This window comes from Lemur catta, chromosome 25 (assembly GCF_020740605.2).
Source record: "Lemur catta isolate mLemCat1 chromosome 25, mLemCat1.pri, whole genome shotgun sequence".
Lineage (NCBI taxonomy): Eukaryota > Metazoa > Chordata > Mammalia > Primates > Lemuridae > Lemur > Lemur catta.
Genome location: NC_059152.1, coordinates 6,641,091 through 6,713,179, shown reverse-complemented (window position 1 = coordinate 6,713,179; position 72,089 = coordinate 6,641,091). Strand labels below are relative to the sequence as shown.

The following is a 72,089-nucleotide window of genomic DNA, read 5'->3' as shown; positions in this document are numbered from 1 at the left end:
TTGTTTGAGGGAACGTTCTGAAGTAGATGCAGACCAGAAGGGCAGCTGCCTACGTCCTTAATCTGAGTTGGTAAAACATCACTGAAAAAAATTAGAACTATTGTGTCAATTACTCCAGGTTTCTACAAGCAGTTTCTTCCACAACTGGCAAAATATATACTAGTATTGCTCTTATCAAAGGATATGGTTTCTTAGAGAAAGATTTTAAAACATTTCTTGTCTTTACCAGCCTAATCCTAACTCTGTTATCTCTGTAATAAACATATGCCAAGTTTACATTATACCAAATAATGCATGAAGTAATCCTGTTTGTTAAGAATGAGAGATTTATTTCTTTTTTTCAGCTTGTTTCTAGTCATAGTAGTTCAGAGATCCAGATCCCTTCTTTCATTTTGTAATGTCTCTGTCCTTCTTAGTCCAAGTTGGGTATGTTTCCACCAATGCACTTCTCTAGAAATGTGGTGGGTTTCTTATGAATATTATTGGAGTTTGTTCCATTCAACAAAAGCCACACCCACAAATATCACAAAAATAAACCCTGTCTACCTTAGGATTCCTGTAAGATTCCTGTGGGACAACATTAAGATTCTTGGAAGCCCTAGTGTTTAATTTGAAGGATCCCCAGATATGCTTTTAAGATTCTAATAGAAGGCTGGGTGCAGTGGCTCATGCCTGTAATCCTAGCACTCTGGGAGGCTGAGGCAGGAGGATCGCTTAAGCACAGGAGTTTGAGACCAGTCTGAGCAAGTGTAAGACCTCATCTCTACTAAAACCAGAAAAAGTTATCTGGGCAACTAAAAATAGAAAAAAAAAAAACATTAGCCAGGCATGGTGGTGCACACCTGTAGTCCCAGCTGCTTGGGAGGCTAAAACAGGAGGATTTCTGGAGCCCAGGAGTTTGAGGTTGCTGTGAGCTAGGCTGATGCCATGGCACTCTAGTCTGGGCAACAGAGCAAGAGCAAGACTCTGTCTCAAAAAAAAAAAAAAAAGATTCTAATAGAGACTTTTGTCTACTCGAAAAGGTCTATGATGTATTTTTGAGAGATGTTAACAAAGAGTTTCACAGTCACACCCTTGGCTTTATCTCTAGACCATGTTTTCTTGAAAGTGTACTTGATTCGATCTCTGTCTAAAAGCCATTTCTTAATTTCAACATTGCTTGTCACTTGGAGGCTCTGCAAATAAGCAACAGTGTTGTATTTGGAACCCAGGAAGTTCTGGACCCTTGATATATCTTTTATTGTGGGAAAAAAACCCATGTAATATTAAAATTCACCCTCCCAACAATATGTCAGTGGGCATTTAAGTTGCTTCCACCTCTTGGCTGTTGGGAAAAATGCCACAGTGAACATGGGTGTGCAAGTATCTCTTTTGGACATATACCCAGAGGTGAGATCGCTGGATTATATAGTAGTTCTATTTTTAGTTTTGCTGATCCTTAACAGGTAACAATTCTTTCTTTTGCTTATCTCTATCTGTACCTTACGATAAGCAGCTTAAAGAAACTAGGTGACACTTTTGACATCTGTCTGGAAATCTCCTTAGCTGGACCCATCAGTTCATGAGACACATTACCTATTTTCCATGTTACCAGAGGTTACAACTCTGCTAAACTTTCCCACTGTATAACAAGAGTCTCCTTTCCTCCAACTTCCAAAAGCATTTTCCTCCCTTTTCTTTAAGCCTCACAAACAGCCTTGAGAGCCATCAGGCTTCAGCTGGCAATGTCCTCAAGGCCCTTCTAACTTCCTCCCCCTGCTGCTCCCAAGGCCACTGCCATGGGTTTTATTGTGGCAGCAGCCCAACTTCGGTTACCAAAATCTGTTCCAGTTCTGTATCCTGCATAATGAATCACCCCAATCTTAATGGGTCAAAACAACAATGATCAGGTTATTATTGTTTCTCATGGTTTGGGAGCATTGAATGAGCTCAGGTGGTTCTTGCTTAGGATTTCTCATGCAGTCAGACCGGGGCTAGAGTCATCCTGACACTCTCCTCACTTACACATCTGTGGTTGGTGTTGGCTGTCAGCTGGGATCTTACCTGGGCTATTGACTGCAACACTTACAGGTGGCCTGGGACTGTCATTCATGGCAATGAATTTCAAGGCAGTATCCCCCCAAAAAAAGAGAAAGCACACTAGATAAGAGCTGTATTGCCTCATATGACTTAATCTTGGAAGTCTTATTTTTGATGACATCACCACATTGAAGGGTGAAAGATCATCTCTTGAGTCGGGGAGAGGACAGTTTCTGGAAGGTAAGACACGGAATAGTGTTGCAGTCATTTCTGGAAAAGAAAAAAATCTGCCATAGGCCCCATTTGATGAAGTGGTAGCTTGGTCAGTTTTCAGGTTCCAGCCCATTAGTAGATGCTTCTCTTCAACTACAAGTAGGCCAGGCAGATCATATCTGGACCACAGATGGTCACAGTTATCTCCATGATGAACGGTAGATAGGATTCTCTAACACTCATAGGTGTGGACTGAAGGGGATGTTTTGATCACTGCTCCTAAATTAGGTAGTCCCAAGAGCTAGCTCTGAAGCTAAATTTTTGTCAGATAAATCAGGGCTCAACAAACTATTGCCTGAGGGCTAAATCCAGCCCACTGTGTGATATATAAGTAAAGTTTTATTGAAGCACAGCCATGCCCATTCATTTACCTATTGTCCATTACTGCTTTCACACTACAATGGCAGAGTTGAACAGTTACCATAGAGACCATGTGGCCCACAAAGCCAACACTATTTCTATCTGTTCCTTGTAGAAAAAGTTTGATGACCCCTGAAATAAATCACATAAATTTCATCATAGGAACAGGTAGACTCACTTTCCTTGTCTCAGATCTCAGGTTCAGAAGAGATTTCTCAGTCTTGTTCAGCCTCGTCTCATTGATTAAGGGGCACTGGAGGAGGGGCTGGTAGAGTGCTCTACCACTCAGGTGGGAGGGCAGTGGACATCTTGGCCAAGTTCACGGGTGAAAGAGACCACAGATCAGAGGTAGATAATTATACAGATATTAAAAGGATCTCAGTTTAGGTAAAGTCCTATCCACAGTCTCAAGTTCACTTTTGACACATCTATTTGACTAAGAGTAGATGAGAGAGTCAATGAAACAGTCTTTAATGGGTTAGGGTAGGCTGACAAGGGAGTGAGTCCATAGAATCATCTCAGAAAATCCCTCTGTACAGGGATTTGATGATCAAGTCATTCCAATCACTGCTCTTTTTTAGCATAGTTATTTTTTGGTTTTTTATCTTACACTGATTACTTTTTTCTTTAGCAAGGTCTCTTTTAGTCGCATAAGCAAGGAGTCAGTTGTCATGTTTTTCTCTTAATAATAATAGCAAATCTCTATTCATGGAAACTGTTTCTGAAATCCATCCTCCATTTCTTGAATTCTCTGCCTATATGTTGGTTTTCTCTACATCTGACCATTTTCTGTTCAGTCCTTACATTCTTACTGAATCAGTTTCTTTTGAAGAATGTTTATCTGCTCAGAGAGTTTTTTAGAAGCCTCTATTTTCAGCTACAGGGCTTTGTATTTATTTTTCGGTTGTACTTTGATTAATTGCAGTGATCAAAAGCCAAGTTTCAACTTTTGTTTATTCTCCTTGTTCATGCCTAGCTCATACCCCAACCCTTACTTTGGATTCTAGATGGTCTCTAACATTTTCAACTAATGCTAGTATAGATTCTGCAAATAGGATATAAATCATCTCTCTTTTCTGATCTTTTGGCTCCTCATTCCACTGATCAACCTGTTATCCATGAACTAATTTACACCTTTCATTCTCTTTTTCATTATATTGTATTTGCCCTCTGATTCAGAATAAAGATCTGACTGTTTCAGTTGCACAATATTATCACAATGAAAAAGTTTGGACTATTGCATCTGTTATGGTGATCTGTGGTCAGGGATCTTTGAAGTTACCATTACAATTGTTTTGAGACACCATGAACCATGCCTATAGAATATGGCAAAGTTAATATATAAATGTATGTGTTCTGACTACTCCACCAACTCGCTGAAGGCTCAGATGATCATTAGCATTTTTAACAATAAAGTCTTTTAAAATTAAGATATGTACTTCTTTCAGACATAATGCTATTGCACACTGAATAGAATACAGTATGGTGTAAATATAACTTTTTGTTCCTTTTTTTTCTTTTTTCTGTGTTCTAATTTGTGTGTAAATATAACTTTTATGTGCCCTAGAAAACCAAACAATCTGTATGACTCACTTTATTACAATATTTGCTTTATTGCTGTGGCGTGGAACTGAACCCAGAGTCTCTCTGAGGTATGCCTATATAATTATACACACACTATATGTAAGTGTTTATGTAAATATACACACGTTATATATACACACACACACACACATACGCATCACCTACTATAGTAATGTATAATAACCTCCACTGTAGATGAGATGCAGGCATCGCTGCTTTGTCTGATATATAGCTATAGAAGTAATGGCGGCACATTAAGCATTACATAGTGTGCTGAGGCTCTTTCACAAATAAATAGCCCGTGATTAATTGTGAGGGAAATCTCCATCCACAACCACAACCACAACCGCAGCTCCATTGTAGCACAAACTGTGGCTACCCTCAAGAGATGACTTGCACTTTAATTCCCTTCCCCTGCCTTTACTGTCATCCTAACATTTCAAAGTTCACAGGTCATTATTAGATAATCTTTTTATAAGGATTCCCTATCAGCAGACAAACATGTTTTTTCTCCTGTCTTTTAAAAAAATCCCTTGCTCGACTTCACTACCCCTTCAGTTACTGCTGTATTTCTGTCCTCATCAGAATAAAAATCCTATAATTATTGTCTTCAATTCTCTCCTCTCATTCTTTCTCTTTTTGTAGGTTTTATTTTTAATTAACAATAATTGTATATATTTATGGGGTACAATGTGATATTTTGATAAATTTATTCATTGCAGAATGATCCAATCAGGCTAATCAGCATTTCCATCACCTCAAATATGTATCATTTCTTGTGGTGAGAACATTTAAAATCCTCTCTTGTAGCTATTTTTAAATGTACAATGCATTATTATTAACTATAATCACCATGCTGTGCAGTAGAACACCAGAACTTACTCCTCCTATCTAACTGAAACTTGTACCCATTGACCGATGTCTCCCCTATTCCTGTCCATCACCCCCCATGGCCTCTGGTAACCCCTGTTCTATTCTCTACTTCTATGAGTTGGATATTTTTTAGATTCCACATATAAGTGTGAATATGAAATATTTGTTTCTCTGTGCTTGTTTTATTTCACTTAACATAATGTCCTTTAGGTTCACCCATGTTGTTGCAAATGACAGAATTTTGTGTTTTTTAAGACCAATTGTGAGTATGCACCACATTTTTACATACATTCATCCATTGATGGACACTTAGGTTGTTTCCGTATCTTTGCACAACATGGGAGTGCAGGCATCTCCTTAACATACTGGTTTCAATTCCTTTGGGTGTATACCCAGTAGTGGGATTGTTATATGGTAATTCTATTTTTAGTTTTTTGAGGAACCTCCATACTGTTTTCCAAAATGGGTGTACTAATTTATAATACAATACCACCGACAGTGTATAAAGATTCCCTTTCTCCACATCCTCACCAAAACTTGTTATCTTTCATCTTATTGGTAATAGCCAATCTCAGTGGAGTTAAGTGATATCTCATTGTGGATTTGATTTGCATTTCCCTGATGATTAGAGATGTTGAGCATTTTTTCATGTTTCTTGGCCATTAGTCTGTCTTCTTTTGAAAAATTTCTGTTCATGTCCTTTGCCCATTTTTTAATGGGATTGTTTGATTTTTTTCTTGTCGATTTTCCTAATTTCTATAAAAATTCTAGTGATCAGCCCTTTATCAGATGTGTAGCATGCAAATATTGTCTTCCATTCTGTAGGTTGTCTATTCACTCTAGTGATGGTTTACTTGGCTGTGCAGATGCTTTTTAATTTGATCAGATCCCATTTATTTATTTTTGTTGATGCTGTGATTGCTTTTGGGGTCTTCTTCATAAATTATTTGCCTAGGCTGACGTCTATAAGAATTTTTTCAAGGTTTTCTTCTAGAATTCTTATGGTTTCATGCCTTAGGATTAAGTCTGTTATACATCATGAGTTGATTTTTATGAGAGGTAAGAAGCGTGGATCCTCTTTCAGTCTTCTACATGTGGCTATACAATTTTCCTGGCATCATTTATTGGATTCCTTTCCCCAGTGTATATTTTTGTCTGCTTTGTCAAAGATCAGATGACAATATGAAGATGGTTTTATATCTGGGTTCTCAGTTCTGTTCCATTGGTTTACATCTCTGATCTTGTGCAAGTACCATGCTGTTTTGGTTACTATAGCCTTGTAGTACAGCTTGCAGTTTGGTAAACTGATGCCTCCCAATTTATTCTTTTTGCTTAAGATTGCTGTGGCTATACTATACTCTTGTTCCAAAAGAAGTGTAGTATTATTTTTTCTAGATCTGTGAAAAATCATGTTGGTATTTTATAGGGATTGCATCAAATCTGTAGATCACTTCAGGTAGTATAGACATTTTAAAAATATTGATTCTGCTGATCCATGAGCATGGTAGAATTTTCCATCCGTTTACATCCTCTGCAATTTCTTTTCTTAGTGTTTCATAGTTCTCCTTATATAGGCCTTTCACCTCCTTAGTTAAATATATTCCTGAATATTTAATTTTCTGTGATGTTATTGTGAAAGATATTGCATCTTTGATTCGATTCTTGGCTTGACTGTTACTGGTGTATTTAAAAGCTACTGATTTGTGTGCATTGATTTTTGTATCCTGAGACTTTGCTGAATTCATTTATCAATTACAGGAGTATCTTGGTTGAACCTTTGGGGTTTTCTAGATATAATATATCATCATCCAAAAGTGATAGTTTGATCTCTTCTGCCCCCATTTGGATACCCGTGATTCCCTTCTCTTGTCTGATTGCTCTGGCAAGGACTTCCAGCACTATGTTGAATAGAAGTGGAGATAATGGGTAACTTTGTCTGGTTCCAGTTCTAAGAGGGAATGCTTTCAGTTTTTCCCTGTTCAGTATGATGTTGGCTGTGGGTTTGTTTCATATATGGCTTTAATAATTTTGAGGAATGACCTATCTATGCCTATTTTGTTAAGAGTTTTTATAAAAGGGTGCTGAATTTTATCAAATACTTTTTCTGCATCTATTGAGAGGATCATATCATCTTTGTTCTTGCTTTTATTTATATGGTGAATTGTATTTATAGATTTGCGTATGTTGAACCATCCTTGCATCTCTGGGATGAACCCCACCTGGTCATGATGAATTATTTTTTTGATGTGCAGTTGAATTTGGTTTGCTAAGATTTTATTGAAAATTTTTGCATCTATATTCATAAGGGATATTGGTCTGTAGTTTTCTTTTTTGTTATGTCTTTTCCTGGCTTTGGTATCAAGGTGATATTGGCTTCACAGAATGAGTCTGGGGCAATTCCATACTTCTCAATGTTGTGGAATAATTTCTGTAGTATAGGTACCAGTTCTTCTTTGTAGGTTTGGTAAAATTCAGGTGTGATCCCATCTTGTCTGGGACTTTTTTTTATTGTAAGATTTTTTATTGCTGCTCCAATTTTGGTGCTTCTCTTTCTTCCTGATTGAGTATAGGGAGGTTGTGTGTTTCTAAGAATTTGTCCATTTTCTCCACATTTTCAAGCTTTGGGGCATAAAGATTTTTATAGTATTCAAAGATGATGTTCTGTATTTCCATGATACCAGTTGTGACCTCTCCATTTTCATTTATAATTGAGCTTATTAAAGTCCTTTCCTTTCTGCTTCTGGTTAATCTAGCCAGAGGCGTATTGATTTTATCTTTTCAAAGAACCAACTTTTTGTTTTATTAATCTTCTGTACAGTTATTTTATTCTCAATTTCATTTAGTTCTACTCTGATCTTGGTTATGTCTTTTCTTCTGCTGGATTTAGGATAGGTTTGCTCTTCCTTTTCCAGTTCCTTGAGATGATTCATTAGTTTTTTGATTTGTGATCTTTCTGTCTTTTGGATGTGGGCATTTAAGCTATGAGTTTTCCTCTCAGGACTACTTTGATGTATCCCACAGATTTTGATAACTTGTGTCCCCATTAACATTGAGTTCAAAGTATCTTTTGATTTCCATCTGAATTTCCTCGTTGACCCAACAATCATTCAGCGATAGATTAATTTCCATGACTTTGTGTAGAGATGAGTGTTTCTTTTGGAATTGATTTCTAATTTTGTTTCACTGTGTTCTGAGAAGATACATGGTATAATTTCTATTTTTTTTTAATTTGTTGAGATCTGTTTTGTGCCCTGGGATGTGATCAATTTTAGAAACAGTTCCATGAGCTAACAAAAAACCAACACATATTTAGTATTATTTGGGTACAATGTTCTGTAGATGTCTGTTAGGGCCATTTGTTCTAGAGTTCTGTTTAAGTCCATTGTTTCTTTGCTTATTTTCTGCTTGGAGGATCTGTCCAGTTCTGTCAGTGGGGAGTTGATGTCCCCAGCTATTGTGGCATTGCTGTTTATCATTTTGTTTAGATCAAGCAGGATTTGCTTTCTGTATCCAGGTACTCCTGTGTTGGGTGCATAAATATTTAGGATCGTTAGTCTTCTTGTTGAATTTTTCCCTCCATCACTACATAGTGACCATCTTTGTCTTTTTTTACTTCTGTTGCTTTAAAGTTTATGTTATCTGATGTAAGGATGGCTACAACAGCTTTCTTTTGGTTTCTACTTGCTTAGAAAATTGTTTTCCATCCCTTCACCTTGAGTCTGAATGACTCTTATGGGTAAGATGCATTTCCTGGAGACAGCAGATACTTGGCTTGTATTTTTTTGTCCATTCAGCCAGCCTATGCCTCTTCAGTGGGCAATTCAACCCATTCACATTTATTGAGAGAATTGATATTTGGGGTGGATTTCTATTCATCCTGTTGGGAAGACTCCTACTGTTTTGTTTCACCTCCCAATCCATTGTGGAATTGGGGTTCTGGACTTTAGCTTTTGGGTGATTTTACACTGATGGGTGTCTGTTGCACTAATCAGTGTATGTAATGCAGGTATGAGTACTTCCTTCAGGGCAGGTCTGGTCTTCGCAAATTCTGTCAGTGATCACTTGTCTGGGAAAGTCTTTATTTCTCCCTCATATGAGAAACTTAGTTTTGCAGGATAAGGAATTCTAGGCTGGCCATTATTATGTTTTAAAAGACTGAGGATATATCCCCAGTCCCTTCTGGCTTGTAAGGTTTCAGTTGAGAAATCTGCAGTTAGTCTGATGGGTTTTCCTTTGTAGGTTACCTGCTGTTTTCATATTACTGCTTGAAGGAGTGCCTCTTTCATGTTTACTTTGGCTAGCCTAATAACTATGTGATGTGGTGATTGTCTTTTCACGTTGAATCTCCCAGGAGTACTGTATGCTTCTTATACCTGGATATCTAGATTTCTGGCTAGGCCAGGGAAATTTTCCTCAATTATTCCTTTGAATAGATCTTCCAGCCCTTGTGTATTTTCTTCTTCACCCTCAGGGATGCCTATGATTCTTACGTTTTGCCTCTTTACATAATCCCACATTTCTTGTATGCTTTGTTCATGCCACTTGTTTCTGTGTTCCTTCTCTTTGACTGATTTATTTAGCTCAGAGGTATTATCTTCAAGCTCTGAGATTCTTTCTTCTGCATGATCCAGTCTATTCTTAAGGCTTTCCACTGCGTTTTGTAATTCCTCGAATGTATCTTTCATTTCCAGAATTTCTGTTTGGTTTTTCCATAATTCTTTGACTTCTTTAGAGAATTTTTTATTCATTTCCTGCATTGTTTGTGTGGCTTCTTTGTGTTGGGTTTTTATTTTCTCCTGAATTTCATTGAGCTTTCTTACAGTCGATATTCAAAATTCTTCATCTGTCATTTTAACCATTTCATTTAAGTTGGTATCTGTTGCTGAGGAGCTAATGATTTCTTATGGGGATGACTTTTTGCTCTGATTTCTCATGTTTCCTGAGTTCTTTCATTGATCTTTCTCATCTGGCCTCTTGGTTGAGAGCTGGGGGTGCTAGGGCTTATTTATGGGCCAGTCTCCAAGACCCCAAGTATCGTTCCCTGACAGTGCCAGGGAGAGGAGCGCTCTTCCTGAATTGCCTTAGGGGTGTTTTAGTCTGATGAACCTCCTGGGTTACCTTTGACCTGTTGTCTTCACCTCTTCCCAATGCAGTGTAGGGAGTTTGGTCCCCCAGCTTAAGTTCCAAGCTGGTGGGTTGCACTTGTGGGTTTAAAGCCACTGCTTCCTAATAGTTTGAGATGGAAGGTACTGTATTTAGCTATGGGGTTGTTCCCTCTGTTATTCATTGTAGTTTGTGTGGAGGAGCCAGTTACTGAGATAATCTATTGTACCTGTGGTAGGCTTTGGTCCCCCTGGTGGGGTATACAAATGCCCCAAGCTTTGGGAGGAGCCTTGTAGCTCCCTGGGGTTGCTTGGACCTTGCTCCTCCCTGAGGTGGGGGGACGAGCAAGATTGCTCATAGCTGGGGTGCGAGAGCCCAGGTGTGTGGGCTTCCATGGGGCTCAGAGGTTGCTTCTCCCGCCGCTAGGGGGAGCCGCTGACACGGCGTTCAGGGCTCTCTCCGAGCTCAGAGGGCTGCTCCTGAAGGGAGGGGCCTACTCGTGTGATTCCTGAGGCTTTTACTCAGGTTTTTCAGTTACTGCCCACAAACCCGGGCACTCTCCCCTCCCATCGGTCAACTTGGCCTTCCTCTCCACCCAGGATGGGCTTTCCAGCTTCCGCACAGTTTGTGTGTCCGGCCCACCGGCGTGCATGTAGGGAGATCTCCAGTTGTGCACCCTTTTCCCCCGCCAGACCCCAGGGTGAGGCAGGCCGTCCTCTCTGTCCCCAGAAGTCTCCACCAGGGGGACGCTGCCACTGGGGAATAGTGGCAGCTCATGGAACTCTTGGTTCCAGCTGAACTCCCTATTAAAGTGAGTGGCAGCTGCTCCAATTCAGCCTGCAGTACCTGAGGCGTTCAGTTGTCATGGGAACTAGTACTTCTATAAACTGAGTCACAGTGGCACAGCAAACTCCATTATGGCAGTTCTCCAGGGGGAGCGGGGATGGGGCTCACCCACAGAACCCTGCTCTCTGGTTCTCCTCCACACCCTCCCGATGGGCACGGGCTCCACTTGCTGACCGAGCCTGGAACCGGGATCTCTCCCCCACGCCTCCCTGCCCCGCCACCTGTGCTGTCAGCAGGTGAATGCGCCAAACGCCTGTGTGCAGGAAGATCGCAATCTGAGGTTGCCCTGCCCGATGAGGGTGGAAATATGCCCCCGGCGCTGACGGCAGGTCACTCAGCACAGAGAACTCTAGTGGCTGCTATGGTTTGGGGCAGGGGCTGCGGACTTCCTGCACTGCTCTCAAGTTGCGGGGGCACCCGTCCCCCCTCTTCTCCAAGCCACGGCGGCCGCAGCATGACTGCCTTCCTCTCCAAGCCATGGGGGTGGCAGCTGTGCTGCCCGAGGCAGGCTCAGCTGGGAGTGCGCTCTTGTTGCAGGGAGCCAAGGCACTCAGTGCAAGATGGGGTGGGTGCGGCCACATGGCTATGAGTGGCTTGAGCCAATGTTACATCCTGGGATGCCAGGAGTGGAGGAGGTACAGCGGAGGAGGCATGCAGATGCAGGGATGCTGACTCTCAGGTCTCTCGTGGCACTCCCCCTGTGTCCTGTTGCTGGGCTGATGCGCCTGCGTAGGGGAGGAGGAAAACCCCTTACCCTTTCCCTGGGCTCCAGAACTCCCTGGAATTAGTTCAGGCCAATTACTCCCTTCCATCTTCCTCTCTCTCAGCTGTTCAGTTCTTCCTGGTGGTGTTCCCAGACTCCACTGGTGTCTATCCCTGGGGCTCACTTCCGAGCAGTAATCACACTCCCCTCTTCTCAATCTAATCCTCAACTTTTCTGCTGGGACAGCCCTACAAGCTTTGTCTCTACGCGGCCATCTTGGCTTCTCCTCTTTCATTTCTGATTTTATTTGAGTTAGTTCTCTTTTTTTCTTAATCTAGCTAACGGCTTGTCAATTTATTCAAAAAACCAACTCTTAGTTTTGTTGATTTTTCTAACACTTTGGTAGTCTCTGTTTCATTTATTTCTACTCTGATCTTTGTTATTTCCTTCTTTCTGCTAATTCTGGGATTAGTTTATTCTTTTTTTTTTTCTGGTTCCTTAAAGTATAACATCAGGTTGTTTATTTGTCTTCTTTCTTCTTTTTTGATATATGCATTTATTTATCTAAATGTCCCTCTTAGAACTGCTTTTGCTGCACTCCATAAGTTTTTGTATGTTTATTCCCATTTTCATTTATCTCATGATGTTTTTAAATTCCCCTTTAATTTCTTTGTCAAATTGCAAAAGCAACCAAGAAGTAAAACAGCATAACACAAAACTCTATACTGAATTATATATTCTCAAACTAGCATGTAAAAATAATTTTTAAAAACCACTTAGAATCATAAATTCAAAACTAAGAAGAGCTATGGACCTTACCCCTAACCCCGAAACAGGGAGAAATGCAACATGAGTTGATAAACCTCAGTAGAGTCATTGAATAAAAAAGTACAAGCATCTAAAAAATGAAGCATAAACTACAAGGTACCCAAGGAAGAAGAAATTCAAATAAAAATCTAATAAGAAACATTGATAAAAGGCAGTAAAGAAACATTGATAAAAGGCAGTAAAGTAAACCAACCAAGAGACTGAAACTGAGATAAAGACATTTAAAAACATGTCAGGCCGGGCGCGGTGGCTCACGCCTGTAATCCTAGCTCTGGGAGGCCGAGGCGGGTGGATTGCTCGAGGTCAGGAGTTCGAGACCAGCCTGAGCAAGAGTGAGACCCCGTCTCTACTAAAAATAGAAAGAAATTATCTGGCCAACTAAAAAATATATACAAAAAAATTAGCCGGGCATGGTGGCTCATGCCTGTAGTCCCAGCTACTAGGGAGGCTGAGGCAGTAGGATCGCTTAAGCCCAGGAGTTTGAGGTTGCTGTGAGCTAGGCTGATGCCACGGCACTCACTCTAGCCCGGGCAACAAAGTGACACTCTGTCTCAAAAAAAAAAAAAAAAAAACATGTCAGACAGAGTGTGACAGGAATGGAGAACAAGTATTCACACAGAATACAACACACATATAACTGGAGTTTCTGAAGGAGAGAAATGAAACAATGGAACATAACTAGTGTTTAAATTCAAAAAAAAAAAAAAAGATACTTTCCAAAAATGAGAAAAAGTAATGAAAAATCCTCAGAGTCTTCAGGCATAAAGATCAAATTACTTATAATGTCAGGAAAATTAGGCAGGCACCAGCCTTCTCAGGAGCAACATACAAAGCTTTAAAAAGCTTAAAAAATATATATAACTTCCTACTAGAATAAATCCAACCCTCTTTAAGGAAAGACAGAAAATCTAGTACTCAACAACAAAACATTCACAAAATTCAACATCTAATTAAAAATTACCAAACATGCAGAGAAGCAGAAAAATATGATCCACAAGCAAACAACAAATGCTCTATTTGCAACAGACCCAGAAATGGTATGGAATTAGCAAACAAATCCTTTAAAATATTTTTTTATAAATATGCTCAAGGATGTAAAAAAAATGTGGACAAAATGAGGTTAGAAATGAAAGATATAAAAAGAAAAAGCCAATGGAATTTCCAGAGCTGCAAAAGATAATATCTGAAATGAAAAAATCCACTGGATGGGATTATGAACAGATCAGACACTGCAGAAGAAAAGATCATGAACCTAAAGATATAGCAATAGAAATGCTTTCCAAGAGAAGCAAAGAGGAGATAAAAAGACTGAACAATAACAAAAAAACTGTACTTCAGTGACCTGTGGAATAATATGAAGTTGTCTAATATATGTATATTAGAGGTATATGTATGTATCATGATTTCCTACTACTGTCAGCTGAAAGGGCCTAGAAGTGATGACCCTCTAGTTGCAATAAGCACACTTAACATCCAGATCTTGGTTTCCCAGATATATTTACCCACTAAAAGGCTCCGTGATGAAATGACTAATCCCAAATTTGTGACATGGAAGGTACAAGATGAGCCTAGAACATCTGTTGTGCCACAGAGTAATAAAGTTCTCAAACAAAAAAAAAAATATGGTTTACACACACACCCACATAGCATATATATGTATGGACTATATATGGAGCATGAAAAAAAGACACAGAAGTCAGTTTGAAGTGGCTATCACCATCCAAGTCTGGGACAAATTTGGCATCAAAATAAATAAGGATGGTAATGACTAATAATCCATTGAATTCAATAGGATCCATGATGATTAAATAAATAAATAAGAAAAGGCCCTTTCTTATAGTAAAATTCTAATTGGTAAGTTTGGAATGAGTGTTGGAGGTGGATAAATATCATTCTGGTTTGGGCAAGTATTGTCAAGGAATGATAACATCTATTTTGATAAGGTCTTAAAGTGTTTTCCCACAGATAACTTATTAGTTGCAGAGTCGAAAATAGTAACTATACAGAGGAAAAACAAAAACAAATATCTTGACCAGATCATCAAAATTAATATTATCAACCAAGGGTAGATAGACATCATGTGCCTCCAAATGTGATACCCTGGGAAGGACATGACATTACTTATGTAGTATTTTGGCCAGAGAATACATATCCTGAATTTGAATCTAATCATGAATAAATATTAGACAAACACAAACTGAAGAATATCCTATAAAATAACTGACATGTATTCTTCAAAAATTACAATGTCATGAAAGACAAAGAAAGGCTGAGGAATTGTTCCATATTAGAGAAGACAAAAGAGATAAGATATACTACCCAAAGCAATCTACAGATTCAATGGCATCCCTATCAAAATGCCAATGACATTCTTCAAAGAAATAGAAAAAACAACCCTAAAATTTATATGGAACCAAAAAAGAGACCAAATAGCCAAAACAATCCTGAGCAAAAAGAACAAACCTGGAGGAATCACACGACCTGACTTCACAATATACTACAAAGCTATAGTAACTAAAATGGCATCATCCTGACATAAAAACAGACAAAGACTAATAGAACAGAATAGGGAACCCAGAAATAAATCCATATATGTGCAGCCAACTGATTCTTGACAAAGGCTCAAAGAACATTCATTGGGGAAAGGACAGTTTCTTGAATAAATGGGGCTGAGAAAACTGGATATCCATATGCAAAAGAATGAAACTAGACCCTTATCTCTCACCCTATACAAAAATCAATTCAAACTTGATTAAAAACTTAAATGTAAGACCTGAAACTGTGAAACTACTAGAAGAAAACATAAGGAAAATGCTTCAGGACAGTGGTCTGGGCAAAGATTTTATGGCAAAGACCTCAAAAGCACAGGCAACAAAAGCAAAAATAGACAAATGGGATTATATCTAACTAAAAAGCTTCTGCACAGCAAAGGAAAAAATCAGTAGAGTGAAGAGACAACCTTCTGAATGGGTAAAAAGTACTTGTAAACTATTCATCTGACAAGGGATTAATATCTAGAACACACAAGGAATTCAACTCAATAGCAGAAAAACCAAACAAGTCTATTAAAAAATAGGCAAATCCTCTGAATAAACATCTCTCAAAAGAAGACATAAAAATTGCCAACAAGTGTGTGAAAAGACGTTCGACATCACTAATCATCAAGGAGATGCAAATCAAAACCATAATGCAAATCAAAATCATAATCATAATCATCCCAGTTAGAATGGCTATCATCAAAAAGAAAAAAAAATGTTAGCAAGGAAGTGGAGAAAGGGGACTCTTATACACTGTTGATGGAATGTAAATTGCTACAGCCATTTTGGAAAACAAAAAACTAAAAAGAAAACTACCATATAATCCAGCAAAGCAAATAACAAATTTCCTGACTAATTTTAGATTGAACATGACTAACACCATTTGAATGCTAAGAAGCCACATGTCATTTGGTACAATATAACTTTATATGGCTGTATACCATTCCCCTGTATGTCTCTTTATTTCCAACTGTTTGCTCACCACAGGTGTTTAACAATAAAATGAAAATGGTTCATTTGAGGAAGTTTATGTGACCATTTCAAAATTCTCTTCTTTCATAAGTTCCTCTTTCTGGTCCCTGTTACTAGATGCAATTTTTCCTTTTTGGATCCCCCATATTAATTTGCTTTTATCTTTCTCATGGAATTCACCATATTCTGCCATGGGATTATAAATCAGATCTCTCCATTTAAATCCACATGTGCCACTTATGATCATGGAAACTATGGAAATTCTTTGTACCTCTGTCTCCCAAAATGTAAACCAGAGGTAATACTTAGATTTGCTGTGAGGGTTAAATTAGGTGATACATGTAAAGAATTTAGAACAATGCCTGGCTATATTCTACATACTGCAAAATTAAGACAATTATCCCAAAAAGGAAAAGGAAATCAAGCCCCTGAAAATTAAAAACAAACTTTGAATTAAACTAACTATATCTCAAGTTGATGGCATAGCCACACAGAGAACAGAATTAGATGACTTTAAAACACACTATTTTGACCGTCCATCCCTAATGGGATATATTACATAGTCAAAAAGAATGCAATAAGATCTTAAATTGCATTTAGTAGTCTTATTGATAGTAGTAACATTGATATTGTTATTGTGAAACTATCATAGGTATTTTGTAGGACATAGCAAATAAGTAATTATGTAAATGTTATTGAGAAACAAGATTTTTAATACAGGTTGAGCATCCTTAACCCAAAAATCCAAAATCAGAAATGCTCCAAAATCCAAAACTTTTTGAGGTCACATGATGGCTCAAGTGGAAGATTCCACACCTGACCTCATGTGATGGGTTGCAGTGAAAACACAGTCAAAACTTTGTTTCATATATGAAATTATTAAAAAATATTGTATAAAATTATCTTCACATTTTGTGTATAAGGTATATATAAAACATAAGTGAATTTTGTGTTTAGACTTGCATCTCATCCCCAAGATATCGCATCATATATATGTAAATATTCCAAAATGTGGAAAAAAATCTGAAATCTGAAATACTTCTGGTCCCAAGCATTTCAGATAAGGGAGAAATACCTGTATACGAGAAAAGAAATACAAATATAAAATCAGAGAAATTAAGTTAAAGCCCTGTAATCTTGAATTTGAACTGGAAATATCAGCAGAGATTCAAGATATTTTTCTTTTGAAAAAATTACCTATTTCCTAGTTCTATTAGAAAGACCTAGAAGTAATGACAACCCAGGGGCAATGAGTACTCCTGATTATGGTTTCTAACTACCATTTTCTACTAAAAGGAACCAGGGCTGTTTGTAGTAATGAATAATTATGTGTCAGGGGCAAGAAATGAACAGGATGAGTCTGGGCCATCTTGGTACCAGAAAGCATGAAAACTATCAAAGATTTATGTGACTGTATCTATTAATAAAATACTTCATAGGAACCAACTTGAATATTTTCTCACTGGCCAAAAGTGGGACAATTTGAGCATCAGAAAGAATAATTAAAGCACTTCAAATATATAGAAAATCCATGCATTCACAATAACTTTTTTTTAAAAAAAAAAAACCTCATTAGAAGTTGCTAGGGTACCAACTTACTATTCTCAAAATTCATAAATAAAAAGAAGCAACCATTGACCCTATCTTCTATCTATAAATTTCATTTTAGGGTAAAAAAAGAGTTAATGAAACAAAAAGTTCTTTATGGTATAATTCCAACTAATGAATTCAGAAGGAATGATAGAATCAGAAATTCATTATTTTGCAACCTCTAATGAAATATTGGATGGAGTCACAATCATCAATGGATGCTAAAACAATTCGGTGAAGGTGGATAGAAAATCTTTATAATGTGGGAATCAAGCTGATACCGCCTGAACCCCAAAGCAATATTTCATCATTAAAAATGGAACTGCCAGGACACAGTGGCAAGCCTATAGTCCCAGCTACTGCAGAGGCTGAGGAAGGAGGATCGCTTGAGCCTAGGAGTTCAAGGACACAGTGTCCTATGATCACACCTGTAAATAGCCACTGCACTCCAGTCTGGGCAACATAGGGAGACCCCAACTCTAAAACAAAATAAACAAATAAAAATAAAAATGGAACCACCAGACATATGTGCCTCATGATGTGATGTAATAGGAAGAATATGGCAAGCACTATGAAGTATTCATACCTAAAATATAGAACCTGAATCTAACAAAAATTCTAGATTTAACCACCTATCTACAGAAACAAGAGGAATATCACAAGGAAGTAATCAGCTAAATCCAGAGTATGCAATATTCTGTAGTAGAAATAGCCTAGTTTCTCCGGTAAATCAGTAGTATGAAAAAAGGGTGGGGTACTGGTAAAATACAGTAAAAGGGACTTTAGAAACATGACAACTAAGCGCAACGTATGGACCTTATTTAAATCTGGAATTGAATAAAATAACTGTAAACAGAATGTTTGAGACAATCAAGAAAATTTTAATACTTGCTGGATGATGGATAGTTATTGAGATTTTTCTTAATTCTGTGTGATAGTGGCATAGGGGATATGATTTTTTTTTAAGTCATTTTCAGACATACACACATGGAAATTGGGATATGCTTTCCAAATACTTTAACTAATAAAAAAGGCAGAATTGTGGGAAGGGTGGGGAACAAGAATGTACAAATGTTGATTGTTGTTGAAGTTGATAATCATTGAACTTAGGGTTGAGATTGATTAATTATACTATTATCTCTATGTTTATGTATGTTTAAATTATTCCACAGGAAAGTGTTCAACATTAAGGTAATGTTAGGAAAAAAATTCATAGTATAACTACATTAACACATAACATAGTATCCCATGTTTGGGAGCAATAAAAAATTCACTATAACAAGTGATTGTTTGAAATTTTTATGTTATTTCTGAGATGATTAATTTTTAAATGGGTTGGTGAGTAACTTTAAAATTATAAACTAATGAATTTTGGTGACTGATAAATTTTGCCAAGTATATAGAAAGTCTATTTAATTATTTTATTTTCATAAGGAAACAACCTTAATAGAAAATACAGCTGGCTCCATGTACGTGGGGAAGCACACAGCTCACGTGTGCATCTGGCAGAACCCCCAGCACAGAGATGAGCAGGTGCTGTTTCCAACGACACCGACTTGTGTGTGTCCCAATACTATAGTTAGAAAATGGCTCAGATTCTTAGTTGCTTTTCCCAGAACTCAAAGATTGTCTTCCTGTTTATCTTGGTGGAATGCCTATGTTATACTTGTGATTTTTCTGTTCTCTGTAACATATTAAAACAAGATTGTCACAGATGGGGAAACAAGAGGTCATTAGTTAACAATCAGATGTTTGATTTCCTGAGCAGCAAAGATACCCTGTTGTGAATTTTTAACATTTTTAAAGGAGAAACAGGGCTAGTCCCTGGAAGGTAGACTCTATTCACTGGGCTTTCCACAAGGGTCAACACCATCATTTCTAAATAGATTTCCTCATTCAACTCTTGTCTTTGCATTTAATGTCAGCTTTGCCTCTATCTTTTAGTTCTTAGTTCACAGTGGCTACTTCTTTATACTAATAGTTTAAGTAAACACTGCCAGAAGAGCAAAGGGAAGCTATTTATTAGCTTTGGTCTAAGTTGGTATGATATGGAGATGATAGCATTCTTACTTTAATTCATTCTCCAGTTTCTAGAACAGTTGCTCTTGATTAGGTTGGGGCAGACAAAAATTTGAAATAATTCCTGGCTTCGAGAGACACAAGCCTTTGTTCACCCCAGAGTATTAGGCAACCCAACTAGTGCTACTAATCATATAATCTTAAGCATTGGGAGGGACATTCAGTGTCTCACTCTGTATTTGTTTCTCCTTTTGTAAAATTGGCACAATAATAGTGCTCACTTCATAGCATTGTATGAAGATTAAATTAGTTAATATTTGTAAAATGCTTAGAACAGAGATCAGCACATACATAAGCACCATATGTATTTATAAAATACATTCCTGCATGACATTGTGAATCTTCTCTATAACATTTGAATTAGTGGTAACTGCTATAGTGCTCACGGAGTTCCAGAATCTTGTTGGTGAACTTACCATTGGCTATTGCACTGCCAGCAAATGGTACGGTGAAACTTCACTGATTTGGAATTAGTTCACAAATTATTAAGCCTGAATAAGTGAAAATTCTGAAATCATGGATCTTTGGAAATATTTTGAAATCAGTATTTTAAATTTGACTGTTAATTTTTGAAAACTGTGTTATATTTGACTAAGTATGTTCAAGACGTACATGTTCAATTTGTGATTTTGTATACTTAATTGGAACAAAAAGCTAATACAGGTTTTGGTATGGACATCTATTCTTTTAAGTAGATTTCAATAGAGATATGAGTAGAGCATATAGATTTGTAAATAATTTGTTTGCACACCAGAGACCTAAGTAGTAATTTTAAAAGAAATTGTTGGAAGAATCAAGTGTTTGTGGAATGAATGTTCCTAGTAAAGTTCCTGTTCTTGTAAATAGTTAAGAATCATTTATAATTACTACAGCAAAAGTTGAAATACTATACATAATTTATATTTATCAAAAATGTTTTTAAAGTTTGCTTTCAAAAGCCACGATGAAAGCCAAGGCTTTCATAAGCCTTTATATTTTTAAGAATTCCTGAGTTAATTTGCTTGGAATTTTATTGGTGGAAAAGGCAGAGGTAGCAATTCCTTTTTCTGTGTTCCCATCCCATCCTCTTCATTCCTCTCCAAACTCTGGATTCTCATTATATGTTTACATAGCTGCCTCCTGCACTGGACTGTGTGTCTCTGAGTGTAGTATGACTAATTCATTTGTCTGCCAACCATAGTCTGGCGCGTAGTATGCTGTCAATACTTTTGTTGAACAGCCTAATTAGTAATGTCTACAACAATGACATTTTACCATAGTTAATAAAGCTCTGGGAAGGTAGGAGACACATTTGAGGTAGATATAGGTTTTAATTCTTTACAGAATGTGGACTTTTAGTTTGATTTGGAATTTGAAGCTGTGAGTGTAATACTTCTCAGTTTCCCAAAGGGCAAGGTAATTGGAGTTACGGTCCTCTTCCACCAGGTTGGATACCCAAAATGCCATTTATGCATGTGGTAGAATTTTATAACAGTTTTAAATTCTGTATAGTTGATGAAGAGCTTTTATGGTTTGGGATTCAAACTTTTAAAAAAAATTTTTTTTTAATTTTCCCTTTCACTGATGTACAATAATTTACATATTTATGGGGTAAGTGTGAGTGTCACATGGATCGAGTCAGGGTATTTGAGGTATGTATCACCAAACTGTTTTTTTTTTTAAATTATTCTACAAAGTGGTTTATAGTAATTACTTATATTCGTCTGCTTTTGACGCACATATTTCAGTTCTTGTAAGTCTTGTAAGGCTTAAGGATTGCTGAAGTTACTTGCAGTGTATTCATTCAGCTGATACACAGGTGTAGCACAGCATTTTCTACACTAGGTGTTCGATAAAGAGTGTGAAAATCTAAATCACAGGCCTTTTATTAAGACAAATGACAGGTGGAGAGAAATACCCTCGGCTTATTTCTGGTAAGGTTTTTATGTTCTGTAAAACAAAGAATTGTATTCATCGGTGGTGACAGATTTTAGTAATAAAAGATTTTTAAATGTAAAAATCGTAAATGTAGCAATGCTCATTTACCACCAAAATCCACTTCTCAGGAATAGTTCCATCTGTGTGAATCTAAGCGCCCGAATGTGGATTCATTACCTTATCCTGGTAGCCAAAGATTTCTTCATGGAGTTTCGAACTCAGCAGGATTTCACAGGGTTTAAAAATACGTGTTTGTTTTTTTTTTAATAGCCCTCAGATTTCAGTACCTTTAAATTAGGTTCAAACGGGGAGCAGGGGCTTGGATTCACCCCACAGCAATACTTATTTTTGTGTTTAACCATTTCAGGCCTTCTTGAAATAGAGGCTGTGTGGCGCAATGGGAAAAACAGCCTTGGAATCTGACAAAATCTGATTCCTGGATTCGGTCCCAGTCCTGCGTGACCTTGGGCAAGTTACTTGACTTCTCTGAATTTCCGTTTCCTCCTCTGCAAAACGGGGGTCGCCGCAGCCACCTCGCACCGGCGTCCGCAGCGCGCCGGGCACGCCCCGGGGGGACGAGCCGCAGCCATGATGACGGCCCCGCCGCTCCGCCGCCCCCGGCAGGTGTAGGCGCCGGCCCCGCCGCCTCCGCCCTCCTGCCGCTCGCGGGCCTGCCCCTCGGTGTCTCCGCGCAGGCCGCGCCGGGGGGTGGCGGCGCGCGGCCTCCCGGAGCCCCGGGCCCGCCCCGGGCGGAGCCGGCCTGAGCGGGCGCGGGGCGGGCGCGCGAGCGGCCCAGCTCGAGGCCGAGGCCCGGCGAGCGGAGGCGGCCCCGGCGCCCGAGCGTGTGCGCGGCCGCCGCCCCCTCGGCCCTCCCCTCCGCCCGCCCTCCGCCCTCCGCCCTCGCGCGCCGCCCGCCCGCCCGGGTCGCCGCGGGGCCGTGGTGTACGTGCAGAGCGCGCCGAGCGAGTGGCGCCCGCACGCCCTTCGCTTCCCCACAGCCTGGGCCCGGCCGCCCGGGACGCGGAGGCGGCGGCCGAGGCGGGAGGTCGCGGTTCGCCGCGCAGGCCGCGCTCCCCCGGGCCCGCGCGGCGATGAGGCGCTGAGGCGGCCGCCCGCGCTACGCGGGACCCGAGGCCGAGGAAGCGGCCGGGCCGAGGGCGCGGGGGGCCGGCCTGCCTGAGGCGAGGGGCGGCGGGCGCATGGCGCAGTGACGGCCCCCGCCGCCGCCGCCCCCGCTCCCCGGCTCCGGGCGCGGCTGTCCGGCCGCCACCCCTCCTGCTCGGCCGCCGCCGCCGCCGCCATGGCCAATGACAGCGGCGGGCCCGGCGGGCCCAGCCCGAGCGAGCGAGACCGGCAGTACTGCGAGCTGTGCGGGAAGATGGAGAACCTGCTGCGCTGCAGCCGCTGCCGCAGCTCCTTCTACTGCTGCAAGGAGCACCAGCGGCAGGACTGGAAGAAGCACAAGCTCGTGTGCCAGGGCGGCGAGGGCGCCCACGGAGCCGGCCCGCACCAGCACCCCGGCCCCGCGCCGCCGGCCGCCGCGCCGCCGCCCAGGGCCGGGGCCCGCGAGGCCAGGAAGGCAGCGGCGCCCCGGGACGCGGCCAAGGCAAAGGCCAAGCCCGCGGCCGAGCCCGCGGCGGCCGCGTCCCCGCCTCGCGCGGCCGGCGGCGGCCGGGGCCCGACGGTGGCGGCCGAGGCGGAGCCCGGGAAGGAGGAGCCGCCGGGCCGCGCGTCGCTGTTTCAGGAGAAGGCGAACCTGTACCCCCCGAGCAACACGCCCGGCGAGGGGCTGAGCCACGGCGGCGGCCTGCGGCCCAACGGGCAGACGAAGCCGCTGCCGGCGCTGAAGCTGGCGCTCGAGTACATCGTGCCGTGCATGAACAAGCACGGCATCTGCGTGGTGGACGACTTCCTGGGCAAGGAGACCGGGCAGCAGATCGGCGACGAGGTGCGCGCGCTGCACGACACGGGCAAGTTCACGGACGGGCAGCTGGTCAGCCAGAAGAGCGACTCGTCCAAGGACATCCGAGGCGATAAGATCACCTGGATCGAGGGCAAGGAGCCCGGCTGCGAAACCATTGGGCTGCTCATGAGCAGCATGGACGACCTGATCCGCCACTGTAACGGGAAGCTGGGCAACTACAAAATCAATGGCCGGACGAAAGTAAGTGTGCTGGGGTTGCGCTGACATCCCCTCCCCGGCGGGCGGCCTCTTCCCGCGACTCAGCTGCTTAGGGTGAGGAGCACGATTCCTCTGTGTAAGCGTGATTGCCTCTCGTGTAACACCCGTAAAGAAAACGGATAGTAATCCGTAGGTAGGTGTTTGCCTAGTTAGCCCCATCCTCAGGGTCCACTGTTTTCCACTGATCGCCTGTTTCATCCACTCCGACTAATTGCATGGTTTTCCAGCTAAACTTAGGCACTATACTCTCCCTTTAACTTTACTGTTTTCTTTCTTCCATTCCACTATCAGACACAATTCAAAGCTTATTGGAGTTGTGGCCACCCAGTGGGGGACGTTAGAGCACCACCCAAACCCAGTCCTGGTTGTGCATCTGCCTCGTGTTTGCATAAGCTCTTAAATTCCCTATGGTGGTTGAGCCACTCACCGCATTCTGATTTACAGAGTCAAATGCTGTGTGTTTAGTTAAGAATCTGCCAGCTGACCACGAAAAGGTAACCGTAAAATAAGACTTTAGTCCAAAGACTCACCATATTCAGGAAGAGCTTGGCTACTCCCCTCTCCCCCCTCTAATAGCTCTCATCCCTCTCCCTGTTCCTACTGTTTTGAAACCCACTACAAAACGGGGGGAAGAAGTATTTCCGTTTTCAGATCTCTCAGTGTAGGTAGATTACGTTTTTAGCATAGGTTTCCTTTATTTGCTTTGTGAATATGATCCTCGTGTTGAAAAAGAACTGTTTTGTAGCTTTCTGGGGCGGGGGCAAAAAAACCTCCACGAAATTGGAGCAGGACGGTTCCCTTTAAAGTCTCAATTTGGTGAGATCTTTTTGTTTTCTCTTTACCGTTGCAATTTTTCCCCTGACAGATTGTTCAGTTCCTACCTAGTCTGTCCCCTCTTTCCTCCCTCAGTATGGTAAACAATAGACTCTTTCCTCCTAAATGCTCTTGCAGTTGTTTTTCATTTTACTTCCCAGATCTTAATTTTTTCTTTGTATCTGGTGCCTCCGAGGCCACCCAGCTCCACCCTCCTCCACTATTAATCTCTGCCTGATTTTGCGAGTTTTGAGAGATTGTCTTGAGAGATGATCACATGCACGTGTTTGTACACACGCACTGACTCTTCCCAGTAGTTCTTTTGTGTGGGTGTGTCAGACCATCTATTTTCATAGTCATTATGTGTGATTCTCAGGCTGCTCAAAAGGCTGAGTATAGGCAATGAGGAAAGTTCTAACCATGAAAATTTTGTGGAGAGAAATAACAGTGTTGAGTCTAATTTACTATTGCCAGTTCATTGCTGGATGAAGGCACATGTTTTAATATCATGTAGTCTCAAAAATAAATGAATAGTTGCATAATAAGGGGATCTGCCAGAAATCTCAGCCTTGGTCTTTCATGAGATTTGCATTTATATTTCTTAAAAACCCGTTTGTCATGAATCAAATCATCTGAACGTAGTCGTGAACTCTAGAGCAGGAAGAAAATTAGTTTGAGGGAATATCTGAAGTATGACCAAAGCATAAACTTAAGTTGGAGTCTTGAAAAAGATGATGTCCAAAATCTTCCTTGATCTGCTTTCCTTAGTTAATTTAGCTTTCCAAATAAGCCGAAACCTCTTCTCTGTCTTCCTGTTTTCACCTGTCCTTCTCAGGGAAGGGACAGCAGATAGCCTGATTTTTAGAGAGGTTGCTTCTCATGAGGATGCTGTTAAAAAATAGCTACCTCCTTCCTCAAGAGTCCTAGTGGCTGAAGGTAACAACATTTAAGGTTTTAATTCACTTAACTGTACATATTGTGTAATAAGGGACTAGCTGAAGGAAGGATGGATTTTAAACTCTTTGGATTTGATCTTATGCTTACATTAACATTATAAACCAGGATCTGTGAATAATCCTAGGGAATTCCTTTCATTGTACTTTCTTGGCTGAAAGAGTTTTTGGTAATCGTGTTTGAATGTGTAATTTAAGTATTCCTAAAAAAAAAAGCAAGAGTGCTTGCTTAAGGAGAATGAGAAGGCAATCAAAATTCTGCCCACTGTATATTGAGCAGCCACAGTGTGCCAGGCCCCAGATTAGGCTCAATAAAGACATGATCACAATAATCTTAATCCTTGGAGTGAGTAGTGTTATTCCTAATTTACATTTGAGGAAATTTCAGCTCAGACTTGGCCAAGGCCTACCACTTATGGTAACTGAGCCAGTATTCAAGCTTAGGTTGTTGAGATACCAAGCGCATGCTTTTTCTCCTATACTACAGATGTAGGTAGGTAGGACATTAGATGAGAAGATGTAGATTACTTAGCACACTACTGGAACTAAAATTTTATATATATTTTGTTGATAGCGGGTGAATAGCATTAGATTTGTATATGAATAATCATACTCTATGGTTGGAAATTTTTTTTATTAGGTGACAGGATAATGACTGTACAATGTTTATTTATGATAGTAGTTTAAAAGCCACTTTGCATTTATCCACCTGAATCATGCTCATGTCAGTATAACTCTCAGAATATGGTTATTCTAGTGATTGCACAGGCGGTCTTCAATTAAGACTTTTGTTATCCTTCATAACATTATAGTGATTTTAAAAGTTGCCTCATCAAATGTGTAGTCTTCTCATTTTCACTTTCACAGTAGTAGGTAGGTTGTGGTGTATAGATTATATATTTTATATGTATGTATAAAATATCATATTATAGATTAGAAAAGTACAACGCAGAAAAGTTAGTTAACTTGTTGCAAATTCTGCAGCAGACCAGGAATTAAGTGCAGGTTTTTGACCAAAAAATCTGATATTCTTTTTCATTTACGTTATCTGTATTGCATGTTCTTTGTGTATGTCAGGGCCTGATAATCAGATGATGTATGATTGGCTGTGGCTCATTCAGTGTAGGCTTTGGTTTCTCTGGAGTTTCTTCTTTAGACATGCTTATCTGGCCACTGTTTATCCAACTACTTTAAAAAAGGAACCACAAGGGAAGGATGAAGTAATACAAGAGAAAAACAGAAACATAATTGTAGCCACTGATGTGACTGAGCTCTGGTTTCCACTTTCTCTGTTCTTCTTTTTGAGATTTTCCCCTTTTTTCCCTTAAACTGCCCTTTCATCCTTTATCCTTTCTCTCACCCTTGTTTCCATCAAGAGGACTCACTGTGGTGCCCCGTGGAAAGGAACCCTGGTCTGCTGCTTTGTGGAGAGTAGTGTTGTGCCCTGACTTGGGGTCAGAGGAAGAAGAGGAGAGCATGGGGGAGAGGCTCATGGAAAATGTTGGAATTTCATAGCCAGTCTGAAGGAAAAAATTTGCCCATTAAAATAAAAATAATTACAAGCATATACAAAACATTTTTGGAATTTAATCCAGAACTTGGTCTGTTCAGTTAAAACATACATAAAGGAGAGGAGTAATAAAATATAATAGGTTGAGACCAATATGAAGCAGATTGTATGACTAAGGTTTTTCACTGTTAACTGTAGTTAATTAGTTGGCTCTGGCTGATTATGGCTCTTAGAACAAATAGAATGAGGAAGATTTTGCTGCTTTATTATCACTACCATAACGATGTGGTGACAGTCCTCTTAGATGTCAAAAACAAAACTGACCCAGGAAGAGAGCCCTCCCCAGAAGCTGACCATGCTGGTTTCCTGATCTCAGACTTCTAGCCTCCAGAACTACGAGCAATAAACTGTTGTGTAAGCCTAAATCAATAAATAAACAATCAAACCAAACTTTCTTCTCTGTCTACTTCTGCCATTCTCTTTTTACTCTGGGCATCCGAGATGTACAAATTCAAGCAGCTTATTTAATGGATTAGTATTTATATTAGAATTCAAGATCAAAATCAGTTATTCTGTATGCAGAAAGCCTGAAAATATTGTAAATGCAATAATTCTGCCAGCTGAAAAGGAGATACATGTGAACTGAAAGGGTAGTTTTAGTAGGTTTTGGCAGAACCAGATTCAACTTTGTAGGAGAACATTTTGTACAGTGAGTTAGTTTAAGTGTAGTTTACACGTAAACTAACTCCTTTAATTCTAAAGAAATTTTATTTTAAATTAACATGTTTTTGCATGTTTACAACTTATCTACTACCTGATAAGTCACAAAAATATCCTGCAAAACCTCAGGAGGAAGAGGAGAAGGAGGAGGAGGACATCTTAAAGGTAATGGATTTTGTGCTGCTTTTAAATCTGGGTTAGATCATGGGTCTGCTATCATTTCTATGTCCTTGGGCCAGTCTCTTAATCTCTCTGAGCTTCAGTTTCTCCATTTGTAAAATGGTGTTAAATGATACCTGTCTTTTCTGCCTCTTATTGTGAGGAGTACTTATAATGCTGCATATAAAGCACTTTTTAGATGGTAAAGCAGTATGCAGAACTGTTAACTGTTACTCTTCTCATTTTAAGAATTCACTGTTTCAGAGCCTCTCTTTTAAGAGTTCTGTGCTTTCCCCACCTTTTATAAGTGGGAGAAAAAGATTTAGCATGCTCACCCATTTTTGACGTAACCACTTCCCCTCTGTAGATACACTTCTTTTTCTAAAAGGGAAGAAATAAGAGAGGTTATGTGACTTGTTCAAGGTCATAGAGCTGGCCAGTGACAAAACCGACAGACATTTGATTCAGTTCACCCTATATCTGCAACTTTATGCTGTATCACCTGTAAAAGTTGAGTATTCCTACTTAATTTTCATATATTTTACCCCAGTTTTGAAGATATGCTTGAATATTTGTGACTTCCTTTTCCCTTTTACTTCTGTCATTCTACACTATGGCTTATCTGCCATTCTAGTTTAAATTTTCCTCCTTTAGATATTCCCTCCCTAATTTCCTTAGATGTTCTTTATCTACCTCTGTCTTTCTTCTGATATTGTTTAAAGCCATTTTTCCCTGAGGCAGGCCTGCTGTCTCTTGTTTCCTTAGCAGGAACTGTCTTCCCACTTTGTGTTTATGGTTTGCTTGTTCATTCTATTTTCCTTTCCCTTTTTTTCCCCACCAGACTTGAAATCTGTGTTTGTATTCTCTCATGTTTTCTGAAGCCTGTACCTTTTTGGTATGCCTTTGGATTGATGTTATCAGCTTAGTTGTTTTTATTTAATTTTTCACTTTAGGTCTTTAAAGCTACACCAACTATTTCAGTCTCCCTTTCATTCTAGCGCATTCTTAGACAGTTTTCATAGATACATTGTAATACTGCTAAGCTTGCATTCCACCTCCTTTTCCACTGTGGGCCTGTTTTTACACTTAGAACTTCATTCGTGTCTGCGTGATGGCATTCAGATAATTTGTTAAGCCATAGCTTGTCTTTGACTCTTATTCCAGCTAAAACTCCTCTATTCTAAAAAACAAAACACTGTTAGACAGTTAACCTAAATCTGCCCTTACAATATTTTATTTTATGCTTATTTCCTAGTCCAAACTGTGAACTATTCTGCCACCTTTATTGTAAGTATAATTTTATACTTCATAATCACGTTTTTGCATAACCAATTCACAGTTTTAGCCTCTTTAATTGTTAAGACCACCATAACATTTTTATGACTTCGGAATTCTCATTTTTCTTATTCATTGTCCCAGATCCCATTACTTTACCAAAGCAAAATATATGTGTTCTTGCTTTCTTGTTGTATTCTCTGAGTCCTGTTTTGATAATATTTTTATTCATTTATTCAACAAATATTGAGTACCCTCCGTGTATAGGTACTGTTCTAGGAGCTAAGGATTCCTGAACATCAATAACAAAGAAAAAGCCCCCACTCTCAAGGAGCTTAAATTCTACTTAGAGGAGGGGAAGGGTAGGGAGGGACAGTCAGTAGCAAATGTATAAGTAATATGTGACATTTTCATGGTATATATTAAGACAAAAAATAAAAAAGGTAAGGACAGTGGGGTCCTCTCTTAGATAGGATTGATAAAATAAGATGATATTTAAGCAGAGACTTGAATAAAGTGAGGGAGTGCGTCATGTATATATGTAGAAGAAGAGCATTCCAAGTACAGGTATTTTTTTTTTTAGACAGAGTCTCACTCTGTTGCCCAGGCTAGAGTGCCATGGCATCAGCCTAACTCACAGCAACCTCAAACTCCTGGGCTCAAGGGATCCTCTTGCCTCAGCCTCCTGAGTAGCTGGAACTACAGGCATGCACCACCATGCCCGGCTAATTTTTTCTATATATTTTTAGTTGTCTAGCTAATTTCTTTCTATTTTTAGTAGAGAAGGGTCTCGCTATTACTCTGGCTGGTCTCGAACTCCTGACCTCAAGTGATCCTCCTGCCTCGGCCTCCCAGAGTGCTAGGATTACAGGCGTGAGCCACCGCGCACGGCCTAATTTTTTATTTTTACTATGGAATATATTGAGTGTTGATTTTTTTATTTACTTATTTTTTCTTTTTATTGAAAAATGCTTTTTAGTTAGCTTATTGGACATCCTACGTTTTCCTCCTTTAGATAGTCCCTAATTTCATTAGCTGTTCTATATCTACCTCTGTCTTTCCTCTGACATGATTTAAAGCCATTTTTCCCTGAAGCAGGCCTACCCTCTCTTGTTTCCTTAGTAGGAACTATCTTCCCACTTTGTGCTTGTGATTTACGTATTAATTCTCTTTTCCTTTCCTTTTTTTCCCCCTTTTAGGCTTGAAGTCTGTCTTTGTTCTTCTCCCATGTTTTCATAACACCATAGCACTACTAACCACCCCACCTTTAAAATTTTGACTACTCATTTACTGGCCTGGCTCTTAGCCTTTCAATTATTTTCCTCTTTACATGTTTCAGAGTTTTCTTTCTTTACTCAAATTCTAACTATAGTTTTTTTCCGTGAGTCTCAGTGCTTAGCTTTCTGCTCATCACTGTCAGAACACCCATGCATGTAGGGAGAGCTTGAAACATCTATATTTCTTAATTTTTCTTCTTAGCTTGTATTAGTTCTCTATTGCTATGTAACAGATTGCCCCAGAACTAAGTGGCTTAACACAACACACATCTATCATGTCATAGTTTCTATAGATCAGGAATCTGGGCACAGCCCAGATGTGCCTCTCTGTCACCATTCCTCATGGCTGCAGGCAGGACAACGGCCAGGGTCTGTGCTCTCCTCCAAAGGCTTGAATGGGGAAGAGTCTGCTTCCAGGATCACTCACTGGTAGTTGGCAGTGTTCAGTTTCTGGGTTGTTGGACTGAAGGCTTCAGTTCCTTGCCATGTGGGCCCCTCTACCATGGCATCTTGCTTCACCAAGTATGCAAGCCAGAAAGGCTTAGTGGGTCTGCTAGCATGACTGAAGTCCCAGTCTTCTGTAACCTAATCATTGAAGTGACATCCTTCATTTGTGCTGTATTCTTTTGATTAGAAGCAAGTCAATAATAGGTTCATTCCACATTCAAGGGAAGGAATTATACAAAGGTGTGAATACCAGTTTTGGGGTTTTTTTTTGTTTTTTTTTTTTAAGAGACAAGATCTTACTATGTTGCCCAGGTTTGATCTCAAACTCCTGGCCTCAAGGGATCCTCCTGCCTTGGCCTCCCAAAGTGCTGGGATTACAGGCATGAATACCAGTTCTTAAGTTTGTTCTTCCTTTGTAGTGTATGTTACTGTCCTTTATGGTCTGTGGTTTGTCTTCTCTTTTGCTGTAGTCTGTACTTTTTTCCTGAGTAATCTCATGCACTCATGGTAGCACAGGTTCTTAAGTTAGTTTGCCTATGTTCAAACTCTTGTTCTGCTACTTAATTGCTCTCTGATTTTGGGCACATTTTCTAACAACTAACATGTTAACTTCCTTATCAGTATGATAGGAGTTAATAATCGTACCTAATTCAGTAATAGGTTTGTTTGAGGATAGATGAGATAATACATAAGAAGTGTTCAGTAGATAATCCGTGCTCAGTTAATATTAGCTGTAACTGTAATGAATAACAGTAGTAGCAACAATCATGACTTCAGCTATTAGGATTTGTTAGAGACTTCTTCATTTGTCTGTTACCCTGGCATCTGTAGAGGACTGATGGACAATCTCCACCTGAATTTTTTGTTAGTATTGCAAACTCCGCATGATTATGACTGAAGTTTCCCATTGTGGGAAGGGGTGAGGGTTGATAGGGCTGTCTGGTGGGGAAGTGGAGCAACAGGTTTAAAATTGATGCTGTGTGTGAACTCCATTCAACAGCTATTTACAGAGTGCCTGATCTAAGTTACTGAAGAAGGTACCACAGTGCCTAGGTCAAAGTAATTCTGCCCTTCTGGACTCTTACTATTTGAGGGAAAGACAACATTGACTTGCAATCCCAGTGTGCTAAATGTTTATGAGATAGATGTACAAGATCCTATGGGAACTAGAGGAGACCTAACTTTGTAGGCCAGGAAAGGTTTTCTTGACAAAGTAGTTATTTAGGCTGAGATGTAAAAAGGTGAGTTGGAGTTAAGTCTATTGACAGTCTCCAGATCTGGAAAGAGCACAGTGTTTTAGGGGAACACACTTTCTTTATTGGTGTGAAAATTTTACTTATTTAAAAAATAATATTTCTTATCTGTCTCTCATTCCCTTTTATACTTTCATAGTAAGACCTTCCTTCATCTCTGTCCTGGATTATTTTATTTATTTATACATATATACATATGTATATTTATTTATTTTAATATGAAGAGGGGGAGTGAGGAGGAGAGTTCAATTTCCTTTTTTGTTTTTTGAGACAGAGTCTTACTCTGTTGCCCTGGGCAGAATGCAGTGGCATCATTGTAGCTCCCTAGAACCCCAAACTCCTGGGCTCAAGGAATCCTCCTGCCTCAGCCTCCTGAGTATCTGGGACTACAGGTGTGCACCACCATGCCCAGCTGATTTTTCTATTTTTAGTAGAGACAGGGTCTCACTCTTGCTCAGGCTGGTCTCAAACTCCTGACCTTAAGCAATCCTGCCTCTGCCTCCCAGAGTGCTAGGATTATAGGCATGAGCCACTAAGCTGAGCCTGTCCAGATTATTAATATTATAAAAGCCCGATGATTTTTTTCTTTTTGTATCTTTACTTTCCGGTCCATTCTATCCATGGCTACTTTTTTAAAAGAACATTTCACTTCCTGCCATGTACTTTCTGTTCCAGCCACAGGAGCCGACTGCAGGTCGCTGAACTTACCTTCATCTTCTACCTCTTGCATTTCCTCAGCTCTTTCCATGTGGAAAGCGGTAGGAAGGTTCTCTGACTTGCTTCTTGCTCCCTTGTGTCTAAGCAGAGTCAGCTTTGTCCCGTCCGTTGCTCTGGCACTTCCCGTCACTGGTAGCTCACTCTTCACAGGGGTGTTTCCCCCTGACCTCTACTGTCAGCCACTTACTCACACTGGTCTGCTCAGCACCTTGCATCGGGGGAGCCAGTAAGTGTTACATTTGAATTTCTACTGCACTGTCCTAATTGAGATTTTCATCATTTTCTTTTTGGATCGTTACACAGTATTATACACAAGATTCCTTTTTTTCCTAATTTGTTCTTTTCCATGTACTGCTCCTATCTATCCTACATAAAGTTACCAACACTTAGAAAAATTTTATTCAAAATTCTTCAGAGACTTGTTTAAAGGATCCAATTTGATGCTTAGGCATTTAATGCTCACCAGCTGCTGAGGCTCACGCCGTCCATCCATTTGTTTGCCAGTGCTCTCAGGTGCAGCCAGTGTTTCAGCCAGACTCTTCCCGCTGCTCCCCTTCTCTTCCCAGCACATCTGGGAATTCTTTGACTCCCCCACCCCTGCCCCAGCAATTCACGTCTTCTGTGTGCTTTAGGGTCTGGGCTGTCCTGTTCTCAAATATCTTCCTGAACGCTGAATCTCCGTTGATCTCGTTTCTCAAAAACCTTATATACCTTTTATTGCTTAAGTATCTTCTCCAGAAAGTTATAATGGCAGGGGAACTGTTTTACACTACTCTGTCTTATGCAAAGCACCTTTTGTTACTGTTATGTATGGAATTATTCACATATGAACACTGGGTGAATTGTCCTTACTCTGCCCTGTACCTCACCTCTGCTTCACCACCTTTCCGTCCAATTTCTAAAACTGCAGTGAGACATTTTAAAAGTTGTGAGAGTTTTTGTCCTATTGTGGTCAACTCTCCTTTCTGCGCCTGCTAGGCTGTTCCTAGTCCCTAATTTTCCAGATAAAAATAGCCTAGGCCAGCATGGCCTAAACTATTTTTAACGCCAAGTACTGGGAGAAAGGTCTGCCTTGAAGGTGAAATGAAGTTTTATGCCATCATCTAGGCCAAAAGTCAGTTGAGCAGGTTACAAATTGTGATAGAACCCTGCACATCCATGGATCTCATCCCCACCAGTGGCGTGGGAATCCCTGGGAAACGGGTCACTTCAAAACAAAACAACGTAATGGACGTGATGTTGAAAGTGACCTCTTTTTGCTTTTATATATATATTTATATATATGTGTATGTATGTATATTTATATATACCTTCTCCTACGTGACCTAGAACAGTGTGTAGACAGAAGCAAGCAGACAGAGTTCAATACCATGTGATTGATGTGCAAAGTAAAATTTTCAAAAGCAAAACTTCTAAAATTATCGTGGCTTTGACTTGGTTTTAGAACTATAATTTATTCAAGATTTCAAACACATGAAAGGAGGGTGTAAGTTATGTTTAACAAAAGAGGGCATGATTTAAACAAGAGGAGAAATATTTCTTTTTATGACCTTTTGGTCTTAACCGCATTTCTAGGTTCAAGGATTTAATCAGCGTGGGGGAAGCAGTTGATTTAACTATTAAAAGGGCAGTGGTGGAGTGCAGGTGATAGGAGCTTAGCAGTGTAAAGGTCATTTGAATTTGGTCTTGGAATGCATTCAAATATTCTTATCCTTAAAAAAAGTTTTACTTGATACTTAAAATGCGTTTTCATTCTCTGATTACAGAGTTGGTAAGGAAAGTAACCTGAGAGTTAATATTTACCATAGATAATTGATGTGCAAAGAATGGTTGTAGTTTTGGGTGGTTACAACCCAGTGTATTTCAGAATGAAATTTCTTGAATAAGAAATGGGCTAAAAATGATGTGCGATGATTAAGTGGCATCCTTCTCGAATAGCCGACAAGTTTTATTCAAGGCAGTCATATAAGCTAGTGTTTTGTAAGTTTGTTTTGCTATGGACCCATTTAGGAATCTAAGGGAAGCTGTGGACTTTCTCACCCTAAAAATGAACATAGTACAAGCAAAGTTTTGCCTATAACGAAGCCCCTCCGTAGACTCTATATTAAAAACCACTGTCACAGGAGGGTTCCAAAAAAACAAAACAAAAAAACATTGTTAAGCATTTCGTATCAGGTTATGGTAGAATAAGGTTTCTATGTGTATTCAGTTCCTATTCTTGCCTTTAGAGCTATGCTTTGAATTTCCCCCACCTCCCATGATAGTACTCAATTTAAATTATAGAGACCTAGATAAAGGAATATGAATTATAACTAGAGGTATGTATGTACAGACTTTGGAAAGGCGTTTGCCTTGTACAGTCTGGCCATAGAGCAAAACAGAGTTAACTGGCACGTACCAGGATGGAAACCATGACTTAGTGATAATGTCTTACCTAAAGGGTATACCTCTCCAGACACATTTGCTAAGTTAATCCTTGCTTTAGAATTCTAGATACGCAGTTTTACTATAAAAGACTTGAGAGTCTTTATCACTAATGATTAACACTGGCTTGTGACTCTCTCTCTTTTCCCTCTTTCCCTTTATACTGTCCTGTCCCCTGCTCCCATTGTATATGTGCATGTGTGTTCCGCATTTGTTTTGGCTTTTACTCGTGACTGGCATTTCAGTAATATTAACCTGAATTTTTTAAAAAATAAAAGCCTTAGTAGTAATAGTGCTCCAGGGCTGGGGCTGGGGATGGGGGAGCACCTTCACTAATAAAAATGAAACTAGAATTCATATTGATTGGTTTTGTTCATATCAGTTCCTGTAATTGTCATATCCAAAGCCTCTCTTGGTAGTTTTGGTAGAAAGTATCTTTAAAATATGTAAGAAGGATTTGTTCATATTGCTAGTTTTCAGGAACTGAGCTTTGATGTCACACAGTAACTGTAAGGTTTTTCTTTAATGTGTGCCTACTCTAAAGATTCTTGCACGTGTTTCTTCCTCTTGGAATTGTCTAGGGAAAGGGAGAACAGTGTGAGGGAAAGATGATTATTGACAGCAGCCAGTTGCGAGAACAGGAGCTACCAGTATTGCTGTGGATTCTTGTCATCTGGCTGTCTCAGCACTGAGCAAGTCACTCAGCAACTCTCCCAGTCTCTATCTATGAAATGAGAATGATGCTGATCTAATTAACAGAAGAGATGTTGAATAAATGATTATTTGTAAGGAGCTTTTAAAAAGAATAATTATATTTTTAGCTCTCAGCGGTGCCTTTTCAGATTATTAGGACTTGGCGGGGTTGCTCTTAACTCTAAACACTTATTCCTGTTCATCGTGTTGGTTAACATTAGCATCACAAGTTAAAATTCGGTTTTAGATTTAGAATTCTTGACTTGCTTTTACTGGGATATCAGAACCTTATTTTTAATTAAAATCAATCTATTGTTGGTTAGGTGGTTGGCACATAGTCTTGGCACTGTGAGAAAGGAAACTGGTCAGTTGATAAGGGCATCTCGAACTGAATTTCAGATAGTTGTGTTACCTCATGGGTAATGAAATCACTTAGGCTGAGGAACACCTTGATCAAAGGATCTTCCTCTCGCCATGCCCTCTCCCTTAGCAGAATGAAGTCAAGTGGCAATAAATGTTTTATTTATAATCATGAATTTAATTATTTAAGCTGTATTTAAAAAATTGAAACCATTAGATGTTAATTAATTTTAGAAGTTAGTGATGCATACAGTAAGCTAGAATGATTGGATCAAGTCTCACACAAATGAGTGTATACTTATTTTATAAGTCTTAACTGATGTAAGCATAGATTTGATTGTTTTACAATTTGTTGATATTCCTTAGTATTTCTTTTATTTACAATCTAGTCTATAACTTAATAGGAAGCTATAAAAACAAAATACTAAAAGTTATTCCTTTCCTAAAATAATGGGAGATATTGTGCAATTTGCCTACTTTTTAGTCATGTTTTGTGGCTTCTTTACCCTTAATGTCTTCTAAGTAGCTATTATCAAATTTGTGGAATTATTTTGATGTTTGCACTATTATTTGACTCGTGATAATTGCGCGCATAGTAAAAAATGTATTTTAAGGAGTCTGTGTTGCCCTTGATTTAAGAAATTACATGTAGTTTTCACACTTTTTTCTAAAATTGATTATTCTTGACATTTTTAACAGTTGAAACATGAAACCATTAAGATGTGAACTACTCTACTGTGTATTATAGGAGTAGCTTATTTTTAGTGTCGTTGGATAAAATTATTTTAGTCATTTACAAAGAAAATAAAGGTTATTTGAAAATAAGGAATTGAAGGAGAAATGAAGTTAAACTACATATATCATATCTGTGTTTTTCTTACATAATATATATTATCTAGGTATATAAAAGAGTAATTTCTTTGAATTATATAGTCCTTGGAATAATTAAGGGTGCTACCTTTTCAGTTTGGGAATTGCATGTATATTTTAACTGTAAAAAATCTCCCATATCGTGGAAGAGAAGTTGCTGCTTTGTAACTTTGTATGTTTTCTTATTATAAATATAATACAGTGCTCCAAAATACATGAAACAAAAATTGACTGACTAGAAAGGAGCAATCAGCAAATTACAATTATAGCTGGAGATTTCAATCCTTCTTTTTCAGTGATTGTCAGAACAAATAGAAAGTCAATAAGGATATAGAAGATTCCAACAACATCAGCCAACTTAACCTGATCGACATCTGTAGAACCCTACTTGCATTAACAGTGTAAAACACATTCTTTGCAAGCACACATGGGACATTTACCAGAATAAACCACGTACTGGGCCATAAAATATGTCTCAATAAACTTAAAAGGATTGAAATCATCGAGAATATGTTCTCTAACCACAATGGAATTAAATGAGAAATCAGTAATAGAAAGAAATCTTGAAAATTTCCATATATGTGGAAATTAAACAACACATTCCTAAATAATCTGTGCATCTAAGAAGAAATAGATATGGGTTGATGAAACAGAATTAAGAGTTCAGAAATAGACCTTCACTCACAAGATTAGTTGATTTTTTTTTTTTAAATAAATATACCAAGGTAATTCAATGCTGGAGAGGTTTTTTTGTTTGTTTGTTTTTAATAGATGGTGTTGGAATACGTGGATGTCTATATAGGGGAAAAAAAACGCTGATCATTACACTATACATAAAAACTAATTCAAAATGGATCATTGACTTAAATGTAAGACCTAAACTCTTTATAAAACTTTAAAAGAAAACAGAAGAGAAAAATCTTTGTGATTTCAAGATTTCGGCACCAGCCGAAACGAAGTAGTCTTTTATGCAACGATGTGGATGAATCTCAGCAACGTCATGCTGAATGAAAGATTATACCATAAATTATTTAGCTCCTCGTGGTTGAAGTTTGGGTCATTTCCAGTTTTTTACGGTGGCAACTGTGCATTAGATATTGAAGATGTATCTGTGCGTTATATCTTCTTGAAGATGTATCTTTGTGCATTTTCAAGGTTTTTGTAAGAAAAATTTCTAGAAGTAAAATTGCTGTGTTAGTGAACGTTTTTTGTATGCCAACATTTATATTGCCAACGTATATTGAATGATTATTACGTACCCAGCACTATTAAGTACCCTTTCTACCTAGACTATATCATTTCTCACAGCAACCTCATGAGGTGTAGGCAGTATTATTTCTCTCATTTTACAGTTGAGGAAACTGGGGCACAGAGAGAAGGAAAAATTTGTTCCAAATCACATAGCTAGGAAGTTATACAAACCATGATAGCCTCATTCTAGAGCTTGATCTCCTGGCTCAGACATGGGAAGTATGTGTTTATGCATGTTTTCAGGGGTGTTGTATCTATTTTCAGGTCTTCTACTTGATCTTGCTCTATGTGTTACAGAAATTTCTTCATTTTAAAAAGTTGAGATGAGCCAAATATTTATCAGATGAGTCTTTCTCATTCTTTATTGAAATACTTTCAGAAATGTGCTATCGGGATGTTGTTTAATTTCAACATGGACAAAGTCATGCTCAAGAAACACATTAACCATTTACCTACCAATCCTTCTGCCTCAGCCTCCCGAGTAGCTGGGACTACAGACATGTGCCACCATGCCCGGCTAACTTTTTCTATATATATTTTTAGTTGTCCAGATAATTTCTTTCTATTTTTAGTAGAGATAGGGGTCTCGCTCTTGCTCAGGCTGGTCTCAAACTCCTGAGCTCAAGTGATCCTCCCGTCTCGGCCTCCCAGAGTGCTAGGATTTCAGACGTGGGCCACCGCGCCACCGGCCACCCTTAACTGTTTCTCCAGTTGGATTTTCTTGCACTGTTAAGGTGTACCTCATGAGGTGCTGAGTTTTCACATCTGATGTCAAACTAATCCTCCCCTAGTGTCTTCCTTCTGAAACCTCTTTGTTGTGTGCTCTGTGTTTTTATTCATGTTCTTGTTTCCTCCCAGCCGTAGCACCTTAGCATTGAATTGATTCATTCATCCTCTTGTTTCATTCTGTCTCTGGTGTCTGTCTACATTCTCACGCCAACGCTCAAACACCTGTCTTTGATTTCAGTTCTTACTACTAACTACTATAGTTTAGACCCTCATTACCTTTTGTGTGTGTGCGTGCGTGCGTGCGTGTGTGTGTGTGTGTGTGTGTGTGTGTGTGTGTGTGTGTGTGTTTCCCAGTAGTCATGAATCTCATCTCCCTGACTCCATTATTCCTTGTTCTCCCTAGTCTGGCCTTTACATTTATCATTTTTTCTTATCATATTCATCTTCCTAAAGTAAGGATCTGCAGATTTCCTTTGCCAAAGGGCCAAATAGTAAATATTTTAGGTTTTGTGGGCCATGCAATCTTTGTTGCAGCTACTCAACTCTGTGGTAACAGGAAAGCAGCCATAGAAATATTTAACTGAATGAGTGTGGCTGTGTTCCAATAAAACTTTATTTACAAAATAAAGTGTCTGGGCGCACGTAGTCCCAGCTACTTGGGAGGCTGAGGCAAGAGTATCACTTGAGCCTAGGAGTTTGAGTCCAGCCTGGGCAACATAGGGAGACTCTGTCTCTAAAAAAAATAAATAAATAAAAGTAAAAAATAAAGAACAAAAACGCGTGGTGGACCAGATTTGGCCCACAGGCCATAGTTTGCTGACCCCTGTCCTAAAGAACAGCTCAGATTGTATCAGTGTTTGCATACATGACTTCAGCCATTCTATAGCTTGAAAAATCATGTCTGAATTCCTTAGCATAACATTTGAGATCTGCTATTATATGGCTCCAATTCAGCTTCATTTAGCTTTATTTCCCCCTAATATTCACGATGCATTCTCTACTTTAGCAAATGGAACTACTTCCTGTTCTTAGAACATGCCATGATTTGTTAAAGGATTAATGGGTTTTTTTTTTTTGGGTAAGGTCTTAGGGGAAGCACTCTGTATTTTTAAAAATTTATATTCCTTTCTTTCCTTCTAAATTGCCATTCCATATAGTATTTCTTGAAATAATTCTTCTTTTAGATCCGTGGGTTACATGGTCTCTGTTACAACTACTCAACTCTGCCATTGTTACTTGAAAGCAGCCATAGACAATACATATGATTGAGCTTTCTTGACTGTGTTCTATAAAATTTTATTTACAAAAGCCAATTGTGGGCCATATTTGGCCTTCAGGCTGTGGATTGCCAACCCCTGGTCTGTTGGCATTGTGCCGAGGGATATTTGAAGCACAAGGTAACCAGTGTGTCTTCCTTGAGGGTTATATTAGTTATTGTGTGAAAAAATTATAGTTTAGTTGGTAAGATATTTAAAACATTCTTTTAATAACATGAGTGGCTACCCATGGCATAGAATATAAAATCAAAATGACTATTTTAGATGAAACAGTGTTGCAAGACATGTCTTGTTTGTAGTGAACTTCTTAGATCTCTAACTACAAACTTGTCTGCCATTTTTTGGAAAAGTTTGAGGAGCACTGCTAGGCACTGGGAGCCATGGGAGGATTCAGAGGAAGGCAGTGACATCAGATTTTAATTGTAGAAAGCTGATTTGATTGGAGTGTGGAGAATGGTTTGAAGCAAGGTACGGAAATCCTGGAGGCAGGGAGATGAGTTAGGAGACTGTTAGGAATCCAAGTAAAGGATAAGGACCTCTTTCAAGAGGGAGGTATTATAATAGAGATGGAGAGATTCATGTATGAGACATAACAAGGATATTTGATTTGATTGTGTAGGACAAGGGAAATGGAGAAGGATGAGTCCAGGATGGTTTCCGAGGTTCTCTAGGGAAGTTGGTTGAACAAAGATGCCACTTAGTAAAGGAAAGAATATGTGAAGAAGAGCAACGTGAGGGCCAGGGAAGACAGGAAGGTAAGTTGTTTTGGAACAGTTCAGTCTGCTATGCTTGTGTACATCCAAGTGGAAATTGGTTTTGTAGGTCTGAGGCTCCAGAGAGCGACCTGGACAATGGTGGTCAGCAGGGGCTGGAATGCAGCCCCTGGGGGTAAAGCTGTGCACAGCAAGACTAGTGCTCATGGCAGAAGCCAGTGGGGAATAAAGCAAAAACCAAACCCACCTGCCTCATCGGTAGAGGAAGGGGAGAGGGGAGAAGTGCATCGAACAAAAAGAAGAAAACCAGAAGACATGGTGTTTTAGAGACCAAGGAAGAGTAGAGGTTCAAGAGGACGAATAGCACCAAACACCGCAGAGGGGACTAATTAGGATTAGAACTGAATGACATTTATTGCTTTTATTTTTAAAAAAGGGAGGAGGGTCATTTGGGCCTTTGCCCAGGGTAATTTCATTGGAGTTGTGGGAGCGAAAGTCAGAAAGCAAGTGAGTTGAGTATGAATGGTATGTGAGAAAATGTAGGCAGGGGTCATAGACCAGCACTTCTGGTCTATGTTAATGTGTCTGTGAGTCACTTGGAGATCTTACAAAGTGGGAATTCTGAATCAGTAGGTCTGGCTGGCTTGGATGCCCAGATTCTGCATTTCCAACAACTCTTCCCCAACCTAAGCAATGGCAACGGTGCTATTCCGAGGACCACCTAGACCTAGTTTCCTAAATTGTTCATCAAGGCACCTCAGAGCACTGTAGCTAACTCAAAAGGGTGCTGTGGAATATTTTAAATTTTCAAAGGAAATGCAGCGACATCATTAAATTGCTCCATTAGATCACTACATTCCTTTTGGTGATGTCATACCTTTGTGAAGCTGGATTTCCAGTGCTTTGATAAAAAGCAAGTACGGTCTGTCTGAAAATCAGCGTGGAACAGGAAATGAAGCTGTCAGTGTCCGATCTGATTGCAAGTTTTGAAAGTTATGCAGTGCCCAGCAGGCATCAAGGTGTCAGGACTTAAATACTAAATGGTTTGGCCCTTACTACTTAAAGGTAACTATAGTTATTAGAGATTTCTTTTGGCCTAGGAGTACCATGAAAAAATGACTGAGACACTAAAGGTTCTGTGACCTAAAAAAGTTTGGGAACCCTTAACTTATTCATAGAAACTTGCCTGTGGAGCCAAAGAAAGCTGAAATGATTAGGTGGTAGCTAAAAGAGGAACAAAGGAGCATTTATTTTAAAATACAAGAGATAGGTTTGTTATATGTTGGGGGAGGGAGCAACTGATAAAGAAGCAACAGGTGTTGACTTAGAGTAAAAGGTCTCTGAGGAAGTGAGACAGGAGGGAATCTGGACCCTGTTTTTCTAAATATTGTCCCCAAACCAACATTGATTTGTTGGAAGAAATACAGAACTTCTGCCCCAGTTGAGACCTGGATCAGAGTATGCATTTTTAACACGATCCCCAGTTGATTTGTGTGCATATTAAACTTTCAGAGGCACTGTAGGAGAAAGATTGTCTCCTCGTCTTATTTATTCCATTAGTGAATTGTGTACCTTCTACATTCCAGCCTTTCTGACTCAGGGAAATGAGATGATGAGTGTTATAGATTTAGAAATCTGGAAGTAAAGTTGAGGGAGTCTTTGCCTGGTTGCCTTAATTGTCTGAGGTGAAAATAGTGGCTGAGAGAGGTGGGTGATGGAGGGTTGAAATAACCATCTTCGGGAATGCCAACTAATGGGATCAGAAATACAGAAATTGCCAAGCAGTTCCAAAGATCCAGGTGAGGACAGAGCCAAGTTTAGTAGTGTTGGTCTACACGCTTGTAACTTTCCAATGGTGCTAAGTCTAAATGGCTTGTGTGTAGGGGCTGCAAGGATTGGATTACTCTAAATTTGTTAGTCTGTGGCTTGAGGTTAAGGAAAAAACAAGCTAGCAAAAGCCTATCCGGGGTAAGGAAAGAAAGGAAGCCACAAGGAGGATGAGGTGAGGAAAAGGGGGAGAATGATCGGCGTTTCCCTTGCAAGCCAGAGAAAAAAGGTCACACATCCTGAAGTTGGAAGAATCCTGCTCTTGTTTTTATCCACCAGGGAGAGGAAAATTCTTTCCTGTCAGGCTGCAGATACTTAACAGGGCTTCATGATTGATTAGTCAACAGGGAAGAAGTTTCAGTCTAAGGTGACTCTTAGGGTTCTGGTATTCGAGGCTGCTGGGAACACAGTTACTGCCCAAGAGGAATCGACTTCCAGTGAGCATTCTTTCCGAGGGGCAGGGGTGTGGTGGGGAAGTGTGGAGGCAGGATGGGACGAGAGTGGGAAATGTTGAATTTGAGGTTGGACGGGGGAGTATGTAGCTGAAGATGGCTATTTAGACCACTGGAAATACGGACATGGAACTCGGGAGAGGTCAGGCATGCAGGTCTATTTGGGAGTCAATGATGTAACAATAGCTTCTACTAATTGAGTGTTCATTGTTAGGCAGGAGACTGAACAGTTTATACACGTTGTCACATCCTCTCATCATCCCTTTGAGGCCCAGATCAAACCATTTGACAGACAAGGAAGTAGGCGTAGACAAATGCCCATGGTCGGTCGTGCCGTTGGTAACTGGCAGAGCCAAGATTAGGAACCAGATCTCTGATTCTGAATCTACGCCCTTCACTGTTAAGCTCTGCTGTATTCGGGTCACCAGCTTCTGGGTGCTGGCTGATACCTGATACCTGGTGTTAGACCTTCTCAGGTGCAAATGACTGAAATAAAACAAAAATCCCTCAAATGAGCTTAAGTAAATCAGAAAAGAAATTTTTTGGTCCCCGTAACTTGTAGGTCTAGTGATCAACCTGGCACAGTTGGAACTAAGGGGGCTCAGTTTTATCAAAACTTCACCTGTTAGCTCTTCTTTGCTGTGTCTGCTAAGCTCTCCTAATGTGACAGGCAGATGGCCATAATAGTTTCAACGTTCTATCCTGGAGATACTTGTAGAGAGAGAGCCAGTGGGCTTCAACAAAAATCCAGGAGTTGAGCCCATATCCTCTGATTGGCTTAGGCCAGGTGCCCATTTCTCAACCAGCCTCTGACCAGGATTGAGCCCCGTGCCCACCCTGGAGGGTGGAGAGTGAACCTCACCCCGGGGTGAGGACGAGGCACATCTGTCAGGCTTCCCCAGGGAGATGAGGCTCATGGGAAGAGTGAGGGGAATGGACGCTGGGCTGACAAAAGCTGCTTGTCAGCACATAGGCGGGGATGCAGCCCCCCTGTGACTGTGACTCGGTGGGTCCTGTGTGAGGATGGTGACGAGACTGTCATAACAATGAGAATAGCTGGCATTTGTTAGATGCTTATAGGTACCAGGTGCTATGCTGGTCCTTTACATGTGTTCTATTTTTAATCCTCACAATGGCCCTTTGAAGTATATGTTGTCATTTTCTCCAAATATAGCTAATAAGTGGTAGAGCTAAGATTTGAATCCAGGCTGGCCAGCTCCGAACCTTAATCCCTCTATACCACCATAACATTGTTTTTTTGTTTTGTTTTGAGACAGAGTCTCAAGCTGTTGCCCAGGCTAGAGTGCCGTGGCATCAGCCTAGCTCACAGCAACCTCCAACTCCTGGGCTCAAGCAATCCTCCTGCGTCTCCCGAGTAGCTGGGACTACAGGCATGTGCCACCGTGCCCGGCTAATTTTTTTGTTTCTATTTTTAGTTGCTCAGCTAATTTTTTTCTATTTTTAGTAGAGATGGGGTCTTCCTCTTGGTCAGGCTGGTCGCAAACTCCTGACTTCGAGCAATCCTCCTGCCTCGGCCTCCCAGAGTGCTAGGATTACAGGCATGAGCTACTGTGCCCAGCCAACAACCGTAATATTTTATTTGTAGTTTTCTCATTGTAGTTTTCACATATTGTCTATTATAGTTTTGGAGTTAATAGTGGTTGGCAGCATACTGAATCAGACAGAACCTGGGCCACCAATTTTTCTACATAGTGTGCCATAATAAATAGTTGTGACTATGACTTAACATTTACTTTAAGTATTATAGTGGAAATTGCTTATTTCTTAAATTCTTTTTTTCCCTCTTAAAATGTTTTGCTTTATATTTTAATCTCATAAGTGGCATTTTACATTTAGCCACTCCAATCCTAGGGTGATTTATTTTTCAGAACTTCTCATGCCATTCTTGAATATGTAAAATTCTAGTTGGATTGTTTCATTTTTAGTGTATCTCTAGAGATTATGAAAATATTTTTGTTAGTTTTTGTTTAGCCTTTGTAACAGTAGTTTCAAAATCTTATCCAGTATTTCTATAAATGCTTTCTGTTAAAAAAGCTAGTAGTATAATTTCAAGGCTTTTATTATCAGAATAATTTATTCTGAGGTTGTCCTTTTTATTTATTAGAATTGGTTATTCACAGAATAAAAAGATAATATCCTAATGTGTCCTTAAATTTTTAAGATGCTTATTTTAAGCAGTAAAACCTAGTGTTTTATAGTGACTAATAAAGTTTGAGTTTTCAGAGTGGTGAAAGTCAGCAAGTACCATTTTATTTTGGTTTCCATTATTGTGGTCTATGTGGTGCCAGTTATATTTCTATAATCCTGTCTGTTTGAAATGTGTGATTTGTATCATTATAAAGGAAGCAGTGAAGATGTGGAAATCGGGCCAGCCAGGGTTTTGTACTGATTCCCATCTCAGACTAAAGAGTTTGGGCCAGAACTTTATGATCTCTTCCAGTCTTAAAATTCTAGACTTTTTATTTTAAATCTTACTAGATCAAAGTGCTGCCTGACAGAATGTATAGTCTTAGAGCTAGACTGGAAGGTTGTGTAGTCCGGGTTCCTTGTTTTGAAAATAAACCTGGCCCAGATGGTATGGTCCAAGATGTCACCGCCACTTAGTGAAGAGAGCAAGGACAGAGGCATTTCTGCCTCTGCTACGTTATATTCCTCTTTCCTCAAAACAGTCGTGCCAGGTTGAAGACAGCCATTGTTCATTTGTTTGATTAAAGAAGCGTTAATTGAATAGCGACAACATGGAAGATATTTTACGAGGCACGTGGTTAGCTGCAGAGATGTATAAATGAGGGATTATATGTGAAAGGCCATGTCGTACGGAGGCTCAAAGCTGGGCTGTAGCGTCCAGCAAACCTGGGTTCACGATCTAGCTGACTGCTGAGCTATGCAGTGTCAGGGAAGTTAGGTGTTCCAAGCCTAATTTCCTTGTCTGTGAAATGAGGATGATAGTAGTAGACATTTTATCCTCTTGTGAGGATTTAGTGAGATAATGAAGATCAGCCTGGTCCCTGGCGCAGAGTAGTCTCTCGTAGGTATTCTAATGAAGATTTTTTATGGAAGAAGAAAGGAATTAAGATTTATGGAACACTTTCCCATGCTGTCTTGTTTGTTTCACATCCCTATGAGGTCGATAGTGATAAGCTAATTTTTCAAATGCGGAAACAGCTCAGAAGGCTTGGGACTTCTCCAAGGTCCCAGAGCTATTAGTCACAGCTAACTAGTTTTTCATTAATTTTATTTTCTAGAAACAGGGTCTTGCTCTGTCGCCCAGGCTGGAGTGCAGTGGTGTGGTCACAGCTCATTGCAACCTCAAATTCCTGGGCTCAAGTGATCCCTTCTGCCTCAGCCTCCCAAGTAGCTGGGACTACAGGCGCTTGCTGCCACTCCCAGCTAATTTTTTAATTTTTGTAGAGACAGTCTCCCTATGTTGTCCAGGCTCGTCTCTTCCTGGCCTCAAGCAGTCCTTCCACCTCGGCCTCCCAAAGAGCTAGGATGACGGATTTGAGCCTCTGTGCCCGGTCTAAACCTACTCACTTTTTGCCACTGTTCCTTATTGGACATTGCCCTCACCATTTTGGCCACTTTCTTTTTTTAAAAATACTTTCTCCAGTTTGTCAGCATCCTTCCTCTGATCCCCAGACATGGATGCAGGCTTTAAATATGCCTTGATTACTACGGAATCTAGTAGAACTGTCTGATGTCCCTTAATGTTGCAGTAGGTTTTTAGCAACACAGTGGCTGGTTTAAGTTTATGGTCAACCAAAGGTCTTTTTTTTGTTTGTTTTTTTAAGATGTCTATTCTGCCAAACTGTCTCACCCCCCCCCCCCCATTTTACAGTTTACTCTGCAAAATGAGAATAAAACCTGCCGCCCAGGAATTGTAAAAATTAAATGAAAGAATGAATGCAAAGTTCTAAACACAGTGACAGGCACATAGTAATATCTCAGTAAATGGTGGTAGTTATTATGTATGAAATGGTTGGGTTTTGCCATTTTAAAAGTAGAATTTACTTTTAATTACATTAGAATTCATTATATTGATTTCAGTTCAGATCAGATTGAATATTCTTTCTTTTATTTGTGATATTGGCTACCTTTCCGAGCTTTGTATGAGCTGTGTGTTTTCCTATTCAGAAAGGTTACATTGATAATTCCTTCATTTGTGTGATTCAGAATCATTCATAAAAATGTAGATTATCTAGAAGCTAAAGGTAGAGTAGAATCTCCTTCCAGGCTGTGACAGAGAGGTCTGGGTGTGAGATTTATAGAGAAGCAAACTGTTAGTTTGTCCAGCTCACATTTCACCATCTTACCAACCAAATATGTGAGAATTTCTTTCAAGATTCTTTAAAATGTATCTAGTTGGTTCTTGCCTCATAACTACTTAACAGTTCTCTCAAATTAATTACAAGTGTGGATCCTCCATGCTCTACCCCTAAGACTTCTTGCCAACATTCTCTTCAATTAGTCATATCCATCTAGCAGTGGTCTTCAATTTTTATCTTATGGCCCATCTATCACGTTGGTTAGAGTCACTGGGTCCCAATACCCTCTAGAACCAAAATGAAACTTCTTTTATCAACAGGACATTTAGACATAAAATTGAATAGCAATCTGTGAGGTTCTGCCTACCATAGATTTACATGTAAGGATATTGATCAAATAAGCAGGGTAGATCAGTTAATGGGTTTCAGCAAACATTGTGACATAAAGATTAAGCCTGGGCTTTCAGAAAACTGTGGATCAAGAAACAGGTGGCTCTGAAGAACGGGGGAGAGGCAGCAGAGTGGCCCAGATGCTTGTTCTGGTGGATGGTGGGAACAGTGTTTGAAGAAAAATACTGGATGTTGGTAGATATTGTCAATATGCCTGAAAGTCACTGAGGGTTTAGAAAACTTGACTTCTTAATATTTGTTAGGAAAATCTTATATTCAGTCTGTTTTTCTAAACCACTCAGTATATTTGAGTTTTTTTTTTTTTTTTAGACAGAGGCTTACTCTGTTGCCTGGGCTAGAGTGCCGTGGCGTCAGCCTAGCTCACAGCAACCTCAAACTCCTGGGACTACAGGCATGTGCCACCATGCCCGGCTAATTTTTTCTATATAGATTTATAGTTGTCAGGCTAATTTCTTTCTATTTTTAGTAGAGACGAGGTCTTGCTCTTGCTCTTGCTCAGGCTGGTCTTGAACTCCTGACCTTGAGCGATCCTCCCGCCTTGGCCTCCTAGAGTGCTAGGATTAAAGGTGTGAGCCAACGCCCCGGCCCATATTTGAATATTCTTTAAAATAAGCTGCACCTAGGGGTAAAATAAAATCACATGGTACTGAATGAAAACCATCTGTGGCATAATGAGTCTTTATTTAATATTTGTGTGTATGTGTAGCATGTATGTGTTATTTTGCCATCCCATGCAAGTGGAAAGTGATATTCTTGTCAGCTGTAGCATAAGATGGTAAAACTCAACTTCTGCTTTAAAATTGTATTAAAGATATTTATGTTAGTCTCCTTTATCTACCTGTCACCTCTCTCTCAAGGTAAATCATTAGTTGATTTGTTTGACAGATATTTGAGTGCCTGTGTTTGGCACTAGGGACGTAAGGATGAATGAGACCTGGTTCGTGCTCAGTAGGAGCCCGCAGTCTGGTTGGGGAAACCCAGAAAATAAATATTAGGTGTCACAGTATGGTGACATAAATAATTCAGTCACAGTATGGTGACATAAATAATTCAGCAGCTTTTCTAAGAATGATGTGAAAAAGCAAAGAACATTAAACTCATTCAAAATGATAGAAATAAAATAGAGGTTAATGTTATTTGATCAGGGCTGTCATTGTTTTCTAAGACCACGTCTAGTCCTTACATTAGTGACACTCTTCTGCAGTGGTTGGATGCACACATTAAACATTTCAGCTCTTAAGACAAAGCCTGGAGAGATTTATTTGTAAAAGGGACATAGTCACTTTCCTGCATGCCTCATGGAGTTGTGTGATGAAAATGAGACGCACCGTGTGTAAGTGTTGTCAATTAGAGTTCTGTACAAATAGAACTTGCACTCTTAGAAAAGTTGTGACTTGAATCTCTGTCCATTATGTCAGTAAAACTTTTCAGAAGTATTTGATTCTCTGCCTTCAAAGGGAGTTACACTATTACTGAAAAAAATCAGCTCCTCATTATTGGAATTACCGATTTCTTAAGGGTCTGATTTACATGTTTTATGACCTGTCTCATCAACTCATTACTTTGTATCTGTCCTCCAGAAATGGTGCCACTCAGTCACCTACTCAAGTGAATGAAAACTTCCAGATCTGAATGCATCACTTCCTTGCTTAAAACTCTTGGCAGGGCACGGTGGCTCATGCCTATAATCCTAACACTCTGGGAGGCCAAGGCGGGAGTGTCGCTTGAGCTCAGGAGTTTGAGACCAGCCTGAGCAAGAGCAAGACCCCCATCTCTACTAAAAATAGAAAAATTAGCTGGGTGTCACGCACCTGTAGTCCCAGCTGTTTGTGAGGCTGAGACAAGAATATCACTTGATTGCAGGAGGTTGAGGTTGCAGTGAGCTGTGATGACGCTGCACTCTACCCAGGGTGACAGAGTGGGACTCTGTCCCAACAAAACAAAACAAAACCTCTTCAGCAGTTCCCTGTAAACTTGGAATAAAGTCCAAGTTAATTATCAGGGCATACTGAGCTTCCCAGAAGTGGCTTTAGCTGTGTTCAGACTCACCTGTCTACCCTTCCTGTCTCACACGCTAGGCTCCCCCTTGCTTGCAGTGTACACACAGCACGTGTCTGTACACACTGTGCCATGTCTTCTTTTCATCTGTGACCTTTTCTCTTCCTGAAACACGCTCCCTCTCCTCCTTTCCCTGGCTAATTCACATTCGTCCTTCAAGGCCCGTTTTTCAGGTAGCCTTCCCTGACCCCAGCTTTCCCCCAGTGAAATAATCAGTGCACGGTCTGGTCGTTGTAATTGCTGGCAGCGTTGAAATGGTCAGTTTTGTTTTGTGTTCTACTGGCACTTGCCAGCGCTGTGTCTTACCTACACCCTAACTGAATGTGTTCAAAACTGAACCCCTGATCTCTTCGTTTCCCATGTTCAGGCTGCATCACATGTTGTCTTCATCTGTTTATAGTAATTACTTTTTCCAGGTGCTCAGACCACAACCTTGGAGACATCTGTCTCATACCCCCTACCAGTCTTTCTGGGACTCCTGCTTTTCTGCCTTGAAAATAGAATGAGCATCCAACCACTTCCTCATGAGTAAGATGCCCTTACTCATCTGGCTCAGTGCAGAGCCTTCTGGCTAGGCTGCTGCCTTCCCCTCCGGCCAGCCTTCCCTCTTTCTCCACATCGGGAGTTGGCAAACTTTTCCTGTTAAGGGCCAGACGGTAAGAAATGGAGGTTTTTGTGGACCACGGGGTCTCTGTAGTGGCTGTTTAACTGGGGTTGTAGCACAAAAGCAGCCATAGACAATAGGTAGTTGAATGTGTGTGGCTGTATTCCAGTAGAACTTTACTTCTAGAAACAGGTAGTGGCTGTAGTTTGCTGTCTCCTCTCCAGCCACGGTGACCCTCTTTTTCCAGCCACTTTGCCACCTGAGGGTCTTTGCACTGGGACATTCACTTCCTCATCTCTTTCAGATTTGCTCGGGTCAACTTTCCAGTCAATCAAGACTATCCAACCGCCTTGTAAATCATTACATGCTAGCATTGTATTCCCCATTCTGGTTTTTTTTTCTTCACAATACTTATCTTCTAACATATGATATAATATCGATTTAATTTTTTTGGTCTTTCTCCCCCTGCTAGAATAACCTGGAGGCAGTTATTTTTTTTATCTGTTTTGTTCATTATTGTATCCCCAAGACCTAGAACAGTCCCTGACATACAATAGGTGATCAGTAAATATTTGTTGAATGTTGAATAATGGCTATTTTTAAGGTTTAGTTTTTTTAAATGAGTTCTTCCTTCTGCACCACCGCCACATCCTGCCTCATTCTCATTCTTCGTGTTGCTTTAAGCCGTCCTGTGCTCCCCTCCCCTGCCCCCCTTTATTCTGGCTCTCGTCTCTCACCAGTAAGCCAGTAGCCTCTACTCCTTGCCATCCAGTTGGTCCTCTACACGTGGCCTCTAGATGTTTGTAAAATTGAAATGTAATTGTTGTATTTTATTAGTATTCAGAACCTTTTATTTTTTGCCTTTTGCCAATTAGAATCAAGTGCTTATTTAAAAGTACAGGATCTCACACCTCGTCGCATGCCAGCTAAATCATAATTTCAAGTGGACGTGATAGGAATCATATGTTAGGTAGCCACCAGGTGATCTGAACATGTGTGGCTAACACTGGCCTACAGGTGAAGTTCCTCAGCGAGTCAGTGAGAAGGTTTATGAGCTGTCACCTCCTCCCCATTCATCTTCCAACAAGTGCTTCCTATTTGCATTTCTCTTGGGGCCATAGTGAGTCTCAGTTTTTGCAAGTATGTTCGTCCCTCTACAGAACACAACCTTCCACTACCCTGGTAAACTACTATTTTTATCCTTCAAAATTCTCATTTGTCACTTTCTCCATAAAGTCTTTTCTGACACCCCATTCCCATGACAGAATTAATTATGTCTTTGCTGTTTTGATACCTTGTGTAAGAGTAGTTTTGTTGGCTGGGCACAGTGGCTCACACCTGTAATCCTCGCACTCCGGGAGGCCAAGGTGGGAGGATTGCTCGTGGCCAGGAGTTTGAGACCAGCCTGAGCACGACCCCATCTCTACAAAAGATAGAAAAGTTAGCTGGGCTCCATAGCATGTGCCTGTAGTCCCAGCTACTTGGGAAGTTGAGGCAGGAGGATCACTGGAGCCCAGGAATTTGAGGTTGCAGGGAGCTGTGATGGCACCATGGCACTCTAGCCTGGGAGACAGAGCAAAACTGTGTCTCAAAAAAAAAAAAAAAGTGGTGGAGTGGTGTTTCTTATACTGTAGTGTATGTATGCCTTTGCATAACTGTCCCTGTTGTGACCTGACCTGAGCCCATAGTTGTTTGCAGGCTTTTACTGAGAGAGATCACCAATGTTTGGAAGCTACAGATAAGTGAGTGATGCAGTGGAAGAGTCCCCCAAAACCTAGCTTGTTACCTTGAAAGCAAAACTCCACACGTACAAAAATTTATTAGCAAGCAAACACAAAAATAGTCTTATAAACTGTTTTATAGGTTGGATCAAGTCCCTACTCTATCCTTTTAGGGAATCTGACAAGAACCTTTATGAAAGGTTTATTCAAGGCAGAAGTGTTAGTTGCTTTTAGGATTCAGCCTAACCTAGTTGGGATCTGACGACAGAATTCCCTTACAGGGAACTAACGACAGAACCAACAGGAATGTATGAACAAATTCACTGGATTTGTATGTATGTGTTCATGTAAGAGCAGTAGTCCCTATATGGTGTGTGTAGCCAGACCACGTATCTTGAACACCACTCTTTTCTAAGACTAATTTCTAACATCCACTATGCTAATTACCAAACTCTCTGGCTTTGAGAAAAGGTAAGGATACTTGACTTATCTCACTGGAGTTTTTTGATAAGCGTTCCACATTAACCAGTGTTCGTATATATCCATCATGCTTTTGCATGTTAACTAACTTCTCCAGGATGAACGTCAGGAACTCTACCTCTTGTCCTCTAGTCCATGAAAACAAATAAATACTTACTGTGCTCTCTATGCTGAATAATTTAATTTAAATCATACCCCTCTTCTATACTCTGGAATTGAAACATGTTTAATTCTAATCACGATCCCCATGCCTGGTTCAGTGCCTGCTCAGCGGGCCTCAAAAAGTACCAGAGTGAATGTTTGTAATGTCAGGCAGCTAGGTGTTTTGTTTGTTCTGTTTTTATTTTAATGCTACATTTCAGACTCTGCCAAGCAGTTTTATTAATAATATAACAAGTTTGCCATAGCGGTCAGAGCGTGTGTCTTGTCAGTGGCATCTCCTTGCATGGGCTGGGAGGACTCCCTGGGTGGGGACCAAGCTGGGGCCTGCCCAGGACCCCCAGCCTCCTTGTGGAGGGAGGTGGCCCTGTCCTCCTCCTGAAGTTTGCGATTAGGGTGTTCCGCACAGCGTAAACACAGAGTCCTGCTTGGGAGCCAGAGGAAGAGTCGTGCAGGGCTGGTATGATTGCAGCTGAGGTTTGCAAATTACAGGTCTCTGTTCTGACAGCAGAGCAAGACAGCTCAAAATATAATCTGCTTCACCAGATGGATTCCTCATTTGTAAATATAACTTTATCAGTTCTTTGCTAAAAGGGAATGAAAGCTTAGAGAGTACTCAGGCTTCATTAGATATCGATTATACTGCCTGTAGGGAGCATTGTGCTTAAGCAAGTTGATTTTTAAATGTGTATTTAAGTTTTTTTTCTCCTGAGCTAGAATTAGGGTCCATTAAGGAAAGTAATTTGTCTCGTGTTAGATTATTAAACAATCTATCATTCTTGAGCCATTTGGAGAGTGATTGGATCAATGCTGTTTATTCTTTACTTTTCTTCCTGCATTTTTCACATTTCTGTAAATGTGGACAGAAGACACTCTTGGACTTGAAAAAACTTTATACTGATAATTAATATAGTTATGCTCTGCCTTCCTGCACAAATAATAAGTACCTTGTATTAAAATATTTAGGAACATAGTAAAAAATGTTGAAATTGTTATGTCATATGATAGAAATTAATAGCTAAAGAGCTCTTAAAAATCAGTAGGGAAAGGATGAACAACCTAATAGGTAAGTGCGTAAAGGAGATGAGTAAGCAGTTAACAAAAGAAGAATTGAATAGCCAGCAAAAAAATAAGAAAAATGTTTATTTTCACAAATATAAGATGTAATTAAAACATTAATAAGATAATTAGCTGGGCATGGTGGCCCATGCTTGTAGTCCCAGTTTCTTGGGAGGCCAAGGCAGGAGGATCGCTTGAGCTCAGAGTTTGAGGTTGCTGTGAGCTAGGCTGAGGCCACGGCACTCTAGCCCAGGCAACAGAGCAAGACTCTGTCTCAAAAAAAAAAAAAAAAATTAAATTTTTACCAATCAAATTGAGCAATTTTTAAAAGACTAAAACTTACTTAATCATTGCAGAATGGCACATGGTGGGAAGATGAGTGCACTCATTCAAAGCTGCTGGGAGTATAAGCTTAATGTAGCCATCCTGGAGAACATTTCAGCAAACAGAAAGTTTTAAAACCTTATAATTTCACTTACACAGCAATCCAGTTTCAGGAACTTATCAAGGATATACAAAGATAGAACTCCAAAACTATTGTTGATTATAATATTATTTATAATAGCAATATTTTTTAATTTTTAAGGAAACAACATATGCTCTTGTAAGTTCTTTTTAAATAATATGTGTTTATTATTTACAATTAGTCAAATATGAATTAGTCAAAAATCAAATATGAATTAGTCAAAAAATTAGAAATAATGTACAATATGTCAGCTTTCTTTTTCTCTCTGTGGTTTTTGTGTGTGTGTGTGTGACCTTATTTGGAAATATTTGTCAACCTTTGACCACTTAGTTACTTAACCATTTCCCTGTAATCAGGAAAGCAACAAGGCTTAAAGGAGCCCTTATTCTAAATGACTCTACTCCGTAAGAATCTACTCTTCGTTCTCGTCTTTTCTCCCTACACTCTCTTCCTTGGCGCCCTCTGGCAGCCATAGGGCTTCAGCTGTCCCATGTGAAGATGGCTCATAAGTGTCCATCTCCAGCCATGACCTCTTCTTGGAGCTCCAGACTCTCATTTCCCCGCCTTTTGAACATCTCCACCTAGATGGCCCACCAGCATGGCAAACTCTATATCTAGAAAAGTGGACTCATCTCAGCCAAACCCGTGTTCCCTGCTTCCTTTAAAGGTCTGTAAACAAAGAGGCCCTAGACACAAACCCTGTTAAGCCATCTTTGATTCAGCCCTGTCGTTCGCTCTGTCTGCGAAAACACTTACCAAGTCCTTTCCCTTTTCCCATGTTCCTTACGCCTCCCCAGTCCCCATCTCTGCTGCTTCTCTGCCCACCCTCCCGAATGCCCTTCCTCCATAGCAGCCTTCGGTTTCTTCTTTCTGTCCCTTGCAGCTGTGCTCTGACTGGTCTTCCCAGTGTCATTCTTTTCCTGCGCCCTTTCCCAAATCCATCATCTTACATTCTACTTGTCATGTTTCTGAAGCACAGGTCTGACCATGTCACTCCCCTGCCCCCCCAAAAACCAATAGCTTCCCTCTACCTGTAGAATAAAGGCCACACTCCTTAAGGCATCCCAGTGTGACCACAGCCTGGTCCCACACACCCTTTCAGTTTTCTTTTCCCTCCTCAAGAACTCTGTCCTTTAGCAAATACAGATATTCTGTGTCACCATATGTGTTCAATATCTTCTTGCCTTTAAAACTTTGTGTAATTCACTCCGTTTGAAATGGCCTTTTTTCCAACTTTATATATTTCTTTTGAGCTTTTTAGCTTACATACTACTACTTCCATAAAGTCGGCCATGATCTGTCATAGCACTCTCTATTTCCTTTTATGTTCTTCTCTTTCTGCTTGGAATTAGTTGAGTAAGTTTTATCTAAGACTGATCTAAATTGTCTTTATTGCCCCCTGTGGACTCAAAGCTTGTTTGTCAAGAGGTCCTGCACTTGTTCTTGGGCTGTATTCTTTTTTTCAGTGTTAGTTTCATTTTCACCACTATTTAGATTTGAAAAATTTACCTTCCCAAACGTAAAGCCTGAGTTCGTTTATGGTGAGATATATTACTAACAGCATTAAAGCTTAGCAAATACAAAAAGGGATTTAAAATTCATGTAGACTGCCCTTCTTAGCCCCATTTAATATGCTGACTATTGCAGTGAACTAAATAATATCAATTTTATGAAATTTTTAATTGTGTATTTTAGGAAATGAGATTTACCTAAAGTAAGCAAGTTAATTAAAACCTGCAGTTTTAAAAATTAAACAATTCTTATAGTAAAATACCAACTTGCTCTTAGTACATGACCTGTTTTCCCCCATTTGAACTAGATTTGTGTAGACCCCCAGGGTAGTGATAGTAATGGGTGTGTGTGCTTTGCGTGGATGGGGAAGAGACTTAACTGTAGAGTTGGAAAATACCTTACGCAGTGTGAGAGGTCCTTGAATAACATCATTTCATTCAAAGTCTTTTTGTTATAGTGTTGACAAAGGGAGAGAAATTGATTCCCAGCCAGGGCCACTGTCGGTGGAGTTTGCACATACTCCCGTGTCTGCGTGGGTTTTCTCCGGGTACTCCAGTCTCCTTCCACATCCCGAAGCTGTGCCTGTTAGGCGAATTGGTGTGTCCGCATGGTGCCAGCCTGAGTGTGGGGGTGTGTGCGTGAGCTCGCCCTGTGATGAGGTGGCGTCCTGGCTAGGGCTGGCTCCTCTCTTGCACCCTGAGCTTCCGGGATGAGCTCTCGCCATCCTCCACATTGAACTGGAATAATTGGGTAAATAATTACCTTACTTGTTTTTATTAATCTTTCTTAAATGTATATATAGCTCACATTTACTGGAATCTTAATATTAGAAGTGTTTTGGTCTTCATACAGAAGTTTGGTGATGTTCTGTGACCAGAGATATGCCCTGGGAACTTTACTCTCATTTCTGTCAATCAGCCCAGGGGGAAATTGCTTTCCTTATATTGTTGTTTCACTTAAAGTCAAACCTGTGGAAGGTGTTAGGTGAGGACTCACTGCACGTCTTTACCTGGGAGAGTTGAGCATTGCGACGAGAGCGGTGCCACTGCAGCCGCCGAGAGCCACCGAGGAGGAAACGCAGATCAATTTTATCTGAGCAGACTACACACATGCCTTACTAGGGCAAAGCATGGGAGAAGAATGCAGAAGGAAGTTAGTTTTCCTTCTGGACTGAAGAATGCAGAAGGAAGTTAGTTTTCCCTCTGGACTGCCTCGCTTCATGTCCTACCTCTGCCACTTACAGTCTCTGTGACCTTTGGCAAGTTTTTTCTTCTCACTATAGTTCAGTTTTCTAATCTCCGAAACAGGGAGATTAATGGTACCTCCCTGAGGTTGGCTGTGGAGGCTACAGGAAGTAATCCGTGCCTAAGATCCTCCACAAGGGACATAGTGCTGTGTGCCTGAGGCAATATATTTTAATAAGATAAATTTTCAGATAGTAAATCTCTTCCTCTCATTCAGGCTAAAAATAGCAGTTTGATAACCCATCAAATTTGAATTCTCTTTGCTTTGAATCTCTTGTTTTAAAATAATTCAGTTCAAAAAGGGGGAAAAAAAAAGTTTCCTGGTTCAACTTCATATTGAAGCTTTCCAATGCCAGAAATAAATTTGTCTTCAGATTCCAAAGAGGTATCGCAAACCTCTTCCTTCCTTTTACTGTGAAAAACAAATTTATGGTGTTTCCTAACTTAAGAACATCCTCAATCATGTATATTTTCATATCAAAAAGGAAAAAATAGTATTTAACTGTTTTATTCATGTTTAAATATGTTTTTCTCCAGAGGAAATTAAAATATTTAAAGTTAGTATCTCTGTGAGAAGGCAGATTAGGAACATACCTCGGAATTGTACAGTTTCTTTGTTAGACGTTTTAGTTTGCTGGGTCACAGTGGTGTTTTCTGTGTTATCCTTTTTACAGTTATAACCATGGTTTGCTGCCTTTCCCAGGGCTGGTATTGGCAAGTTAGTGGAGTTGGCGCATTGAGTGCCCTGTGGAGCACTCATCCCCTCTCCTTCCTTCTTTCTGCTCCTCTTTCAGTTTCCCTGTCACCAGCGCAGAGCAAAAGAGCCCAAGGGAACGCCAGGTTACACTAAAGTGACAATGGCCACTCTTAAATAATACATTTAGATAGAGGTAATTGAGCTATATCAGGGATTGTAAGACTTAATTAACACAATTCAATTAATTTTTTATTCAATGCACTTAAAACTTTTCTTTTCTTTCTTTTTTTTTTTTTTTTTGAGACAGAGTCTCGCTGTGTTGCCCTGGCTAGAGTGAGTGCCGTGGCGTCAGCCTAGCTCACAGCAACCTCAAACTCCTGGGCTCAAGCGATCCTCCTGCCTCAGCCTCCTGAGTAGCTGGGACTACAGGCATGCACCACCATGCCTGGCTAATTTTTTTCTGTATATATATTTTAGTTGGCCAGATAATTTCTTTCTGTTTTTTAGTAGAGACGGGGTCTCACTCTTGCTGAGGCTGGTCTCAAACTCCTGACCTCGAGCAATCCACCCGCCTCAGCCTCCCAGAGTGCTAGAATTACAGGCGTGAGCCACCGCACCCGGCCAAAACTTTTCTTTTATTATATCTTTTATTTTTTTCAAAAAGTCTCACTTAGAATTCAAATACTATGTAGGAAATAGCTAGGCACTGCCCCTAGTTGAAGGTTAGGGTAAAACCTGCTTATTTGGCCTCTTCTCATTTCAATTCATCCCCTACCAGTCCCCAACCCTAGGAAGCTCCGTGTAACCCTAGGGCTCTGAGGAAAACAGTTTACCAACAGGTCCATGCTGGTCATAAACCTGGTGTCCTCAGTTTTGTTCTATTCCAGGTTATCTGTCTCATCTTGATGCTTGCTGAGAAACTCCTTTCCTACCAATGCATGTGATCAAGACGGCTCTTTCTCCTGGTATTTCCCTTTTAGTATACAGTAATTTCATTCGTTTATTGACATAGGCTGAAAACCTCAGCATCAGCCTCAACTCTGATTCTCCGCTTTGATCCATTAGCAAATCATGTTGGTCTTCTGCCTTCAGAACACGTCCCACTTTGACACCCTGGCCTCAGTCTCTCCTGTTTCTGTCCTGGAAACTGCAGTAGCCAACTTAGTCTTCTCTTTCCACTCTTTCCTTCCTGCAGTCTAGTACAGTGGTTAATTACATGGGTTCTGGAACCAGATTCCCTGCATCCACCTGCTGTATGACTTTGAGAACATTAATTAGCCTTTCTGGGCCTTAGTTTTCTTAACAGTTAAATTAAGGTAAGAATGATGAAACTATTAATATTTACTTTATATGGTTGTGTCAGATGAATAATTTGTATTACACATAAATTACTTAGAATAGTACTTGGCAAATAGTAAACATTCAATAAATGTTAGGTGGTGAGTGATATTGAGATACTTGCAGCTGCTATTTTTTATTCATACAGAATTGAAACTGATATTCTTAAAACATTACTCCAATGCATTCTCCATTGGCTTCCCGACACTGGGCCCTGCAGCCCCGTGTTGCTGGTGCCTGTCTGGTCGCTGTTGGCCCTTGCTTGCACTGTTCAGCCACGCTGGGCTGCTGCTTCCCACCCTGGTCAGCCCTTTCTGCCTTGACACTCATCTTCCCTCTGCCACATCCACTGTCCCCTCAGAGAGTTGCCCAACTTGCCACCCCCTTCATGTGCATCTTCACTCGGATGTCAGCCACTGTTCCAGAATATCATCCATCGTTCTCTGTATTCTTTCCCCACTTAAGGTTTTTCAAATCTTATGAAAAGATAACTTTTCACTACCTAGCATTATATTATATGTCTGTTTGCTGGCTATTTGCCCCACTAGACTGCATTTCATAATTCAGTATTTCCCTCTTGTCTGAGGGGAAACCTTCCAAGACCCTCGGTGGGTGCCTGAAACAGTGGACCATACCAAATCGTATGCACACTGTTTTTTCCTGTACGTACATACCTGTGATGAAGTTTAATTTATAAATTGGGCACAGTAAGAAATTAACAATAAAATAGAGCAATTATAACAATATTCCACCATCACTACTCTTGTACTTTGGGGCCATTATAAAGTAAAATAAAGAGTACCTGCACACAAGCACTATAATACTGAGATAGTTAGTTAATCTGATAACCGAGAAGGCTACTAAGTGACTAACGGGAGGGTAGCATTTATGGTGCAGATGTGCTGGACTAAGGCAGGACTGAGTGGGATTTCGTGATATTTCAGCACTCTGCTGAGAATGGTGCACAACTTAATACTTACGAATTGTTATTTCTGGAATTTTCCACGCAATATTTTCAGACCAAGGTTGACTGCAGGTAACTGAAACTGCTGAGAGCAAAACCGCTTAGTCCCCTGTTATACTTACTGTTCCAGATCTGCTACTTTGCTTGGCAGATAGTGACAAGGAGGCTATTTGGGTTCATCTTCTATTGAACATTCTTAAACCCAGCAAACCCATGCTCTTCTCCTGGTTGTTATCAGTCTCCAGTGCTGAAAGAAGCGTACGTCTGTCTGGAGTCAGGAAAAATAGGGACATACATAAAGTTCACCAAACATTCTGCTTCTGATAAGAGCAGCTGGGCCAAGGTGTCTGGGAAAACAGGATTTTTTCTTCAGCGATTGAGGTTTAGAATGCTTTCTAGTCTCTCAGAGGTGGAACTGTTGAATTACTTCTTCACTGTTCAGTTGAATATGAATTTTAAAATTAGCATTTGTTTATCTTAAATATAGTGGTAGAATAATTTAATTACTTTTTGATAACTATGCTGACTCATTGATTATGAAAAATAAAGGATTTCGTGAATAGCTCATCACTTTGAACATCTTTGTCTTTATTTGTTTCATAATTACTGAGAATTTTTTTTTAAATCACCCTTACCAATTTCAGTTGATTCTTAAAATGTACTTTGCTCCTAGAGAGTGTAAATTATCTTGTGCTTTTTGTTTTGGGCCTCTCTTTCATCTTCATGCGTAACACCCAACGGTCTTCTGAACCATATCTTGTTATAATCTGAGCAAAAAAATGACTTCGGAAGAGGGGTTAGTCACATGAAGAGGGGTTGTTTAGTCTTTCCTATAAAATCACTGGTGTTAGATGAGATAATGTGTGGCTTGAGCTTCTAAATTACGCCTGTCAAATTGGTACCATTCAGAGACAGCGTCAGATGCGGTGTTTGGCTGGGACAGTTCACCGTGAGGTGGTCATGTCGGGTTCTGAAGCGAGCTCAGGGAGGAGGGAAGTCTCCCAGGGAGCAGGACACAACTCACTTTATCTTGATTATCAGTATGTATGAGGATCATGAAAGCGGGGCTTTGACATCCTTCTTAACATTTGGGGATTTCAGCAGGAGAATCTGGCTTGTGACAGCCGAGGGTTCATGGTGCTGCCGCCCTCTGATCCTTCCATGCTGGCTCTTCCCATCCCTGCAAAGGAATCCCCCAGGCCTTGGATTGGTCACCAACCTCCCCTGTGTTCTTTATAAATGTCGTTGCAGAATAGCTTTACCTTTTCTTTTCTACAAAATACGATTTTTATTAGAGAGATGAATTTAAATGTAAGTCAGAGTAGCCAAGAGTCTGATCTGATGTATAAGCTGTTCTCCCTTTTTATTTAAACATGGACTTTTAAAATCATCATCATTATTATTATTACAGGCTATGGTTGCTTGTTATCCAGGCAATGGAACGGGTTATGTACGTCATGTTGATAATCCAAATGGAGATGGAAGATGTGTGACATGTATATATTATCTTAATAAAGACTGGGATGCCAAGGTATGCAACTTTAATTGAGCATTTATTTTTTTCCTCACAGCTGTTTTTTTTTTTCCACAAATATTAAGATTCATACTCCTCATAGGTGAGACTGTCTTTAACACATAACATTTAAAAACTTTTCTGTTAAATTTATTTCAGTCTCAGGTATCAGGAGTGGATTTTTGTAAAATGAAACAAACACTATTATATCTCCTACAACGTAATACCTATAGTTAACAATATAGGGTTGTACACTTAAAATTTTAAGAGAGTAGATCTCATGTTCAGTGTTCTAACCACCCCCCTGCACGCGCGCACACACACACACACACACACACACACACACACACACACACACAGGCAAAGGGACACAGGAAACATTGGGAGGTGATAGATATGTTTATTGCCTTGATTGGTGATTGGTGGTATTATGGGTGTATGCATATGTTCAGACTCCTCAAATTGTAAACATTAGATATGTGCATTTTTTGATATATCAATTACACATCAATAAAGCTGTTCAAAAAGTGCTAATATCTCTTAAAAAGTGGATTCACCTATCTTCAGATATTGAAGCATTTATATAAAATCTAACTTTTACAAAAATGACCTTTATTAAAGGTCCATTTAATAGTTTTTATAAAAACACTTCTGAGAACAGTTGCCTTATAATGGCTTTTAGGGGAGATTATCTATAAATAATTGTTACGGATTGTTTGCTAGTCTATTCTTTGCATTGTTGTAGAGATGTTATATGGCATTGGGTTGTTGAATTGAATATTGGGGGCAGGATTCCATCTTTTCCTGATTAGGAAAAAAACTAGAGGTCTGTCAAGATTGGCAAACGGTGTAAAGCCAATTAGAATGTACAGTATAATCTCTCTTATTTTAAATATATATTCCCTGAATCTTAGCCCGAGTTTCATTGAAGGCTGTACGGACTGATTTTTTTTTTTGGTGAATTTTTTAAAAATCTTATAGCAAAGTGAACACAGTGTACAGCTCAGTAGATTTTCAGAAAGTGAACACACCTTTGTAGTCAGGGTGATTTTTAAAAAAAAAAAAATCATACAAGTTTTAAAACACCCCTCTTTTCTCCTCCCCACAAACACACAAATGGAAACCACCCAAGTCTTAAATGTGCAAAAACTTAATCCTACCTTAAGTGTTTTAAGTGTAGAATATGCTGACAGTGCTCCAGTAATCGTTCTATCCCTTGCTGATTTAAAGAGTTTCTTCTGTCCTAGTCCAAGTTCAAAATGGAGGTAAGTTTACTGCTAAGTAGATATTGAGGCATTATGTCAACAAGTGCGGTTTTTCTGCCGACAGCTTTCAAAGGTTGAACTAGAGAAGTGAAGTTGGTAATTCACCTTGAGCCCAAAGCACAAAACAGATTGGTGTGACTTTAGTTAAAAATTGACTTTTTGTCAGATTTTGTAAATAGCTAGAAGTATGATCAACTCCTAACGTCTAGATTTGCTTAGACTCTTTCTGGGCTGATGTTATTATACTTTTTATATGACCTCGCCAAGGTCATTAATGTGTAGGTTTTAAATTAAGACATAAGCAGAGAAGAGTCCCCGGTGTTTTTGTATGTCGAACAGCAAACTTCCACTCTGTGGTTGCACTGAACACGCACAGTGCGCCAGACATGTGCTGGGGGTGGGGACATAGCAGAAATGGAGCTGGCCCTGGTAGAGCTTTGGATCTACTGGAGGACACAGATCGGGAGATTGACAGTTACAGTTGGTTGTGCCAAGTGTCAGGACAGATTGCTGTGGAAGCGCATAGGAGGGCCACCTAATTAAGAGTCAGGAGAGGTTTCCCAGAGGAAGAGTGGAACTGTCAACTAGCCATTTCCTTGTAAACGTTTTCAGCAGATTACCTGTGATATTCCCAGGGACTCCAGTCAAAGCGAAGGGGGCAGGAAGAAAGAAAAGAAGACATATTCTCAGCACAGACTGGAGGTTATTTTTTAAATTTTTTGTTTTGTGTATGTTCACGGGGTCCAGGTGCAGTTTTGCTACATTGATACATTGCATCGTGGTAGAGTCGGCCTTCGGTGCATCCACCACTGGAGCAATGCCCGTTGTGCCCCCCAGGCGGCCTCCCATCATCCCAGCCCACCTCCCCTGGAGGTTCTTCAGATGTGTGCACGATTGCCTGGGGAATCCCTCTGAACACCACTGGAGCCTGAGGAAGATGGGCAAGGGTACCAAGTAGCTAGAATTTAACTTAGCTGAGGATGAGCCTGATAAACATTTTCTCTAACTGTAGATTCTGGGTATAGGCCCCAACTCCAGGCTGTCCTGATCAGGTATTCAGCTATTTGAAGAGTCTACCTGCTTAGGAGTTTAGCTATTCGAGGGTAAAAGCTGCCTGGTTGAGTGGCTTCTGCCTAGCTTTTACCTCCCGCAGATTGTAAATACCACAAGGACAAGGATGTCTGCACTATCCCCTCCTCTGTGCACCGGGCCCACCCAGCTCCCTGTGCAGTGCATGCCTCGTCAGTATTGGAATGAATAGATGAATCCATTTAATCCCAAACAGAGGATAATATATTTCGGTAAATAATAAAAATAATCCTTTATGGATGGCATCAGCTTTCATAAGCAGGTAGTCACGTGTGTCAGGCCCAATCTGGAAGGGGAGAGCGATGGGTATAAGGAGTCTTTTCCTGCTCTGATGGTGACCACAGGCATGCTGGCGACAGTGATAATAATAAATGATGACACTTTCCGCTGGTATGTTGAATGCTTTAAATTAGAAGTATTAAACCTGTGACTGTCCTATTAAGCGTCTGTTGGACTTTAAAATATGATAAACTCTTATATATTTGACATAATAAGCCATTTATAATAATTTAGTCAAGAAGGCTTAAAATATATCCATTTTAAGAGGTTAAGGAAAATCATTAGCATACATACATAAGAAATGTTTACTAGTTTTCAGAACTTTCAGGCATCATACTAGGACTTTTAAATTCAGACAGTATTCATCTATTTCATCAAGTATTTACAAAGATCCCTAAAACAAGAAATGAATGTTTCCTTACATCAGTGCATATACTTAGAATCTCAGCTCACCTTCATACCTTAATGGAGACGTATTTGTGAATAATCCAATTAAGAATTCCAATGTATTGGGATAGTCTTTTTTTTCCTTCTAAATTTAATCTTATAGTATTCTTGGTTACTCCTGCTTACATATTTGGCTCTTTTCCTAGGTAAGTGGAGGTATACTTCGAATTTTTCCAGAAGGCAAAGCCCAGTTTGCTGACATTGAACCCAAATTTGATAGACTGCTGTTTTTCTGGTCTGACCGTCGCAACCCTCATGAAGTACAACCAGCATATGCTACAAGGTAGTATTCCTTTTAAGACAAAATTGATTCAGAGTATATGGCAGGACAGGGAGGGGATGGATAGGATAAACTTGAAAGCTTTCTAATGAGTATTTTCCTGCTCTCCAAGTACTTTGCACAGGCATTTTAATTTGAATAATTGTATAAGATTCATGTGGCAGTCATTTTAATTTGAATCATTGCATGAGATGTATGCACAGTTAGGACTGACTCTGTCTCTCTCTGCACAGGCACGCCTTGTCTGGGGGAAGAAAAGGGAGCACAGGCTCTACCATCTTTCTAGCCCTGTCTCCTTGATTTCCGCATTTCTAAACTACTGTCCACTCTTCGATTTTGTGAGAGTTATTTCACTCGGGAGGGAGAAAGATTAGGGAAGGAAAAGGGCAGCTTTTTAAAAGGTGGTGAGAGAGAAAAGAGAAGAGGTAGCCAGAGAGCAGAAGTGAAGAGCAGAAAGTAGAGAGCAGGCGGCCACGTGTGGGAGTTCATGTTCGACAAAAGGCCCTTTGGCTTTAATAATAAGAAGCGTCTATTTCATGACAGTCTTCTCTACAGGGTTTGGTCTTCTCAGCCTATCATGTTAAGTGCATTCTTTTAAGTGCTTTTTTTTTTTTTTAAACCATTTCTCACGACTCAGTTAAAATGTTAAGACTGTTAAAGCAAGATATTGCAGACATTGTAAAGGATAGGACCAAGCCAAACTCAAGATTTCATAAAAAGGAAGGTATGCAGGCTGAGGCAGTAAGTATTTGTACAGAAATAGTACAGGTTTTTAAATAGCTATTTTTGATCATAGAAAGGACGTGAACATTCTGATGGTGAGGTACTAGCACTCGGTGGCTGGGTCTGGTTTAGGAGATGCCCCGAGGTGCGAGCTGGAGGCAGGAGGCGAACCTGGGACGCCCTGGCAGGAGAGCTGGCCTGAGTCACGTGAGGCTCTGCCCACCTGATCGTCAGCTCTCGTTTCTCTCCCTTCTTTCTGAGCCGCCTTCACCCTGATTCACACAGCGAGTCGCAAGCTGAGCAGTGTGTGGCCAGAGAGCATGAAGTCCCGCGTGGAAACCAGGAAGGGCCGGCCGCATCTCCTGCAGCCCTCTTGAGCCCTGGCTCTGCGCCACTTCCCGGCGTGGTCTCCGCCCCCGCTGCCTCTGTAAACGTCTGTTGACCCAGAAGCCGCCCCGTACACCTTCCTTCTTCTGAAATCTTGAGTTTGACTCGGTTGTGTCCTTCATAGATGAAGAACTGGCAGACGTTTGGGGAAGTCAGTACGTGCCAGCCGCCGCGGAGGAGAGGCTCTGCAGGGGTTGGCACGAGGACGGGCTGAACACTGGAGAGAGGGGCTGGGGCCACGGAGGCGAGGAGAGCAGCAGTGTCCCCAAAGCCCCAGGGGGACAGGCCTGACTGTACCAGTTTCAGTGCAGAGATTTGCGTGAGGAAAAGGATTCTTGAAACAGATCAACAGGAGATGAGGCTGGAGAGTGAGAATGACATTTGGTAGTTTACAGTTTTCGATAAGGACACGGGGCTGCAGAGGGGAGTTGGTCCAGACAGTAGGATTCTGATTGCGATGTAAAAGTTTGGGGCACGGGCAAAAGACATATAAAATTACATATCTGAGCCCCTTGTCCCATTACCAAGGCCACTCAAAAAAAAAAAAGAGAAGAAGCTACAACAAGATAAGAGCGGAGCTCTGGACAGAGCAGCGTTGGAAGCCGGGAGGCTGCTCACCCGCCCAGTGCTCTCTGCACCTCAGTCTCCCCGGCACCCAGACTCGGGCTCTGAGCTGCTCTGCACCTGAGTCTGCTTCACACTGTTACATGATTTAGTTCTTCACATTCACTGTCCCTTCGTTTGATTAGTGTTCTTTGTCCCCACCTGACCACCGGCCAGAACCCACAAGCTATTTTAACTAATGACCGTATTCTGTTAAGGAATTGATTTGAAGTGTGCTTTCCTTCCTGTCGTGTCTGCACATTTTCCCCATTGTTCGTAGCAGAGGTGTGGTGTATCCATGTGCCTTTTAGAACTAAATAAACCAGAGATGCCACATTTATTTGTGGAGTGAGATATTCCAAATAAATGAAATTTTCAGAAAAATGAAGCTTAGCTAAACTTTAAACATCAAACACAGTGTAATTTGTTTTGATAAAAATACTGAAAAATTCTTAGCATAATTTAATTCTGTCTTGATGACTCAAGGTTATAATTGTAAACATCCGTCACTACTCTTTGCTGTAAGACGGTGATGTCCTCAGAGACGTTGAGACTGTCGGTCTCCCAGTCTATGTCCCTTCTCTTCTTTTAGTACTTTTGCTATCGATAATGTGCTTTTTCTACAAAAGCCATTTTTTCCACCTTTTTATTGTCTCTTTCTAGTCTTCAGTGGGTTTGTAAAAAAGATAAGTAGGTGGAATAAATGTTAAGAAAGTCATAAAAGCTCATGAACTCATGACATCAATTTTAGCCTCTCCTGGTTCTCAGCTGTATTCTTTAGCATTGAGGTTGCTGGAGAAGCAAGTTGTCACTATGCTCATCCTTTGATGTCATTCCAATGAGGCATAATCTTGGCATTGTGAGTTGTCATATACCATTGCAACAGCATACCACTGTGTCCCCCCAGTGTGATCATTCTTACCCTATTCTAAATTTTCTTTTAGGTACGCAATAACTGTTTGGTATTTTGATGCAGATGAGAGAGCACGAGCTAAAGTAAAATATCTAACAGGTAAACATCATTTGGGGCCAGGGTATACTGGAACACAAATACCCTGCGATCAGGTGGTGCTTTCCAGAAACTCAAGCGTAGTCTTTGTTAACACCACGAGCACTTACTCCTTGATTTTGTCACATTCTAATTAAAATTCCCTTATTTTACAAAGGACTTTTTTTTTAAGTCATCTTCATTGTTATCTTTAACCAACAAAATTAACCAAAGATTTAGAGAAGTTTGAAGCAAAGAAATCTGAGTAAATTATCCAAATACAAACTGAGTTTTCTGTGATTATCCTTTTTAATCACAGGCTACTTAACTCTAGGTAACGGCTGTCTGGCTTCCTCTCATGCTCTTCTTAGAAGGAAGTTAATATCCTTTCCTTTTCAAATGTACATGCTCTAAACAGTACTTGAGGTCTTCCATGTTGAATGGGGACATGAAGAACATTAACAGAAAGGAGATGAATTGAAATGCCAAACTCCGTAAATCAGACAGGCATGTAGATTCTGTATCTGCTGATGGCGTCCGTAGGTCAGCACTCTTGTACGAACCTGAAGATCCTTTGTTATGCCCGTTGCCCCTCGTCCTCCACTTACAGATGGTCTCTCCTAGAATAGTGGGTCTTAGCTTCCCATCTGATGGACCACTTACCTGACTTTTCTGTAACCCTACCTTATATCTCCAAAGTCTGCTCAGTGTTCACATCACTGTTTAGCTGTATTGTCCGGAGCCACTGACAATCCCACTTCAACCTTTTATAAACATATAAAAATTCAGTGTCCACCCATTTTCTTTGTATTTGTAAAGCCAGTATTTGTGGCAGAAGCCAAGTAGTGATGGTGAACATTCTACTGTTTTAAAGTAATCCAAATTGCTTTTAAATTAAAAAGGAGACAAAGTCATTTTCTCTGTTTAGAGAATGGTTACCCTTGAAGGTTTACTAGTTCAAAGTAATGCAGTCATCATAATAAAAGGCTGAGGGCAGTGTTTGGAAGTGTAAATGTGATAGTTTTCAGATGATATTTGCAAAGTTGAAATATTGTCCATACTGTTAGGTATTCAGTGGGAAGCAATAGCAGAAGCTCTCTGGTGCTTAATGAATGAATAAAAAAAAACCACTTTTTGTTTGTTTTTTTTTTTTACATTGCAGGTGAAAAGGGTGTGAGGGTTGAACTCAATAAACCTTCCGATTCAATCAGTAAAGACGTCTTATAGAGCCTTTGATCCAGCAATACCCCACTTCATCTTCAATGATTGTTGATGCTGTTTGTTAACTTGTGAATACAATAAATGGGATAAAGAAAAATAGACCACCAGTTGACATTTTAATAAGGAAACAAACAACTTTTTTGTGTTGCATCAAACAGAAGATTTTGACTGCTGTGACATTTATACTGCATGATCGACTCCAAATCTGTGACCGCTCACGGGAAGAAGATAAGCTACCAAATGAAAATGGTTTTCCCATCTGGACAGGAAATAAGTGCCCTATGTAGGATTTTTTTCATTCTTATATTTTCCCAGATCTGTCATCTAGCTGAATTCATTTCACCTCTCCCTTTTTTTATATCAAGTTTGAATTTGGGATAATTTTTCTATGATTAGGTACAATTTATCAAAACTGAATTGAGAAAAAAATTACAGTATTATTTCTCAAAATAACATCAATCTATTTTTGTAAACCTCTTCATACTATTAAATTTTGCCCTAAAAGACCTCTCAATGATGATTGTTGCCAGTGACCGATGATTAATTTTCTTTTTACTTAAAATAAGAAAAGGAGCACTTTAATTACAACTGAAAAATGAGATTGTTTTGTAGTCATATCTTACACTAATTTGAACTCTTAAAGATTGCTGCTGTCTTTTTTTCACATTGTTAATAATGAAACCTAACAGTAAAATAGTCACCATTTTACTACCAATAACTTTTAGTTCATGTTTTACAGGAAAAAATACACAGTAAGAAGGGTTTCTCTTTTAAGTTAAATTTTTTAAAAAACTAAAATGACTGGCACTAAATAAATGAACTTGAGCTTGTCTTTAACTTCAAGTTCCTAAGATAAAGGGCTTTTTCTTAAGCTTTCAGGTTTATCCTGCAGATGTAGACAATAATGTCCCTTTTCTAACCTTTGCTTCTCCTCCGATTGATTGTACTTCCAGATCTGCTGTTGTGTTTTCTTCCTAATACTATGATTCATCTGATCTGCAGATCAGAACCTTGTTTCTGTTGACGAGTATCAAGGGGAGATCACATGTGCATTGAGCCGGCGTGTGTTGTTGGAGATGTGGTGTTGAGTGACTCAGACAGCTGCTGAGGCATTCCCCAGATGTGATGCCAGCCTTCTTACCAGTGCTGAAAGATGTGTAGCATAGAGAAACAAAAAAAGCCCAAACCAGATAATTTTATTTTTATGTTTTATGGGTTTTTTTTTTTTTTTTTACTTTTTAGACCAAGAGGAATATTACAAAATCACACAAGGCTTCCCAGACTTCTGTTATGTAAAGAATGAATTGGGATGCATGTCTTAGACTTCAGTTTCCTAGGTTCTCTGTAGCAAAGCCCAAAGGGTGGTCTCCATATTTTGCATGAATTATGGGTGTAAGTCCTTGCCCACTTAGGTTTTCTATCTCTGTCCTTGGTCTTCTTTGCCAAAATGTGAGTATACAGAAATTTTCTGTATATTTCAACTTTAAGACATTTTTAGCATCTGTATAGTTTGTATTCAATTAGAGACCTTTTCTATGGAAAGCTCAGTAATTTTTATTAAAAGATTGCTATTGTTCATGTAAAACATGAAAAAAATTGCTTAGTGAAAAACTGACGGTGTGAACTTAGGGTGGGATTAAATATTCAGTACTGTGATCTCACTTAGGAGAACTTGCAGGAGAACGTGACAGTTTACTGTTGTTTTTCCTCGCCCATGTTCAATTTTATTCCACTTCCTCTCCTTCGCTGCAGATGACAACAAAACATCTCTACAGTAAGTGCCTCTGTCAGCCCAGCCCGGGAATGCGAGTTGTCTTTGCCATCTGGTGTATAAGTGCAGTGTTAGGCCACAACTCAAAAGCACTGTCATTTTTAGGGTTAGTAGAAATTGTTTCATGTTGGTGGGAGGTTTGTTTGATCGTCAAGATGTACAGCAGCAGCCTTTTAATTTGGGAGCCCCTGTTGTCATTCCAGTGTGTACCTCTACAGGTGTACCAAGTATCAGATTCTATTATCTGTGGGTCGTGCTTGCCAGACAGGTCTTAACTTGTATATTTTTTGGAAAAGTTTATATACTTCCTTGGAAATCGTTGTGAAAAGATCAAGAAATCAGGATAGCCATTTCTTTAATATCCATTTAAAATCTATTCATTTCCTGTTAGTGGGAACGTTAACTCGTCACCAAGCAGGACTCTAAAACAAAATTTAAAACTATTTGTGGCCTATATGTGTTTAATCCTGGTTAAAGATAAAGCTTCATAATGCTGTTTTTATTCAACACATTAACCAGCTGTAAAACACAGACCTTTATCAATAGCAGGCAGAGAATTTCAGGATTCGTATCCAGATAGACCATAAAGTCATGTCATTTGAAAAGCGGTGTTTTGTTATGAAAAGAGCTCTCAAGTTGCTTGTAAAGCTAATCTAATTAAAAAGATGTATAAATGTTCTTGAAAAAATTATGGTGGTTATTTCCAGCTGTCTTTTTGGGTTTTTAATCTTTTATCATACTTTGGATTTCCACTTTTCATCAGATAATGGGCTTTTTCTATCACACATCTCTGGCTTGGGCCAGAACATTTGGTGTTTTTGTAAGTAATGAGGGAAAGAGAACAGAAAACATAGGAGTCCAACAATTTTAGAAACATGCTGGGGGGTAATTGGACTGTCTGTGGGATCCATGAGCTGCGTTTGGATTCTTAACATTTG

The 72,089-nt window shown here is 40.1% G+C and overlaps 1 protein-coding gene across 2 annotated transcripts; it reads left to right on the top strand.

Moving 5' to 3' along the window:
• The first annotated feature begins 22,920 nt into the window (after positions 1-22,920).
• EGLN1 (egl-9 family hypoxia inducible factor 1) lies at positions 22,921-71,839 on the top strand. Of its 2 annotated transcripts, XM_045537002.1 has the most exons (5): positions 22,921-23,848; positions 61,997-62,116; positions 65,325-65,461; positions 68,116-68,183; positions 69,322-71,839. In XM_045537002.1, the coding sequence occupies exons 1-5, from the start codon at positions 22,985-22,987 to the stop codon at positions 69,384-69,386; spliced, it is 1,254 nt and encodes a 417-aa protein (XP_045392958.1). In that variant the 5' UTR covers positions 22,921-22,984; the 3' UTR covers positions 69,387-71,839. The 2 variants fall into 2 exon arrangements, with proteins under 2 accessions (XP_045392958.1, XP_045392959.1); XM_045537003.1 differs by lacking the exon at positions 65,325-65,461 and having other exon boundaries at positions 69,322-69,481.
• Positions 71,840-72,089: the final 250 nt, after the last annotated feature.

What these genes read in the sequence shown, in the direction of transcription:
- EGLN1 (XM_045537002.1), top strand. Translation starts at nt 22,985, where the DNA reads ATGGCCAATGACAGCGGCGGGCCCGGCGGGCCCAGCCCGAGCGAGCGA. An exon ending in ATAAAGACTGGGATGCCAAG is followed by an intron (nt 62,117 to 65,324) that starts GTATGCAACTTT and finishes CTCTTTTCCTAG; the next exon opens with GTAAGTGGAGGTATACTTCG. An exon ending in CAACCAGCATATGCTACAAG is followed by an intron (nt 65,462 to 68,115) that starts GTAGTATTCCTT and finishes ATTTTCTTTTAG; the next exon opens with GTACGCAATAACTGTTTGGT.